Here is a 72,089-nt window from a genome sequence, read left to right as displayed (position 1 = left end):
GGCCTTGAAAGATGAGTTTGTCTGGTTATGTGAAGGGACTGGCAGAGGGCATTTCAGCCAAAGGGGAGGCGGGTCCCAAAGCACAGAGAAGAGGCAAATCGGAGTGTGGGCCCTGGTTCTGATGCTAGCCTGAATGGAGCAGAAACTGTGCTGTGTGTGGGGGATGGGGTATCGGATGAGGATAGATTGTACCGAGTCCAGTGTTCTAACTTTAAATTTCACATGATGGGAACTAAGGGAGCCACTCTAAGTTCTTGAAGGGGTAGAGAAATTATTAAAGTGGAATTTTTAAGAATAGGATTCTGGCAGGCAGGCACTTATGCAAAATGCATTGGAGAGGGGGCAAAGACAGAAGCAAGAGGTGGCAGAAATAGGCGAGAAAAGGCCGGATCTGAGAGGCAGTTCAAGAGACAAAAAGAATAAGATTATTTTATAAGTGATTAAGCCAGAAATATGTAGTCATGATACTTGGAGGAGTAATCTGGACCAGGAATTAAGAAAAATAAGAAATGGTTACCAAAGGAGAAGAGGGGTGGGGGAAGGACAAATTAAGAGTTTGAGGTTAACAGGTACTACTGTATAGCACAAGAAACTGTTTAATGTCCTGTAATAACCTAAAATGGAAAAGAACCTGACAAAGAATAGATACACACGAAAAACTGGATCACTTTGCTGTATACCTGAAACTAACATAACATTGTAAATTAACTACACTTAAATTTAAAAAAATAAGGGAGATTCTTTCTTTATCCCTACCTCCTTGATCCTCCCCCAGAAAACAAAACTATTCTAATTTAAAAGAACATATGTATATTTTAATCAGCAGAAAGTTTTTTTTTCAACATTCCATGTGGGTTTTGGTATTTACGTTTAATTAGATTAAGTTAATAGGAATAAAGTTTTTGAGTGTTTGTTGAGTTTTGTAACTGAATGTCATGGCATGTGTAGTTAATCTTATTTTCCTAAATACCCACAAAATGATGTTAAATAATGGTTTTATCATGGTTTGGAGCTAGAGTTTTTTTCTTAACCTTTGCAGAGGGTGGAGAAAGGGGACACACAACTGGGTAGCACAGGAGTGTGTGAGTGAATGTTGGTGCGCGCCTGTCAGCAGGACCGATGCTAGAGGTTGGCCCTGCTGCGGGGAGGCTGTGCGTGGAATGCCTGCCCGGCCCGGCTCGCGTCCTGAGCAGCAGCCAGCAGGGACACTGGGGCTGTGTGTGGCACCTCACCATTCTGGCAACAGCCGGCTGTGGCCAAGGCCTCGGGGACCTTTACGCTGCTCCACCCAGTGGAGAGTCCTTGGTCCCATCTTTCCTGAGTTCTGAACAGCCTGGACATTGGATCACTCTCTCCGTTGTGAGAAACACTCTTTCCTTTTACCTCGTGGGGCACCATATCCTTCTGATTCTCTTCCCTGCTCTCTGGCTAATCCTTTTTGATAAGTTTATCACCCGGATGTTAAATGTTGGCGCTCTCAACACTTATTCCTAAATCCTTTTCTCTTTGTGCTCTCTCTCTCTTTCTGTTGTTACTGTTGACTCTCCACCTGGCAAACTCACTGCTTCCCATGGTTACCACCTCTATGAGAGTGATTCCTAAAGTTCTCTCTCCAGCCTGACCTTTCCTTTGAATCCTAAACCTGGAGCCAACTGCTCACTCAACAACCTTTGCCGTCTCAAAGGCGCCACGGATTCAGCACGTTCTAAACCGCGCGGTCTTTTCCCTCGAGTGTCGTCCTCTTTCAGCTTTGCCCATTTTCATCGTAAGTCACCAGTGTTCATCGGAAACCTAGCCAGAAACTTCGGCATCCTCCCCAATACCCTCATCTCTCCATTCTGCTTTTCTGCCAAGGATCCAAATCTATCCCCAAACCCTCAAAAGTTTACCTCCTAAATAGCTTTCGGCTATATCTACATTTTTGTATCTCTGTGTTCACCATTGTGCAATTACTTGGCTTAATGTAATAAATGCCTGATTTGTTTTCCAGAACCTACTTTTGTTTCTTTTAAATAATCTATTGGGCTTTCTGAATAGTAGTTGCCCATCTTTTCCAGACACAAGTTTGGTCACGTTCCCTTGGGGCACACAAAATCCTTTGTATCTGTCAGGATAAATTAGGTAATACTGTAGTAACAACCACAGAAATCTCGTTAGCTTTCAACAGCAGCAGCTTACTGCTCATTCACAACATATCTGTGGCTTTGCTCCGTGGAAAGCCCACATTGGGATTCAAGCTGATGAAGCAGGCTCTGTGTGACTGCTGGTCACTATGGCAATGACAGTGACCAAAGAGAAAGTGTGATCTGCTTGCTGGCTCTTAAAGCTTCTGTCTGAAAGGGACACATGTCACCGCTGCCCACATTTCACTGGCAGGCAGGTCACAAAGTCTCTTCTTTTTATTTTTTAAAAATAATTTTACTTATTTTTCATTTTTGGCTGCACTGGGTCTTTGTCACGGTGCTTGGCATTTCTCCAGCGGGGGCTCCTCTTCTTCGTGATGCGCTGGCTTCTCATTGCGCTGGCTTCTCCTGTGCAGCACAGGTTCTGGGTATGTGGGCTTTGTAGTTGAGGTTTGTGGGCTTAGTCGCTCCACGGCATGTGGGATCTTCCCAGACCGGGAATCGAGCCTGTGTTCCCTGCACTGGAAGGTAGATTTTTATCCACTGGACCACCAGGGAAGTCCCGCAAAGTCTCTTCTGAGTTCAGTAGGGAGGGATGCATAATCTTTTCTCAGGGAGAAATGCTGGAGGAGGTGAAGCCGGAATATTTGGTGACCAAGAATGCAAATTACCACACTCTTCAGTCACTTCCTATTTTTCTGAGGATAAAAAACTTAGCAGGCCTACAAGAGTCCTGGTGATGTCTGAACTCTCACCTCCCTACCGCTCACTGCCTGTACTCCAACACATTATTCTTCCATTCTCTGAACAGGCCACACACTCTGTTTTTCAGGGTCCTTGAACATGCGGATCCTTCTATATGTTCTCAACCTGTCTTCCATGAAGACTATTTCTTCATGTCTCAGCTAGGTTGTCACTTCTACCCAGAAACTTTTCCTGGTCCCCCCAGCCTAGGTCGGCTTCCTTTGTCCTATGTTTGCAGAGAACTGTATTCTTTTCCTTCAGAGCACTAATGTGAACTTTTAATTATCAACCCACTGGTGTGATTAGGTGATGAATGTCTGTCTTCCCGGTCCTGACTCTGAGATCCATGTCGGTTCCAAAAGAGAACTCTGTCTGTTTTGCTCATCATTGTAGACAGTACCCAACATGATGCTTTAAACATGATAGATCTTCAATGACACTTGATTGAATGAATGAAGGAGAAGGAAGCTGAAATGCTTAGAAGAACCACAAGAAGAGTTGAGTATGTTTAGCTTGGAGACGAGAATACTCCTGTGGAATAGGCTAAAAGCTACACATGTATGAAGGTGAAGGGCTTCATGGAAAAGTGGGAGTACATTTATTTTTATTCCTTCAGAGAGCATATCTAGGTCCAAAGTTTAGAAGTTAGGGAAAATGCAAATCATGGCAACCTAAATGTCCACTGACATGCGAATGGATAAAGAAGACTGTGTTTTTTGTGTGTGTGTGTATATAAATGTATATGGGCTTCCCTTGTGGCTCAGCTGGTGAAGAATCTGCCTGCATGTGGGAGACTGGGTTTGATCCCCGGGTTGGGAAGACCTCCTGGAGAAGGGAAAAGGCTGCCCACTCCAGTATTCTTGTCTGGGGAATTCCATGGACTGTATAGTCTATGAGGTTGCAAAGATTCGGACATGACTGAGCAACTTTCATTTTCACCTCACTTTCATATATATATATATTACTCAGCCATAAAAATGAATGAAATAATTCCATCTGCAGCAACATAGATGATGGATCTAGAGGTTATCATAGTATATGAAGTAAGTCTGACAGAGAAAGACAAGTATCATTTGATATCACTTATATGTGGAATCTTTAAAAAGATACAATTGAACTTATTTACAAAACAGAAACAGACTTGTAGAAAACAAACTTATGGTTACCAAAGGAGAAAGGGGGGGAGAAGGGTAAACTAGGAGCATGGAGCTAACATAAACACACTGCTGTATACAAAATAGATAAACAAGGACCTACTGTATAGCACAGGGAACTATAATCAATATCTTGTCATAACTTATAATGGAAAAGAATCTGGAAAAGAATATAGTATACACACACAACTGAATCAGTATGCTATATACCTGAAACTAACGCAACATTTTAAATCAACTGCTGCTGCTACTGCTAAGTCGCTTCAGTCGTGTCCAAATCTGTGCGGCCCCATAGACGGAAGCCCACCAGGCTCCCCCATCCCTGGGATTCTCCAGACAAGAACACTGGAGTGGGTTGCCATTTCCTTCTCCAATGCATGAAAGTGGAAAGTGGAAGTGAAATTGCTCAGTCGTGTCCGACTCTTAGCGACCCCATGGACTGCAGCCTACCAGGCTCTCCACCCATGGGATTTTCTGGGCAACAGTACTGGAGTGGGGTGCCATTGCCTTCTCCCTTTAAATCAACTATACTCCAATAAAAAAAAAGAAAGAAGTTAGAGGCAATGGATCAGATTTCAGTTCACAGTAAAAATGAACTTTTTGATAAAGTGAGTATTGATATTAGAAATTCTCTGTTCTTTGTATTTGTTCAAGTAGAAAATGTCAAAAGACATTCCAGATCATAATGGACATCGTAAAAGACATTCTACCATCTAGATGGTAATGGAAGGTAATATTTGATCCCCAAACTCCAAAGTGGCATAATGCTATTAGAAAATAGAGATCGTAAACAAGGAGGCAAGAAAAATATAGGGCACTGATTATCAGATAATATTACTGTGCCTCTAGAATGGCACAGGAAATAGGCGCCATATAAATGTTCTCATCTGGGTTTGAAATTTCTAACTGACACAGAGGATCTTCAGGTAGATCCTCCCCAATCTATGCCTTCATCTATAATTGCTTAAATGATTACAGATGTGTCTTTTTTGGAGTGCCAAGAGGGTAGGCAAAATAATTTATAAACAGAAACTGCCTTAGATAATGAAAAACTACAACACTATATATCATGCCGTGCTGAATAGTGCTTAAATAATAGCAAACAGTTATACATACCATGAAAGCCATGTGTTAATTCCATTTTCAAAAGTGTTTTTATATATATACATATATATGACATACATGTAGCATACTTTTAAAAACTTCCCTCTTTTACATTTTTATCAGAATAACAGGTGCATGGCTTATATTACATGGTTTAAAAAAAGTGTGGATGAGGTTATAACATTGTAATGCATTCAGTAGATATAAATCACCATTGTAATATAAGGCAACATTTTACAGACTATTAGGAGTTACAGGAGTCAGGTAACACTGGAATAGTTAAAAGGAGTTTTCTTGAACGAGGAGCACTTAAGTGAGTCCCTAGAAATGGGGTAGGTTTTTATGGATGGATGAGCAGGAAGAAATGCAGTGTATATGACTATCATGTTCTAGGTCTTCTGAGTCAGTTTTGATTTCAAATATGAGCATGATCCTCCAGGAATGTTCATAATTGCTAGAGCTGGTGGGTTTGAAATACGGTCAATGTGGACATGAACGAGTGCATGGAAGTGAAATAGGGGATGGCTAAGCAATGAGTCAAGTGGATCAGTGCTTAATCAGAGCAGGCATTGGGACTGGGGCAGAGCAGCAGTAAGCGTCATCTCCCATCGTCCGATAGACGGCTATCTGTCCACGGTGTCAGATCCTTCCTTACCCCACAGCCCCATGGTAAACTCATATGACATCCTGACCTCCCAGGGGAAAAAACGTTTGCAACAGTTGGAAATGTGATAGAACAAGAAACACGCAATCAGTACGTGCAATCGGCTGCATAGATTGTGAAACAATAGTCATGGTACTACTTGTTCTGGACAGGATAAAAATTGTAAATCTTTCATAAGTTAGAAACTCTAGCTTAAGAGAGGGCTGCCAGGTCACGTGGTGCCCCCTCCCCTCCCCCTTCCAACTCCCCAGCCTCGTCTTTCCAGCTGGTGTCTGCCCCTCGGGCACAGGACACAGGTTTTGGAGGGCGGAGCAGTTCAGTGAGATTTTGCTCAAACTGTAGACTCCTTGTTTCTCTCTACTCCTATGACAAGGCACTAGAAATAAGGTAGAAAAAGGGAGTGGGGACTGAGAGAGTGTGTGTGTGTTCAGTTGCTCGGTCATGTCCTATTTTTTGTGGCCCTGTGGACTGTAGCCCACCCGGCTCCCCTGTCCATGGGATTTTCCCAGCAAGAACTAAAAGCAAATTAGATTTTCAGGGTTTTTTGTGTGTGTGTGTGTTTCTAGGCTATGAATAAAATGTTTGTGAACAAAGAAAAAGGTGCCTATGGAATACATAGAATGTAAAACCATGAATTCATTCAGAGGAAGCATCTCCATAGAAGGAAAACATTTGATCATTTTTAACTTTTCTTGGGTCCAAAATTCATCATAACAGTTAAAAACTGCTGTACTATATGGGAGCGTTTAGGAGGGGCTACATGAAAATGTGAACAGCAGGGAGGGAGGAGGGAGGAGGGTTCAGGATGGGGAACAAATGTATACCTGTGGCGGATTCATTTCGATATTTGGCAAAACTAATACAATATTGCAAAGTTTAAAAATAAAATAAAATTTAAAAAAAGTGTGAACAGTAAGGCAAGACTCAGTGCTTTAGTGTCATTTTTCTTCTGTTGATTCTTACTTGAATCTCTTCGTTTTATTGTTTTCATTCAACAAGAGTCTCGCTTTAATTAAGAAAATCCAGCATCTGGCAATGACATGGTGAAATCACAGGCCAAAGAGATGCGACTGTGGGCATGACAGAAGGATTCTGATTCCTGTTATCCTCATTACGCCAAAAAATACCACGCACTGAACTTTATTCCTGAATGTGAAGTCTTCCTCTGGATAGTGTGTGTAACTCACACTTCACTGTTAGAATTGTCTATGTTCCTTCCTTAGGGCTTCCTGATGGCTCAGCTGGTAAAGAATCCTCCTTCAATGCAAGAGACCCTGGTTCAATTCTTGGGTCGGAAGATCCACTGGAGAAGGGGTAGGCTACCCACTCCAGTATTCTTGGGCTTTCCTTGTGGTTCAGCTGGTAAAGAATCCACCTGCATTGTGGGAGACCTGGGTTCAATCCCTGGGTTGGGAAGGTCCCCTGGAGAAGGGAAAGACCACCCACTCCAGTAGTCTGGCCTGGAGAATTCCATGGACTGGATAGTCCGTGGGGTTGCAGAGAGTCGGACACGACTGAGCGACTTCCACTTTCAGTTCTTTGAGTCCTCCTAAGTCTGCAGTATTATCACTATCTTCATACCAAATAGAGATCTGTGACAGCTAAAAGTGGCTTCTTTTCTCGTCTCCTGTCGCTGCTGTTCCTTTCAGTGGACTCAGCTTTCGACTGTGGGTCACAGCAGCTCTGAACACACGGTCATATAATTCATTAGTGTTTAGACAGGACCTGTGTCTCAGCCAATTAACACATTCATTCAAACCTGTTTCTGAAAAATGGTTAAAAACCACTTTGTAGGGTTTGTGCTCATAGAGCAACCTGTGGGCACTAATAAACATAGTTATATCTTAGATAAATACACTTATTAAATATATTTAGTTTTGTTTTTGATTTGGTACCACCCTCCCCTAAATTGTCTTTAAGCTGTTGAGAAAGTTGGCTTCACTGAAGCAGAAGGAAAATGAGATGCATTTAGGTTTAGGGGAATGGTTCTACATTCTAGTTTGGATGAACTGCAGCAGTCAGTGATTCTCCCAGTGATCTCTCCAAAATGCCAGTGAAGTGAAAGTCACTCAGTTGTGTCCAACTCTTTGCAACCCCATGGACCGTATAGTCCATGGAATTCTCCAGGCCAGAATACTGGAGTGGGTGGCCTTTCCCTTCTCCAGGGGATCTTCCCAACCCGGGGACTGAACCCAGGTCTCCCACGTTGCAGGTGGATTCTTTACCAGCTGAGCCACAAAATGCCAAATGACAGGAAAAAAAGGTTGTGACAAGTGTGCTAGCTAAAATGATAGACAAAGTGAATATAACTGTTGAAGACAATAATTTAATGTAAATTCACACACTGAGGGCTTCCTTGTTGGCTCAGATGGTAAAGACTCTGCCTGCAATGCAGGAGACCTGGGTTTGATCCCTGGGTCGGGAAGGTCCCCTGGAGGAGGGCACGGCAACCCACTCTAGTATTTTCGCCTGGGAAATCCCATGGACAAAAGAGCCTGGAGGGTTACAGTTCACGGAGTCGTACAGAGTCAGACATAACTGAGCAACTAATACTTCCACTTGTCACATAGCGAAGTTTGGCCTAGACAAAAATGTTTCTTGCTCCTGTTTAAGTGCATTAAAGACAGCAATCTAGGCAATATATTGAGATTCATTACTAACTTTCTTCACAACTTTTAAAATATCTTGGTTTAATCAGGTCACTGATTCAAAACCATTCATTGAGTGCCGACATTGTGACAGATCATATATTCTGTGCTACTACATGCTACTTTCTGACGTATTGTTTCCTCATTCTCCTCCTCCTCCTCCTTTTCCTTCTATCTCTGAGACCTCTTAAACGTTCCTACTTAGATTTGTCTTAATTTTTTCCCTCAAGCTTTGTTTTCAACATATGAATGTGAAGTTTTCCCACAGAATCTATTTTTTCCCCTGTTTCAACCCTCTTGGAAAGGAATGTCCTCAACTGAAAAAGTGGAAAATATCCACTAATTTTAAACGTAAATATAATCATGCAAATCTATAATGATGCTGTTTCTTTAGCTGTGATGAAATGGTGAACTTGGTCATTGCTATGTTTATTTGGTATGTGACCTTGCTTTTCAGAGAACTTCTGTCCACTTTGAGAACCACCTTACATTCCTTACTCAGTGGACTAACAAGGACAAAGCAGCCCAACTAAGAGCAAAATAATTTCAACAACCTTGAAAATGTGTAAGAAAGTGTGGCCAACAGAAAGCCTTCATTCTCTGTGTTTATACTGGTACCAATCTTAACAGAACACCGTTAACTCAACCTAAAGCTATGCTTTTTCAAACAATTCAAGTTCAAGGGCATCCCACTTATAACTAATCATGTTCCAGACCCATAAAATATTTGCAGCAACAATCCAAGCTGGCATATAAGTTAAAGCTCACTCTGGGCTGCTTACATTTACACGATCAGCCTGGGACTGGCTCATCCCACCGCATTGGATCACAATACCTCATGATCAAGTGTAATTCACATCTCATGATTCTAGGAATCGATGTACATGGATACACAGTTATATTATTATTAAATCCAATTGCTTTGCAATTAACCTGATATGACACCTATACAAATGATTCAAATAAAGAGCCTCATGTTTCACAGGAGACAATCAATAAAGTGAAATCACAGCTCCTGACAATGCCAGCAATTTGGCTTGTTACTACAGTGCTACATTTTTCTCAGGTCGAGGCTGCTGCTCCCCTGTTGAATCACAGCTACCATAACTTTCAACTACTGGCAATGCTTATGCCTCACAGAAGCATAACATTCCAATATACTTGGACATTCCTAACCCATCTTTGCTGAGTCATGAAAAGTTACAATCAATCTGGGGTGTACTAAATCATACATCTTCCTTCTTTGCTCCTGAAATGGAATTAGAGCTCCTTTCCCCAGGAAAGGCTCCATAATGGTGAAAAGGAAAATAGTTGACTTTGTTGACTGCGTATGTTCTTAGGACAAAAAAAGGAAAAAAAACAATTCTGACTCTTCGTCTTGCACAAATGTTTTACAACTAACTGTCCGAAAGCAAAACCAAATCACAACAGCATCTGTCCCAGTTATTATTGTTGTTATTATTATTCTGTAGCTTAATTATCTCCATTTCAATTAAGTAAAAGCACTTCACAGCTACAACCCTGGTCTAAATCAACATTTTGTAAAAATGTTACAACCTTCTTTTTATCTCACCCTCTTTTGGCAGATTTTTGCCAGTGTGTGTGTCTGCCAGACAACTGGTGGTAGAGATTCGACTTCTTGAGAGCAGAGACTGTATATGTCCTTTCAAGATCTAAAAGACTTGTGCACAGACATTCCATAGGTATTTGATGACAACCTATTTAAGTAGTGCCTAGTTGAGACCTTATAACTCCTTAAGTAGACTGAACTTGACCTTATGAATATTTAGGACAGGCACTGATCAAAAAATGTGTTTTTCCCCACGTCTCTCTTTATATACTTGTTTTTAAACAGAGACCAGTCAACTCAGGGTATGTTTCCATGAGGCCATTTTCATCTCTTGAAATGGGGAGAATAGAGCATTAAGTATGAGAAATGTGTCTCTCTTTAAACAACCAGCGTGGCTGATTGAAAACAATGATTTATTTAATACTCTAAGCAGAGTCTGTTCTCCATGAATCATACTGTATACATAATGGTGATGAAAATGTTCAGTGTGAAATTTCTCCCTGGCCAGGGAGGAAACCATGGGGGTGAATCACAGTTTTGGTGATGACTGTCCTGAGGAAGCTAAACTGGGAAGCCACAGGTTAAAAAAGGAATGGCGAGAGAATCCTTAACAGGAGTGAATACAACGGTCATCAACTCCCAGAAGGCAAACAGACGCCCCCTTCCGCTGCTTATACCCAGAGGAGAGTCTGCAGAAGAGGAGTTCCTGGAGAGAAACTCTGAAAGCAGAGGGAACCAGACACACTGAGCATGTGGAGTGACCCAGGGACTGGGAAAAGAAACAGGACTTGTCCTTGAGGGAAGGGAGATAAACGGCTGCCTGTTTGAGGAACACTACTGCACGCACTCACTCCTGTGAAAGAAATTCATTTAAACGCAATTGGGTTAGAAATGGAGATTTACATGGATGGGTTTAACGGAGAGGAGCGTGTGAGAGACCGTCAAGATGTGCATCAGTCACTTGCTCAAAACTGAACAGCGCTGACGACTTAGGATAACAGTGTTAAGTGGGAAAATGGGCCACTAACTTGTAATGAAACTATGACTGCAATTATGTTAAATATGTGTGTTATGGATACAAACTGATCAGGAATCCAGAGAAATTAACATAGTTGTTGTGTTAATGGAGTGATGTTATTTGTCTTCCAGGGTTTATATTGCTTGGGTGTGAAAGTGAGGGAGAGATTATACGCTGACTCTGATAGTAAGACGGTGACACAAGGAATAATAGACAAGGAATCAGTAAACCGGTGTTGAAGTTTCTCCCTGCATGCCGGCTGTGAACCTAACCTCTCCAAGCCTCAGTGACTTTACATAGAAAATGGAAATAACAGCACCCACCCTGCACTAATAGGGTAGTGAAAACACTTGGTAAATTGGAAGTATTTTGTGAGATCGAGTGACAGATTAAGATCAGAGTGCCGTATAGACAAGATACTTAGAAAGTCCAGAACTCAAACAGTGATCCCCAAACTCTTTCTCCACAGTCACACAGGAGCTGGACAACGTGTGTTAGATCATAACTGCTCAATGTACAGAGTACAATCACTTATTGGGCGCCAACTAATTGTTTTCCTAACCAGGTTTCCCAACACCATTTATAGAATAATCCATTTTTCTTCCATTTGAAATGATTCGAAATGGTCCCTTCATCATATACCTGACTTTATTTCTGAACTCTACTGTTCCTTTCCTTACCATTCTCTTTTAACTTTATGACTATTGTAGCTTTGTAATATTTGTAATTTGGTTGGGCAACTTTTTACGTTTTTTTTTTTTAATGGTATCCAGGGTAGAGTGGGAGCTATTAAAGTTGTTAACCAAGCTTGGGCCCCAAAAAGTTAAGTAACCAGCCTGAGGGCGCACAGCGGTATAGCGTAGGCTTAGAAGCGTCTTCATAAACAGAGAAAGCTTAGTTTAAATCCTGATTTCTTACTTACCATCTGGGTGGCCCAGCATACATTACTTAATCTCTAACCTTCTTTCTTCATCTGTAAATGGACAATACCACCACCTACCTCAGAGTGTTGTGCTGGGGATTAAATTACAAAATGAGCTGGATTTCCCTAACGCCGTACTGGCAGGCAGTCCTCCTTCGTACGCACTCCTAGTGGCAGTGGACATAGCTTCCCTTTCTTAGATTTTCTTGCATCTGCAAAAAGAAGAGCCAAGAATTATCACCAGCTTCTACACAGCATCCTGAGGGCTGGCTTTGCGGTACAGAGATACATAACTACAGTAAGGAAACAAGGCATTTTTAAAGTACGTATGCGCGTCTCCCTGGCTGTGGCAAAGCAGGAGACACTGTGTCCCAGATAATCTGTAAAATGCGCTGTCATCATGCAGCCAAGAACACGGATGTCAGCCACGTAGGAATGCCAGGAAATATGTTCCCGCCAGTCTTGAGGCGAGAGAGGACATTGTCAAAGGCGGTGGAGACCTGGTAGGGAACAGGGAGAAGTAAGGGGGCCTCTCTTCTGCTCTGACAATTTGGGTTTTAAGTGATTTGGGGGCAGAGATCCTATCTATTACCCCCTTTCTTATAGTTTCTAGAAGATGATCTCATATTTACGGTATTCGATGATCAGCGTGAAGGGATGTCACATAGGCCTCATAGTGACCCTCTGCCCCCAACAGTGGCCAGGATGACTTTTGTGGGAAGCTGCTTTCTTCTCTCCCGTGGAAGTGATGGGTGGAGTCTGACTATAATTAATTTTAGTGAAGACCTGACACGATGTGCTAGAATCTTGGTCATTCAAACAACGTGGAGCCAGCCAGCCAGTTTGGACAAGAATCACCTCAGTTCCCCCTCACTGTGGGCTTTAGAACAAGTCAAGTCCAGCTAAAACGTATGTATTTATTGAGTGATTTTGTGCTAGTACTATAAAAAGGAATACAAAAAGAAGGACTCTAGACACCACCTGTCGAGCCCCTGACTCGCGCTTTGCCCTCCTGTTGTTGTTCAGGCACTCAGTTGTCTGACTCTGGACTGCAGCACACCAGACTTCCCTGTCCTTCATCTCCTGGAGTTTGCTCAGACTCCTGTCCATTGAGTCGGTGATGCCATCCAACCATCTCATCCTCTGTCGTCCCCTTCTCCTCCTGCTGTCAACCTTTCCCAGCATCAGGATCTTTTCCAATGTTTGCAACAGGTGGCCAAAGTATTGGGGTTTCAGCTTCAGCATCAGTCCTTCCAGTGAATATTCAGGGTTGATCTCCTTTAGGACTGATGTGTTTATAGTACATCATCTAATTCATGAATGCTTTTCACAAAGTGCCGATTCTGTGCCAGGCATCCTGGTTGCTGGGAACACCTCAGGCTGAAGGAGGGAGAGGACCCCGCCTTTGGGGAACCTGCATTCTGGTGCTTATGAGCATGTGGGTATACAAAATCACTTCACATTATGCTATGTGTGGTGAAGACCAGGAAAGCAGGTAAAGGGACAGAGAGGGATTTGAGAGTACTTTGGCCACCTCATGTGAAGAGTTGACTCATTGGAAAAGACTCTGATGCCGGGAGGGATTGACGTCAGGCAGGAGGAGAAAGGGAGGACAGAGGATGAGACGGCTGGATGGCATCACTGACTTGATGGACATGAGTTTGGGTGAACTCCGGGAGTTGGTGATGGACAGGGAGGCCTGGCGTGCTGCGATTCATGGGGTCGCAAAGAGTCGGACACGACTGAGCAACTGAACTGAACTGAGGGAATGTTTTAGGGGAAGCAGCTCTGAAGATGTGAGCTAGAGGAGCAGAATGAGCTGTGCACGGCCGTGAGGATGGGTGTCCCAGGTAGAGAGAAGAGCAAGCGTACAGGGGCCGGACTGAGTGGAGCACGGCACGCACACTGCAGGCCCAGGGTGGTTGGGATGGGCTGAAGGAGAAGGAGGGGCAGAAGCAGCGGGACAGACACGCAACGATGAGCGTTTCGGGCTTCACTCTGAGGACAAGGGGAAGCTCTCAGGAAACTCTGGGCCGAGGAGGGCCACCTGGAAACAGAGCCCGAGGTGGAGCTCTACATGCTGGAGACTTATTGTCCCGTGACTGTGAGCAGGTGAGAGAAGCGGGCCTGGGGAGAGGCAGACGTGTGTTTACTTCTCGGGTCCTGCTGGAAGCTGTGGGGTTGGGATGGCCCTTCAGTGTGCTCCCAGACTGAGGCGAAGGCCTGGACCTGTAAGCCAGCATCAGTTGCTGTCTCCCAAGAGGGGCTACGAACTCTGGGTGAGGCAGCTCCACTGCGGGCGATGCTTGAAGAGGCTTGTGCCTGTGGGCCACCCGCAGTCACCACCGTCGCATTGGGGCAGTGACACCTCAGTGACACTGGCATGGTCACCCCTGAAGGATCCCTGAAGGATCACGGTCATCCACCATCTCTGTGGCACACCTCAGGGTCACCACAGATCTGTTCGTGTTTTAATTCTCGTAACAATTCCCCAACTTGGGCATTTTTGTGTCCTTTCTGAGACTCAGGGAGTTTAAGAAACTTGTTCAAGGTCACACACCTAGCAGATGTTGGATTTGACTTTAAGTCCCTCTGAGTTCAGAGAACATGTACTTTTAAAAAATGTGGTAAAATCTACAGGACATAAAACTGATCATTTTAGCCATTTTTAAATGTGCAATTTTAAAAGTGGCATTTAGTACATTAATATTATATAACCATTACACCATCCATCTCTAGAAGTCTTTCCATCATGCAAATCTGAAGCTCTCTACCTATTAAACAATAAGATGCTGTAACAATAATATTGATATTAAGCCATTACTTCCCATTTTTCTCTCTCCAGCCCCTGGAAACCATTCTACTTCCTGTTCTGTAAATTTGACTATTCAAAGTACCTCATATATGTAGAATCAACACAATATTTTTCATTTTGTGACTAGCTTACTTATCATAAAGATTATACAGTTCATCCATGTGGTAACATGTCGGGATTTCCTTCTTTTTTCAGCCTGAAAACACGCCTACGTCTGCATCTACTGCATTTGTCTATCTGCTCTTCTGTTGATAGGCATATATGTTGTTTCCACTTCCTGGCTATTGTGAATAATGCTAGGAATACTGGTATACAAATCCCTATTTGAACTCCTGCTTTCAATCCTTTTGAGTGTATACCTGGAAATGGAATTGCTAGATCACATGGAAATTCTATTTTTAGTTTTTTGAGGGACTGCCATCCTGTCTCTCCCAGTGGTTGCACCATTTTACATTCCCAACAGCACTGCCCAAGAGCTCTCATGTCTCCACATCCTCACCAGCACTTTTCTTTCCTTCTCTTCGCTTTCCCTCCCTCACTCCCTTCTTCTTCCTTCCCTTGCTTCCTTCCTTCTCTTTCTTTCTTTTCATTCTCTCTGATACAGCCATCCTAATAGGTGTCCAGTGGTATCCCACTGTGGTTTGAAGACTGTGGCAACTTTTCAAGCTGCCATGCTGTCTCTCAGTCAGAGAGGAACTCAAGATGGCCAGCATGCATCCAATTCCACCTTTCCGTTTGTGGCTGGAAACGGTGACAGCACCAGGTTAAGACCCAGTGTCAGTAAACGTCTCTGGATTAACCGCGAGCTGCAGCAGAACACGTTCTGAATCACCCAGACACCTAAAGAACGACACAGAATTTGGCACTTTAGAAGAGTTAAAGTCTTTGCTCAAAGAGCCTGAAATAGTTCAGAAAACTATGCTCTTCTTTGCATATTTAAAATTTGATATTTATAATTTTATCATAATTTAAACAGGTGCAAAGAATATAATTTGTAGCATATTGTAAACATTGACATTTTAAAATTAAATGGTTACATCAGTTTTTTTTTTAAAGGTTTAGTCTTATCTTTATGGCAATTAATAGCTGACAACAGTATCTAATTAAAACCATCAGTTTTAAATGTATCCAAGTGGAATTTAAATCTTGTAACGGTTTGCTATCCACTATCATCCATTTAAGAAATAAACCCACAAGCTTCTCTTTAGCAAGCAAAAACTATATGTAACTTCCTGCCTTCCCTCTACTTCTGCCATGCCTTCCATGTTTGAAATTTTATTCCCATTCTACTTCCCCTTCAACATTTTATGCTAGTGTCATGTTTATGATTGAACATCTTTTACTGAATATCCCATCATATTTTTAATCTATCAAACATTTGTATAAAAGTTTAAATTTATACACTTTAAAAATTCCTGTAACCATAGGGTCTAAGTGATTTCTGGATTAGGTTATCATTACATTGACTAGTAGTATTACACAATTGCTCAAAACAACCTAAATGAATAGAACATTTTGATAAACACTAACATGAAAATTAAAGTCTTATTGGAAGCTTGCACTTAATACAACAGATGATGCTGTCCTTTTTTAAACATTGTATGTAGTATGGATAAATATTACTTATCACTAGAAAGACAAAATGTTTAGCAGCCATTCTGTTTTTCATTTTTTAGAGATGAAAAGTCCTTGTTCTTAAAGAGATGGAAATGGAGTTTTGTTATATAAATGTCCTTCAATTTTTGAAACTCCTGATTTATTTGCCCCAAATCACATGGTAATCCATTATCAAATGATGGTTTTAATGACCTGACGTCTTCACAATTTTTTCCTTCAGTTTTTTTCGAAAAACCACCTGATGTGCAGAGGATTTGTTATCCAGTCTCTATGGGTTGAGCTGTGTACCCACCAAAGTTCACATGTTGAAATCCCAACCACTGGTACCTCCCAGGGTGATTGTGTTTGGAAACAATGTTGTTGCAGATACAAGTAGTTCAGGTGAGGTCCTGAATGGACCCTCGTCCACTAGGACTGTGCCTTATACAAAGGGGAAACCAGGGCACAGAGACAGAGGGAGGAGGATGTAAAGACACTGGGGAGAAGCCGGCAGGCCGCCAGCCGAGTAGAAAGGCCTGGGAGGGAAGCTTCCCTCGCAGCCCTCAGAGGGAAGGAGCCCTGTCCACACCTAGATTTTGGATTTACCTTTCTGTTGTCCACACCACTGGTTTGTGGGACTTTGTCACAGTGAGGCTAACAAACAGATGCACAGTTCCTAGACCCATTCACCTCCCCTACACTTACACCAACACCAACATTTTCACTTTTTCCTTTCCTGGGGCAGGAGGTTAAACTCAAGAGCAAAGCACCCTAGAAAGACTGGTAATAATGAGAGGGGCCCCTTTCTCTTGTAAACTGAGGGAAGGACCATTGCAAGAAGTGAGGCAGGGCTATTTAATAAAAAGCATATACTGCATTTCAGATCGGTAGGCTGTTTCCTTCAAAATATTCTTGTCCGCAAGTTTCTTTGGAAAGCCTTATTCAGCCCCAGAGGAGTAAGTGTACCTACTTTGAAGATGACTGTGCTGAACTGTAGAAAACCTACTGAAATTCAGCGATGTGGAAAAACTTTTGTCAGCCGGAGGTGCTGATGACATTTTCATGAAGGCTATGACATCTGCTGGCCTTGTGAGTAGAATTTTGATTTGTGGAAAGGAGAAGGAAGGGCATTCTAGCCAGAGTGGACGCACCTGGGGAATGGACTTCAACTAGACTAACAACGCAGTCGGGTGGGCCCAGCCTACACAGGACCTGTACTTATGGGTCTAGGAGCTTGTTCTTAGGCGATGGAGACTCTTACGTGAGCAAGTGACATGATGAAAGTGATGCTTAGGAAGATTAGTTGGGTGTCAACACAGAGGATGGGAGGCTGTTTGCAGAATTTAGGAAGCAGGAAGTCATCCAAGGGCATGGTCGTTAATGAGTAGATCAGTGTAACGGCTTTGGAAATGGAGAGGCAGCTGCTTGTTGGTTGTGACGGACACAGAAATCTCAGGCCTGTATTATAGTTAAATTGTGTGCCAACTGCTCAACGGCCTTCTTTTCAGGTGGGCCGCTAAGTCCCAGAAGTAACTCTGCCTCGCCTCCTGTGTTGGTGGAATACTTAATGTCCAGAAAGACACTATGCTTTTCTGTTGTTCAACTAGAGGTACAATGGCGGTGACACTTCCCTATTGTTCGGCTGATCCTTTCATTGTAAGCACGGAATGAGCAAATGGATGGGGAACCACTTGGTTAAATATAAAGCAGATGGGGAGACAAGACTCTTCATTCCTCATTACTCTATTGTGGCTCACTACTCTTCCTTAGAGAGTGGAGAGGTTTCTGAGTGCCTCATTCACAGTAGCCTTGGGGAACTGAAATCCAGGTAATAGAGGCTCCGTTGTGTGCTGCCTGAGAACTTTACCGGACTCACATCCCTTTCCAAAGTGGGAAGGTGCTCCCAGAACCCCCACTGAGCCCCTGGGGGAGAAGAGCCACTCTTCACATTCCTCCTGGCCCTCCGAGGTGTCTGGCCTCCTGCCCAAACACGCCTCAGAGGACTGTTCACTTTCCGTCAGAACCGTAAGCCTTCCTGACTGTGTAGCAATGGAAACAAAGCTTTTCTATGCTCTGAAAAGCAAATATTTTTTACGGCCACATGCTCTTCTCACTTCCCAGTCGAAGCTGGGAAGAACGCAGAGCATTAAAACAATCCAGACACATAGATTTCTTTTTTTCTCTCTTGCATTAGAGACTACTGTGTTTTTAAGACTCTGAGAGGATAAGATACTGGGGGCAGGGTGGGGGGGTGGTCACTATCCTTATAGCCATTCCTCTAAGTCACATTCACATGAGTGACTCACTACCTGTGACCCTGAGGGTCACTGGACCCTTTCAGTGTTCCTAAGCCCGAAAGGACTCTCTTGGCTGTCATGGGAGAGTGATTTAGTGGTGATGTGGCTGCTGACTACTAAGACTTACCATTTGGCATGTCTTCCAAGGATGGAAAGGAGATTATCAATAACATCTGAGTGAGTTTTCTTACCTGCACCGGCTCTATCTCTTATTTATGCGTATCTTTATTTGTATGGCTACAGTAAGAGCATATCCAATGCTAGAAAGGCCATGTGCCAAGTGTCAACTGATTCCCTTGACACAGAGGCCTGATCCCGTTTCGTAGCCGGGGATGTAAGCCCTCCTGGTGAGACGACAACAGTCCCTTCATTGCATGTGTACCCCCCAGGTGCCAGGCACAGGGGCGGAGGGTTTATACATTAACTCATTCTCTCAACCACTTTATGCAGTGGAAGTACTAACATTCACATTTTACAGAGATAAAAATGGAAGCCTAGAGAGGTTAACTAACTTTCCTAAGGTCCGGAAACAAGTCAGTCAATGGCTGTGTCAATCAGCATGAGTTAAACCAGGCTTTGTGACAAATAGCCCCCAAGTTGTAGTGGCTGACAACAAGAAAGGTTTATCCTCACTCAGGCTCCATGTCTGTAGAGCGGCTTGGAGGCTCTGCTTCTCCTCACTCTGGGGTTCGGGCAAACAGAGCAGCCCCTCCATGGGAGTGCTGGTTATCGGGGCAGATGGGAGTAGAGAATGTGGCAGAGTGCTCTCTGGCGACACGTGTTCCTTCTGCTCATTTTGTTGGCCAGAGTCTGTCACACGGCCACTCCTAATGTCAGCTGGAGGAGGAAGTTCAGTCTTACCCTCTGGGAGGGAGAGGAGGAATTTCTGTAGGCAGAGGGAGCATCTGAGAAGAAAAATATTTTCTTAAGCCTGTGCTCTTTACTCTTTCATGAACGCTGCCCCTCACTGAGCACCTCCTGGGGGCCAGGCACAGTGTTAAACGTTTTACAGATATGATTTTCACTCCTCACCACAACTCGGTTGCTGCTGCTGCTGCTGCTAAGTCACTTCAGTTGTGTCCGACTCTGTGCGACCCCATAGACGGCAGCCCACCAGGCTCCCCCGTCCCTGGGATTCTCCAGGCAAGAACACTGGAGTGGGTTGCCATTTCCTTCTCCAATGCATGAAAATGAAAAGTGAAAGTGAAGTCGCCCAGTCGTGTCTGACTCTTGGAGACCCCATGGACTGCAGCCCATCAGGCTCCTCCGTCCATGGGATTTTCCAGGCAAGAGTAGTGGAGTGGGGTGCCATCGCCTTCTCCGACAACTCTGTTAGGGAGAGACTATTATTACTATCAACTTCACAGTTCAAGGCACAGAAAAGTCTCGAAGTAGCTTGAGTCCGATGGCACAGGGGAAAAAGCTGCTTTTTGCAGCATTCAGGTCAGCCCGACTCCAGACTGCCATGAGGATGTCCAATGCTGCGCGGGTCACTTTAGTTTCACAAGAAAAAGCCACATACATTTTTAAAAGATTAAAATGTGATTAGCTAATCACATTTATTTTTTAATTAAACAAGTAGTAATTGCACATTGTTAAGATTCAGACAGTGCTTATGGGTTTGAAGAAAGTGAAAAATGACTAATAATCAAAACGTCGAGAGGGAACACTGCTAACATTTTATTTTTTTAATTAAATTAAAAATATATATTTTAACCTAATGTATTAGATATGCCTTTCCAGAGGTGCTGACTTATAACTTGCTTCTTCACTTAGCAATGTATTGGGAACATCTTTCCAATAAATAAACTTCATTTTTAACGGTTGCATAATATTCTCTTGACTGTGCTGCAATTTAATTAGAATTCCTTAATGATTTACAAAATAAATAACATTTACCTTTTTTTCAATGTATCGCTGTTCTGTTGCTTTGAGTTCCATTTCTTTCCCAATAGTGATATCTAAGAGCTTTTCTTATTTTTCTTAACCAATTCACGTTTTCACCTATGAGAAACACTATATAATGGTCAAAGCTCTTTAATCAAAGCCTTTTTCTCTCTCTTCCATATGGACCCTCCCTCAAATGCTAATAATTTTTTGTTTTCCCTAGTGTTTCAAGACGGGGATTTTCCTTGGCATTTTTGTTTTCACATAATTTTTCTGAAATGCACATATAAACTGCTTTCCTTATTTTTCTTTTCTCTCTTCCTATATGTCCATACTCCTTATTTTATTTTACACTTGCATGTCCCTATTCTAGATCTCTTATAATGCCTGTGACCGCTTTTGCCTCTACAGAGAGGCATTCACTGCCTTCCAGCTCTAGCCATGGTGCTCCCAAGTTCCCCCGTTCAGACCCAACACATCCCTACCCTCTGCAGGACCCTCCTGTACCGGGGGTGTTCTCTGGTCATGGAACAGTCTTTCCTGTCATCTGGGGTTGGTCTGTTTATTCAAGAAGCCTTCTCTGGCCCCTTAGTCAAAATTAGTTGTCCTTTCGTCCGTGCTTCTCAGCGCTTTACTATTACCGCAACTACGGGCTTATTGAGGAAACATCTATTCAGCACCTGTGGTAAGTAAGCTCTGGAGTGCTGATGTAGATATTAGAATACAATACCATACTAAACCATACCATACAATACAGTAACCAGCCTTGGCATCCACCCTCTAGGAATCTTCTGCCCTCGAGGAGGTGGATGGGTGAACACACGAGATGGAGGAAGGTGCGAGGCGCCAGGGGAACAACAGGCCCGGCGGACACGGGTTGACTTTATTTGCAGCAAGTTTTCCCTTAATAAAAGATGCTGATCCTGAGGTAAGGGACCCATTTTCAAATTCGCCTTTGATCTGGCCAATTTGTTGATAGTAAGAGCCCGAGGTGGTGACTTTAATAAAGGAACGGCACAGGTGCGATCAGGGGAAGGGGCAGCGGGTGGTCCCCGGGCGCGGGTCCAAGCGCAATACCATCTCCCCGGACTCTACTTTTCACCTCTTTCTTTCTCGGTGAAATGGATGCACGTTCCCCTCCGGATTTAGAGGTAACGACTCTTCGGCGAAAGCCTGGAAAATATGACTTTTCCACAAATAGTATGGGTTGGGTATAGAGCTTCAGCTGTAGGACCGGCTGCGCCCTCACTGGGGGCGTTGGCTCCGAGACCCGACCGGGAGTTTCTCCCGGGCCCGGCTTGCAGGGCACCTCGGCCCGCCGACCACGTGCCCGATCCGGGAGCGGAGCCTCCGCGCGCTGAGCACGCCTCGTAGCCGGGGACGTTTCTCCGGCTCTTCCTGCCGCCCCGCGCCACCCCTACCTCCGCGGCGGCCGCGCCCCCGGCCCGCTCCGCGCCGGCTCCGGCCCGGGTTTTCCCGGCCGCCCTCCGCCGCCGCCGCGCTCGCCGAGCGGGGAGCTGGCGCCGCCGAGGCCGCCGCGGCCCGGGCGTGGGGACAGAGCCGCGCAAGCGCGCCCGCGGGGGTGGCGGGTCCCTGCGCTCGGCTCCGCGCGACCGGGGGCCCTCGGGCCGCCGCCCCACCCGCCCCCGCCCCCGGGGACCGCCCGGTAACCGGAGCCCGCACGGGCGCGCCGGCGGGGACGCAGCTCCCCGCCCGAGTCCTCCTCCCTGGGTTGGGAGGAGACATTCCTGCTCTCCCCGCCCGGCCCGCGCCCGTTCCTCCCCCGCCGCGTGTTTTCCGCCCCAGGAGAGACCGTGCCACACAAATAAGCCTCGAATGCCCTTTGCCGGGCGGGCGGGAGGGCATCGAGAGCCGCGTCCGAGCGGGCCATGTTCAGGGCGCGTCTCCGGAGACGCCAAAAGTCTTGTTTTCTCCCCAAAAGTGGAAGGTGTCGGGGGCGGGGGCGGGCAAGAGGCCGCTTCCAACTGCTACACACGCTCGAATAGTTGTCAGTAAAATCAAACTGACGTCAGCCCGGGGGAAAAAGATAGGTCTCTTTTGTTCTTATGTTCTCCCCCACCCCCTCCCCTGCGATCAAAGGCAAAAAACATTTTTTTTTGGAGGTGGAAAGACAAAAAGGGGGGAAAAATTGCAAGGCAAAGAGATAGCTTCCATTAGAGCTCCAGCCCGGGCGAAGGGAATGTTTAATGAATGCATCAAGCCTTTTGATCACCCTCGCTCGGTTGGGTTCAGTAGTGCCGGAAGGTTAGTTGCATATCCTGTGGCTGATCTGAAATTCGATCAGCAGAGGGGGCAAAGAAAAGAAAAGCATTTTAATGGGAATCAATAGAGGATCATAGGTCCTGGAAGGAAATACGTGTTGATTAAAAATGCCACAAGATTAAAAAATGTTCACGACCGGTTTAAAAAAAAAGAGGAGAGAGGAGAGGGGGAGGAGGGGGAAAAAAACCCCTTAGCAATCTATTTTCTGTGTGTGCTGCTGCCAGAGAGGCAGTCAGCAGACCAACAGTTTGTGTCATGCTTCAAGCTACAGCAGGCAAATTTAAAGCTGTATGCGCAGAACAACATAATAAATACTTACCGAAAATGCATTTCTGTTTCTAAGCGGGGTTCACTCATGCATTATACAAAACACCCAGGGCTGCAGTAGCGAGGCACAAGGGGACAAATACGGTGTGCTGTGACTCAAGTTCTTCAACTAAACTCGGGCTTTCAACAGTTGAGAGCCAGAGCATATATACTTGCTTTTTTTTTTTTTTTTTTTTCTTTAATTGAAACTAAACTAACAGCTTTGGAAGATACCATAGATTTAAATGGTCTGAAACTTAAAAAAAGTTGTGATATAAAAAAAAATCTGATATTTTGTGAATGTGAAGAGGAGGGTAGGGTGGACAGTTAACTGTGGTAGATAGCATATTGATTGGGTTGTGGAGTGGAAAATTATTGCCCTGTAGGTAGAGAGAGTGATCAACAATGTGATAAAAATGGTTGAAGGTTATACAGCTATTTACTTATTATTACAGTGGGAAAGGGAAAAAGGCCTTTTAAACCCACTCTTTAACACAGAAACACAAGTATACACCCTATCTGCATGGCCTCTTGGAGAGGACTCCATAGCGTTTAAATGTTTACACTTTAACGAAGTTCCTTTATTATTGGGAGGGAATTCAGCTGCCAGGGGTGGTGGCCCCTTCTTTTCTAGATGGTCTCTAGAGGCTCCTCAACCAGCTGGGCATTCCAGTCTTCACCCCTTTCTCCTGTTTTTCTTGTTTTCACCCTGTCTTTCAGACTCTCTAAAGAACACAAAAAAGAGCAAGGAGGCTTTTCAGGACAATTTCCCCTGTATATTTCCAATATTTACTGCAGTTGTTTGGATAGAGCAGGATCTATCAAAATTGAGATTTCTTTGTTCAAGCAACACCTCCTCTTACCTGAATTTGTTCTGGCTTCACTAGATGATAAAATGCTTGGTGGAAGGGCATTTTTCTCCTTTCTCATTCATAACAGTGCTTCTGAGAACCAAACCTCACACCTAGGAAACCAGTAGAGAGAGCTGAGTCAAGCTGACAGTAGCAGATCACACACTGACCACACTTGGAAATCCATTCAAAAAAGAAGATGATTTTTGGGTAAGTTCAAACAAGTGACTTAGCTTCTCTGAGCTTTGGGTTCCTCATCTGTACGATGAAGGATGCTTATCCCTACCCACCAGGGCTTTTGCGAATGACATAATATATGTAAGACACTGTGAGATACTTATATATATGTTTTTATATAAATGTCTTCCTTCTCCTAAGATGCCCCCACCCAGGATGCCTCCTTTATTCGTGCTCTTCTGTAGTCTCTGCTGTGAATCTGAACTGCAGCTGAAGTGACACTTGAAGACTTTCAAGGCTGGATCCTAAGAATCTTTCATTCTTCTACACCTGGGTCTCTTGGAATGCTCCTTCTTGGGACACTCTCTTTTAGAACCCAGCTGCATTCTTCGAGAAGCGTGTGGAGGCCAGGTTACCTGTAGTGCTCAGCTTGATAACATGTAATTGCTCCCAGCAACGAGTTCCCAGACAGCAGATAACATCAACTGCCCACCAAGTGAGTTGGCCACCTTGGTAGTCCAGTTCAGTTAAACTTTCTGATGACTTCAGCCCCAGCTGCTTTCCTACTGTAATTGCATGAACGATCTGAAGCAGAGAGTACCCAGCTGAGCCCAGTCAACCCATAGAACCCTGGGACATAATAAATAATAAGTGTATAAATGAGCAAATGATAGCTTTTATTAATATCTTAATTTTATAGTAGGTACTAAACCTGCCCGTTGTTGTAATAAATGTAAGTGAAATAAGCTAGGAGATTGACAGTCTCGTCCTTGCTCTTTCTCCTGCCCCTGGGTTATTCCTCACCACCCACAATATCATGTTAGCCCTTACTCCGGAAGGTTAAACCAGGTACTGGCAACATAAAGACAGAATTTTGTAAGCTCTTTTCTCTAGGGGCTTGGAGTCCAACTGGGAAAAGAGGATGCTTTTTCCAAGAAGGAGAAGCCATTTATGCACTGCTAGGTCCTGGCATAGCAATGAGTGTTGAACCATCTGTTGTTAAATGAAAATATTGTTTATTTTCTATAACATGTGCTTAGGAGGGAAGAAGCTCTCTAGGGTTTGAGCTGAGCTGGCCTTTGCTCATAGAAATTCTTTTTTTTCTTCAGCTTCTTTCTGGTGTAGTTCTACCTTTCTTGGGATTTTCAGAATGCTAAGTTCAAGAGGCCAAATATTTTCCGATTTAGGCACCAAAATGAGCAGATCTGGGGTCTTAGTGTTTATAATACCCTCTTATATGTGGTACAGACAGTGCCCTTGGTTGTTGGTTCAGAGTAAGCGATGGGTTTCATGTAGAAACGAACAGAACTTGGGCACAGCGTTCTTTTCTCTGAAACTTGCACGCCTACCCATGGGCTTCATTTCCCTGGCCCGCAGTGGTCATCCAAAGTTTCCAATCTGTCATGGTTAATTTCACCCAAGAAGGGCACGAGGGAATGAAAGGTGTGGGCCGGAAGTCAATTCAAGCTCACAAATCAGTAGATCTCAGCTTAATTTGTAAAAGTACTTACAACGTTTTTATGCTTTTTCTTAATTTACTATAAAATGTTTAAATAGATTAAAATTTTTTTGAGATGGTTGATATATATATGTAGACATACATATAATGAGACTGGTGAAAAACATTTTTTCAGGAGCAAACAGGTCAGCTACTACTCTTCACAGATCCTTTGGATGTTTTATTCTGAATGCAATAGTTACAACAACCTGCTGGAACAGAAACTGCTTTCTAAAACACAAAGTTGGGAAGTGTAATATCATCTCAGAAGGTGCCCGCCAAGGTTGTGTGCCATCCCGTGCTGCTATCTCTGGCTTGGTTTGCATCATCTCCGTGGTTGCTCTTATGCTTCATTCTCTTTAGATAGTTGGGTCCAAGATCAGTGTTCTTGGGGTTAAGCCTGGTTCATGAAACGGGGCCCTTTTCATAAGCTTGCCATCTGTTTACTTCTTCCTTCCTTCAATCCTTCCTTTTCTTCTTCAATTCTGTTTTCCTTCCTTCCTCATTTATTCATTCAGTAAACAAGTATTATCTGTCTACTGTGTGCCAGATGCTGTTTAGGACCTGGGGATACACAGATGAACCTTTCGACAGCTTCTAGGTTTGTTGAAAAGACCTGGAGGTAATCAGATAAAGGTTGATGGTGAGACTGGAGTGATTATGAAAACTCCAAGGACAGCAGTCAGGGAATGGAGAAGGAAGGGGAAAGCCTCAGAGAGTCTGACCTAGGAAAAAAATGTCTGGGAATTAGCCAGATGAAGGCCAGGGCACGTGAGAATATAGTAAGATGGGAGGTTGGATACTTTGCTGTATAGCAGAAATTAACATAACACTGTAAATCAACTATATTTCAATAACTTTTTTAAAAAGAAAGGAGATTGGAATTGTAAGTCTTTGAAATGTTGGGTGGAGGTTACTAATTTTGCACTGAGCTCTATAAAGACACCTAGATTCAGAGATATTTAAGCTAGTCTGGACATTAAAAATAATTTAAACAGTGATAAATGTAAGAAGTCATCACTTAGTCACCTTTCAAGCTACAAGCTGTTTTTCAGATTGAGCTCACTTCCACTTCTGTCTTTCAGCAAAGGCTTCTCTTGAATATGACTGACCCTTTTAAAGAGTTTTAAAGAGCGGCAGTAGCTGCTATTTTTGAGAAGTGATTTTTTTTTCTTTTACTTGTATGGTTATTGTACTTTAATATCTTATTGATGTTGATAATATTCTGTTCTACAAGTTGCTTACTTTTGTACCTACAAACGTTCTGAGGTATTTGTATTTATCTTGTAGTTACAGTATTTTGACTTCATTTTACATTTTTTATTATGGTGAAATATCTATGTGCCATAAAATTTACCATTTTAATCATTTTAAGTGTACAGTTCAGTGGCATTAAGTACATTTCACATGGCTGTACCATGATCACCACAATCCATCTCCAGCAACTCCCTTTTCTCCCCCTCCTCCCTCCTCTGGAAGCTACCCTAGGTATCCCCTATAACCATTTTACATTTTAAGCTTTTTGGCAGAACGGCATTCAGACTTGATGCTGGAGAAAGATTTCACAAGATGAATTACTGAAATTTTCAATACATTTAAGTGTTCTGCACACAGATTTTTAATTTTCCGTGAATGTGTAATTTATTCTGAAACTGACTATATCATTATGTCTCAAGTCATCATCCACAGGGTCAAAACTTTTAGCCTGATAAAGACTATTGAACAATTAGGATAGTACTATAAATTAAGTCTTAATCTAATTTGATTGGATCTTGCTTCTGTATGTAAAGTTAAGTGTCTTCTAGCTAGAACAATCTTATTCACTATTCCTCAGAACAACTCTGTTATTAACTCCCTTAATATATGAAAGATGATTGATATTATGATGTATTTTTATAATCACTCATTTTACACATTTCTAAAGACAGTAAAAATAACATTTTATTTCACACACAAATATCTTAAGAAATAGCACTTTATACTCTAATGTATAAAACTGTCTTAATTTAACTAGTAAAACTGACTCTGAGAAATAAAGATAGGAGACTATAGCTTACATCGACTCAAACCTTTGTAAAAAATATATTACATAGTAAGATTAGAGACATACACTTAGGTTATAAATAATTTTATTGCCTAGTTATTTGTATGAAAATTTAATTAATAAAAGTTATACACTGCAATAAAAATAATCTCTATAATAGCAAAAGTTAAGCATTTACAGCTTTTGCTTTCAATATGATGTCATCTTGGCCAGGATGATTTGAAAAAGGCCTTCACTCTTAGAACTAATTTCTTTATAAGAATTCTAGTTCTTAGGTTGCAGTAAAGACAGAGGAACCTCATTAATTCTCACTTTGCTAACCCATAAACCCTATAATTTCCACAAAAATTCCTCAGCAATATCATTTTACTTCACAGGAAACATTTTATGGTGAGGAGCTCTAGGCAAATCTCAAATCACTAAGAATTCATTACTTTTGCCAAATATACTACAGGCCATTCACTAGCTGACTATCATAAAGTATTATGACTCAACTACATTTATATAAATAAACTTGTAAAGCAAATACCATGATTTCAAATTCAGATGTAAAAAAAATCATTTTGTGCATATACTCACATTCCCACACATAAAATATATATTACGTGGTAGACTGTTACAAGAATAGCCCCACTGAAGTACACTTCCCTGTATTTGTGTACCTTTGAAACTCCTTCAGGTAAGACGTGGAGTACATTTCTCTATCCTTTGACTGTGGGCTTGGCTTGTGAGTTGATCTGACCAATAGAAAAAGGCAGATACTGAGTGCCTCCTGAGCCTAGATTTCTAGAGGCTTTGGGGCATCCACTTTTGCTCTCTTGTAACCCTGAGACTACCATGCTTTGAACAAGCCTGGCATAAAGGACTGTGAGAAAGGCTCAGATATCTCAGCCATCTCGGCTGAGCACGGCTGGTCCTTCGATGAACACGGTTGTATGAATTGGCATAGTTGGGGAGCAGCAGCAGACCTGCCTGACCAACCTGCAGAACCATGTGGATAATAAACTTTTGAACCACTAGGTTTGGGGGTGGTTTGTTGGATAGCAGTGTATAGTTGATAAATTAGAATTAAGTATTGATTGGTGTGACTAAAGGATTTCCTAGACAGCCTTGTCCTTGTAGTGGTGGTACACAGTTATAGTATAGTATAGTTCTTCACTGTGTGTCTTGGGTGACAGAAGTAAAATCCCCATGGCTGTTTTAAAGTTAAAACTGGGAACACTTAAGAAGAAAGGGCCAAAGAAATACGGAGTGTTACAGGGCCCAATTCAGTTGCTTGGGAACTGCTACTTTAATCTTAGAGACCTGTTACATTGCCGAATTAAGCAAAGATTTTTACAGTTAAATTTACTTGAGATCAAATTCTAGCTCCAGCACATATTAATTTTTAAATTAATAAACTTTATCTTTTCAGAGCAGTTTTAGGTTCATAGCAAAATTAATTGGAAAGTACAGAGATTTCTAATATATCCTTGTCCCCACTGTCCAGAACCTCCCCTACTATCCACACCTCACACCAGTGTTACCTTTGACACAATTAATGAACCCGCACTGACACATCATTATCACTCAAAGTCCATAGTTTGTGTTAGGGTTCACTCTTGGCGTTTTACATTCGATGAGTTGTGACAAATGTATAATGATATGTATCCACCATTATGGTATAATGCACAGTAGTTCCGCTGCCCTAAAAATCTTCCGTACTCCATACCACCCACTTACCCTTCCCTCTCCATTGCTACTGCTCTGGCAGCCACTAATCTTTTCACTGTCTTCATAGTTCTGCTTTTCCTAGAATGTTATATAGTTGGACTCATACAGTATATAACTTCTTCACTTGCTCTTTTAACTTATTAGTGTGCATTTCTTTTCATGGTTAGATGGCTCATTTCTTTTTTTTTTTAAATACTTTTCTTTATTAATGCAGTTATCTTTTGCTGCTCTGGGTCACTGTTGCTGTGCAGGCTCTTCTCTAGTTGCAGAGGGCAGGGCTACTCTCTACTTGTAGGCGGCTTCTCAGTGCAGTGGCTTCTCCTGTTGCAGAGCAAGGCTCTAGGGCCCGTGGGCTTCAGTAGTCGTGGCACACAGGCTTAGTAGCTGCAGCTGCCAGGCGCCAGAGCACAGGCTCAATGGTTGTGACACACGGGCTTAGTTGCTCTGCAGCATGTGGGATCTTCTCCAACTGGCGATCGAGCCCATGTCTCCTGCATTGGCAGGCAGATTTAGAAAGAAATGATTTAATTGGAGGCTAATTACTTTACAATATTGTAGTGGTTTTTGCCATACATCTACATGAATCAGCTACAGGTGTACATGTGTCCCCCATCCCGAACCTCCCTCCCAACTCCCTCCCCATCCCAACCCTCAGGATGGTCCCAGTGCACTGGCTTTGAGTGCCCTGTTTCATGCATCGAACTTGGACTGGTGATCTATTTCACATATGATAATATACATGTTTCAGTGCTATTCTCTCAAATCACCCCTCAGAGTCCAAAGTCTGTTGTTCATAGCTGTGTCTCTTCTGCTGTCTTGCATATAGGGTCATCATTACCATCTTTCTAAATTCCATTTATATGTGTTAATATACTGTATTGGTGTTTTCCTTTCTGACTTACTCCACACTGTATAATAGGCTCCGTTTTCATCTACCTCATTAGAACTGATTCAAATGCATTCTTTTTAATAGCTGAGTAATATTCCATTGTGTAAATGTACCAAAGCTTTCTTATCCATTGGCAGGTGGATTTTTTTTTTTTTTAAACCACTGAGCCACCAGGGAAGCCCCTCATAATATTCTATTGTTTGGATGTAACACAGCTTATTTATCCATTCACTTACTAAAGAACATCTTGGCTATTTCCAAGCTTTGGCAATTATGAATAAAGCTGCTATAAATATCCAAGTGTAGGTTTTTGTGAGAATATAAGTGTTCACTTCATTTGGTGAAAGAGCAAGGAGCTTGATTATTAGATGATCGGGTAAGGGTATGTTTTGTTAGAAACTGACAAACTGCCTTCCAAAGTGACTATACCTCTTTTCATTCCCACCAATATGGGCTCTACAATCTTGCCAGAATTTGGTGCTCCAGTGTTTTGGATTTTGCCCATTCTATGTAGTGGCATCTCATTTTTGTTTTAATTTGCATTTCCCTAAAGACATATGTGTGGCTTAGTGGTAAAGAATCTGTCTTCCAGTGCAGGAGATGTGGGTTTGATGCCCATCAGGAAGATCCCCTGGAGAAGGCAATGGCAACCACTCCAGTATTCTTGCCTTGGAAATTTCATGGACAGAGGAGCATGGAGGGCTACAGTCCATGGGGGTTACAAAAGAGTTGGATACAACTGAGCGACTAAAAACAACAATGACATATACTTCAGAGCATCTTTTATATACTTCCTTGGCATCTGTATATCTTCTTTGGTGAGATATCTGTTCAAGTCTTTGGCCCATTTTTAAATTGAGTTTTTCATTTTCTTCTTGTTTAAGAGTTCTTTGTTTGTATGAATCAGTCCTTTATCAGATGTGTCTCTTTGTAAATATTCTCTCCCAGACTCTGGCCTTGGAGAAGGAAATGGCAACCCATTCCAGTATTCTTGCCTGGAGAATCCCATGGACAGAGGAGCCTGGTGGACTGCAGTCCGTGGGGTCACACAGAGTCGGACACGACTGAAGCGACTGAGCAGACTCTGGCCTGGCTTTTCATTCTCTTGACATTGTTTTTTACAGAGTGGAAGTTTTTAATTTAATGAAGTTCAGCTTATGAATTATTTCTTTCCTGGATTCTGCCTTTGGTTTTATATCCAAAAGTTGTCACAATATCCAAAGTGATTCTGTGTTAGCTTAATAGTTTTATAGTTTTTCATTGTACATTTGGATCTGTGGTCCACTTTAATTTTTGTGAGATGTGTAAAGTTTGTGTATAGATTCTTTTTTTTTTTTGCCTGTGGATATCCAGTTTTTCCAGCACTATTTGTTGAGATAACTATCTTTGCTCCACTGCAGTTTTTGATTTTTTGTCAGAGATTAGTTAACTAAATTTATGTAGGTTAATTTCTGCACTCTCCTTGTGATTCCGTCAATCTATTCGTCTCATCTTTTGCCAATATCACACTGTCTTGATTACTGTAAGTCTTGAAGTTAGATAGTGTCAATCCTGTAACTTCTTCTCTTTCAATATTGTGTGGGCTATTTTGGATCTTCTGCCTCTCTATATAAATTTTAGAATCAATTTGTCTATATCCATAAGATAAGTTGCTAGATTCTAGATTGCACTGAATGTAGATCAAGTTGACATCTTGATAATATTGTCTTCTTCATAAACATGGAATATCTCCCTATTTATCTAATTCCTCTTTAATTCACATCTTTTTTTTTTTTTTTGCAGTTTTCCTCATATAGATCTCACACATATTTTGTTAGATTTATACCTAAGTATTTCATTTTGGGGGGTGCTAATGTAAATGGTATTATGTTTTTAATTTTAAATTTCACTTGTTCATTATTGGTATATAGGAAAGTGGTTGATTTTTGTGTATTGACCTTATATTTTGCAACATTGCTATAGTCAATTATTAGTCTGAGGATTTTTTTTTTAATTGATTCTTTAGGATTTTCCACATAGATGAATGTGTCATTTGTAACAAGGCCAGCTTTAATTCTTCATGCTCATTTGTGTAACTTTTCTTTCTTTTCTTGCCTCATTCCGTTAGCTACTATTTCAGTATGATGCTGATAAGCAGTGGTGAGAGTGGACATCCTAACCTTATCTTGATACTTCTTGGAAAGCTTTGAATTTCTCACCCTTAAATATGATGTTAGTGATATATGTATTTTTGGGTAGGTATTCTCTATCAAAATGAGGAAGTTCCCCTCTATTTCTGACTTACTGAGAGTTTTTGTCATAAATAGGTGTTGGATTTTGTCAAGTTCTTTTTCTGCATTTATTAATATGATCATGTGGTTTTCCTTTTCTCCAGTTGATATGATGGATTACATTTTTTTCCGATTGATTTTCAATTGATTGCATACTTAGGGTTAATTCCTCCTGGTTGGGCTTTTTATACATTGTTGGATTAGATTTGCTAATACTTTGTTGATGGTTTTTTGCATCTATGTTTATGAAAGGTATTGGTCTGTATTTTTCTTGTAATGTCTTTGTCTGCTTTTGGTATATAAGGGTAATGTTGGATTCATAGAATGAGTTCGAAAGTGTTATCTATGCTCTTGAGACTTCGAGAACTGGTATATTCAATTCACTGATGAATGTGTTCCAGCCTGGTGCTTTTGATTTGGAAGGTTCTTAATTATTGATTTAATTTCTTTAATAAAGGCCCGTTCAGATTACTTATTCTTGTATGAATTTTGGCAGATTGTGTCTTTCAAGGAGTTGTCGTTTCATCTAGGTTATCAAGTTTGTGAGCAGAGTTGTTCATAATAATTCTCCATTATCCTTTTAATGTTCATGGAATCTGTAGTGATTTTCCTGTCATTTAGTAACTTGTGTCTTCTCTATTTTTTCTTAATTGGCTTGGCTAGAAGATTATCTATCAGAGGATGAGATGGTTGGATGGCATCACTGATTCAATGGACATGGACTTGGGCAAACTCTGGGGGATGTTGAGGGACTGGGAAGCCTGGCATGCTGCAGTCTGTGGGGTTGTGAAGAGTCAGACGCAACTTGGTGACTGAATGACAGCAGAAGATCATTAGTTTTTAGATCTTTTCAAAGAACCATCTTTGGTTTGTTGATTTTTTTAAAAAAAATTGATTTCCTCTTTTCAGTTTCATTGATTTCTAGTCTAATTCTTACCTTTTTCCTCCTGCTTACTTTGGATTTAGTTCATTCTTTTTCTTTCTAGTGTACTTAGGGTGAAGCTTAGATTATCCATTTTAGATCTTTCTTAGTTTCTAATGAGTTCAGTTCAGTTGCTCAGTCGTGTCCGACTCTTTGTGACCCCATGAATAGCAGTACACCAGGCCTCCCTGTCCATCACCAACTCCTGGAGTTTACTCAAACTCATGTCCATTGAGTCGGTGATGCCATCCAGCCATCTCATCCTCTGTCGTCCCCTTCTCCTCCTGCCCCCAATCCCTCCCAGCATCAGGGTCTTTTCCAGTGAGTCAACTCTTTGCATGAGGTGGCCAAAGTATTGGAGTTTCAGCTTTAGCATCAGTCCTTCCAATGAACACTCAACCAATGCTATAAATTTCCCTCTAAGTACTGATTTCACTGCATCCCACATTTTGATGTTTTATTTTCATTTTCCCTTACTTCAAAATATTAAAAAAAATTTCTTAACATTTCTTTTTTGACACATGTGTTATTTAGTCATGTATTGTTCAATCTTCCTATATTTTGGATTTTTCCATCTACCTTTCACAAAATTGATTTCTAGTTTAATTGCATGTGGTCTGACAGCATACATTATATGGTTTTTATTCTTTTAAATTTGCTAGGTGTGTTAAATGTTCCATGTAAGATTGAGTAGAAATAGAATCTGCCATTGAATGATAAGGTAGTCTACAGTGTCAATTATATCCAGTTGATTGAAGGTGCTGTGGAGTTCAGCTATGTTCTTACTGATTTTCTCCCTGTTGGATCTGTGTATTTCTCATAAAGAGGTGGTAATGTCTCCAAATCTAATGGGTGCTCTCAGGAGAATCTATTTTACCAGCACCTAAACCACACAGAGTCGGACATGACTGAGCGACTGAACTGAACTGAACTGAAACCACTTGGGGGAAGGGAAATAGCCAACTCCAGGCTCCTGTAGACATCCTGTCCCACTTAAAGGGGAAAGAAAAAATCCTGAGAAGTATTGGTGAAGTTCATGGGCCAGGGACACAGATTCACCCAAAAACTGAGAGCTAATCATAGGACTGCAGAATGCTTTCATCCCCCGCACCTTACCACCACATTGGTGGTTTAGTTGCTAAGTCATGTCTGACTCTCTGTGACCCCAAGGACTGTAGCCCACCAGGCTCCCTCTGTCATGGGATTCTCCAGACAAGATTACTGGATTGGGTGGCCAGTTCCTCCTCCAGGGGATCTCCCCAACACAGAGATTGAACCTGTGTCCCCTGCATCCCCTGCGTTGCAGGCAGATTCTCTATCGACTGAGCCGCCAGGGAAACCACCACGTTTCTGAATGCCTCTTGACTATAGTCCCTTTTCCCAGTGCATCAGAAACTACACGGCAGACCGAAAAGCAAAAGCAGACAGAAGAGACTGAACAAGAATCAGAACCAGAGTCTGATATTATAGGAGTGTTGGAATTATCGGATAAGGAATTTTAAAAAATGGTGATTAATATGCTAAGGGATTTAACATAAAATGTAGACAAAAAGCAACCTAAGTATCCATCCTGAGAGCAGGCCCTTTTAAATAAAAATAGAATGCTTTGGTGTATGTCAAAATGGTTCTTTTTCTCTTCGTCCTGCTGGAAGCACAAGGGGATTCATCTTTGATGTTACTATGAGTATCTAATTCAGCTCCTGGAATTAAAACTCAGAAATGTTCACCTTTATGATTGGGTCCTCCTGGAGTTTTTAGCTTTGAGATTTGTCCACATTGAGCTTCCAGCACTTCCTTAATTACAGTTGAGATTTTCCTATACTGGCTCTGGTTTCCATGGAGTTTTCCGCGTATGGGGGTTTGTTGCTGTAAGTTGTGAGTCTTGGTATTTGCTTGTCTGTCTTTCCATTTTGGTCGGGGGGCGGGGACAACAGTTTGCCATGTAACCTCATTTCTTTGATGGATCTTAAGAGTTGTTGATTTTTTTTTCAGTTCAGCATTTTACTTGTCAGAACAGAGTGGTGACTTAAGTGTTCCTTTCATGCTGGACTGGACACTAGAAGTTGTCCTTATTAACTTTTGATCTTTGACAAATACCTTAATTGTTCTGGACCTCAGTCTTCTTTGTAAATCATGACTACAATCCTCATATGGCATGGTTGTTATGAGAATTTAATCAGATAAGGTATGTACATTTGGTTACTGTGCTTGACGATGGCAGCTGTAGAGGGTGAATCTTTTCTCTGAAGCAGTGTTTCATTTGGGCAGGCAGGGTTTTGGGACTGGATGCTTGGCTCATGCTCCCTACTCAGTGCCCTTTTCCCATCATTATCATAACCCGCTGTTTCCTTGGTTACTAGGGTGGGGTGCAGGCAGCAGGGCGGCTGGGAGTTACATCCCTCCTACAGCAAGAGTTCCTCCCCAGGCTATTCTTTGTAGCATCAACTTCTATTAAACCATAGCCACGAGCCCATCATCCTACTGTGGGCAGGAAGGCAAGAGCTCCCTCTCCTTGGACCAAAGGCTTCAGGTTAACCATGAATCTAAGTGGCAAAGCAACAAACAGTGACAAAACAGCAGCAAACCATGGGACAATTTATGGAGCATGGAAAAGACTCTTGAGTTTCCCACTGGTATTTAAGCTACATTCTAAGACTCAGAGAACAATTACTGTCAGGCACATTATCTTTGAATACAAAGGACAACAAAATGTAATACAGTCTGCTGTTCAGTCCAACGTTCTTGTTGGTAACATTTTCAATTTTTATTTTTCTCACTACTTGACAATATGATTTCTTCCTCCAGGGTATGAAACTGCAGGCCCCTGCCTATTTCCCAGCTTGGCTATTATCTGAGGTTCTATTATAAGCCTCTGGCAGAGTGCAGATGCAGAAATCTTTTCTTTTTAAAGGCTACACACATGGCCCTTGGTTTCCATTCATCTTTTTTCCACGCAGGTCATGGATGATGCTGAGGACAGGCCCTAAGATCTCACGAATCTTGGGAATCAGGTTGAGGTTTCAGAACTTGTGATTGTAGTAGTCAAATCAAGTAGATTTGGTAAAGCTGTTCCTGCCAAGCGCCCCTATTATCTGAATTAAAAATCATAGTGCCTGATTCCAAGCTGTGTGCTCATTCCAGAAACTGCTGTTTTCTGGCATCATTTAACTCTTAGGTCATCATAGCTTAAAATACAGCTTTGCCTTCTCCTGTTAACACCTAATAATAAGACTCTATGTTGTTTTGGAAAAGCACTGTCAATATTATGGTATTTTATATTTGGAAAATGAAAAAAATTCTGACTTCTTCCTCTTCAACAAGCTAGAGAGCAAGTAGGTGAGCAGAATTAGTGTCTTATTAATATTTACGTGACTTTTCAGTTAAAGCATCTTTCAAGATAAAAAAATGCATTTAAAAATTACTGTTTTATGTTTAGCCATGGTTTGTTTATTGCAGCTTTAAAACCACTGAATGCATATGTGACTTTGTGCTTATCAGAGAGAGCACAGGTTAACGAAGGTTGGAAAGACTATGACAGGTTTCAGTTTTATTATAAATTCACTGCTCACTTAAGGTGATTGTTACAGGCGGTTGTTACTCTGTCTTCTTTGAGAGAGAAGTCAAGGGGCAGGCAGGTTCATTACAGAAAACCACAGTTATAGAAAAACTCTTCTCTATAAATTGATTTGGCCAAACTTCAGGAATTGAAGGGAACTGGAGGGGACTGTGGTGCCATGGAGAACACAGGGGTGCACAGGAGACCATTTGTGGCTCCTGTGTCTGCGTGGCCCTGGAGGCAGGCGTTTAAGCGGCCACTGTCAGGGTGTGGCTGGCTTGGCTGGTGTTCCTAAGTGGCAGTGACAGCTCATTCAGCTGCAGTGTGACCTTTGGGGAGACGTCTGCCACTCGCCTACTTGGGAGAACCCCTGACTTTCAGGCTAGAGACTCCTTATCTATAAAATAAGAGATTTGGATTGGATGATTTCTAAGGACTCTTCCTATTCTAAAATGCTATGATTTTATACAGTTAAGCCCATTTGACCTAAAAGTGGAACTGAGAACCTTCAAGGTGTGTGCGTGAGAGAGAAGTGGACTGTATTACAGATAATCAGAGAAGACACTCCTTTTACCTTATTTCTACCTTTTCCCAGTGTCTACTACATGCGCTGTCCTGAGAAGGAAGATTCAGAAAATTTAGCGGAGGAAGGGACTAGTATGTGGAATAACCACATTATAAGGCTGTATTCTGTGTGGAACAGAGCTGTAGAGGAAAAGGTGACTTTTTTTTTTTTTAGTATTTATTTATAACAGTTTAAAAAATATTGACGTATAATTAATTCACAATGCTGTCTTAGTTTTAGGTGTACAGCAAGTAATTCAGATGCGTTTTTCAGATGCTCTTCCATTGTGAGTTATTAGAAGACACTGACTGGAGTTCCCTGTGCTATACAGTAGGATCTTGTTGTTTCTCAATTTCATATATAGTAGTGCATATATGTTAACCCCAAACTCCTAAGTTCTCTCTCCCCTGCCCCACTATCCCCTTTGGTGACCATAAATTTGTCTTCTATGTCTGTGACTCTGTTAGTTTCATAACAGGTTATTTGTATCATTATAAAAATTCCACATGTAAATGGTTTCATATTGTATTTGTCTCTGTCTAACTTCACATGGCGGTGAAGTGGGCCTTCACGTGGACCTGACAACACAGGTCTGTCTGTGTTGCTGCAAATGCATGATTTCTTTTTATGGCTGCTTATTATTCCATTGTATGTGTGTGTGTGTGCATATCATCTTTATCCATGTCTCTCTTGATGACATTTAGGTTGCTTCCATATCTTGGCTATTGTAAATAGGGTTTCTATGACCACTGGGATGCATGTTTTTTTTCCAAGTTAGTTTTCTCCAGATATATCCCCAGGAATGAGATTGCTGAATCATATGGTAGCTCTATTTTTAGTATTTTAAGGAATGCGGGCTCAGTAGCTATGGTGCCTGGGCTGTAGAGAATGGGTTTAGGTGCTCTGTTGGATGTGGGATCTTTCCAGACCAGAGCTCGAACCCGTGTCCCCCACATTGGCAGGTGGATTCTTTACCACTGAGCCACCAGGGAAGCCCCATTTGTAGACTTTTGGATGATGGCCATTCTGACTGTATGAGGTGATACCTCACTGTAGTTTTGATTTTCATTTTTCTAATAATTAGTGACACTGAGCATCTTTTCATGTGCCTGTTGGCCATCTGTAGGTCTTATTTGGAGAAATGTCTATTTAGGCCTTCTGCCCATTTTTTGATTGGGCTGTTTGTTTACATCTTTCACATTTTTGTGCAGATTTCACCTTGTTAACGAGGCCTAGCCTGATCACTTTTATTAGTTCACTCACCTTAATGCTCCCTTCAAAGGTCCATCTAGTCAAGGCTATAGTTTTTCCAGTGGTCATATATGGATGTGAGAGTTGGACTGTGAAGAAAGCTGAGCACCGAAGAATTGATGTTTTTGAACTGTGGTGTTGGAGAAGACTCTTGAGTCCCTTGGACTGCAAGGATATCCAACAAGTCCATTCTAAAGGAGATCAGCCCTGGGTGTTCATCGGAAGGAACGATGCTAAAGGTGAAACTCCACTACTTTGACCACCTCATGCGAAGAGTTGACTCATTGGAAAAGACCCTGATGCTGGGAGGGATTGGGGGCAGGAGGAGAAGGGGACGACAGAGGCTGAGATGGCTGGATGGCATCACCAACTCAATGGACATGGGTTTGGGTGGACTCCAGGAATTGGTGATGGACAGGGAGGCCTGGCGTGCTGTGATTCATGGGGTCGCAAACAGTCGGATACGACTGAGCGACTGAACTGAACTGAATGCTCCCTTCTGCTTTCCCTGGATTGTCTCCTCACCCTCCTACAGCTCTCTTTTCTTTCTTGTTTACTTCTCACAAATATATCCCCAGGGCCCAGAACAGTGACTGTTGAGAGAGCCAGCACAGAATGGATATTTGTTGGATGAGTGAATGAGACAGACCAGGGAGGGAACAGATAAGGAGAGGTGGGACTTAGGGCGGCTTTGCTGTGAAGGTGTGAGGTGACCTATGAGAGGCAGGGCTGCCTTACATGGTGGGTCCAGACTATCTGTTCTGGGCCTTGCTTGGTGAGATCAAGGTCCACAGAGAATCCTGAAGACCTTGGGTTCTTTCTCCCCACAGACACAATAAGCCTCTGAGGAGGCTATTTTGATGGTAACAGCCTTTTCTTTGGACTACAGGACATCGCTGGGTGGTAAACAATCTTGTGGCTTCCTTTCACTCCAGAGCGAGCAATTGTTAGACATGGTTCTCAAACCCAGTCACCCAAGCCACTGCTGATGGTGCATCATGGGGCCCTGCAGAGTGAAGTGAGGTTGGTGCTGAAGCATTTTGAGGGATCATCCAATTTGGTGATTGCTCCCCAATGTTGGCTGCACGTTCGGATCCTCTGGGGAGCTTTTAAAAAATACTGGGGCTTAGGCCTCCATTCCTTCCCCCCAGATTCTAACTTAATTGGTCTGGGAAGGAGAGGTCCAGGCCCCATGGTTGGTTTACAAGTTCCCCAGATGATTCTAATATGCAGCCAGCGTCAGAGTTACCTGCCTCATTTTATTCGTGAGGGAGCACAGGCCCAGAGAAATCAGGCAACTTGTCTAAAAGTGACAGGCTGTTATTCCCTTTAGAAATACATCGGAGGAGCTGCAAAAAATTTCTTTGGGTTGACAGTTTTCAATTGGGCTGATTCTGTGGTAAATTAAATGAATTGAGGCTAGATAATTAAGTCACTCATACAGACCAAATCTTAGAGAAGCCAGGGACCTAACCAGCTGATGAAGACTGGTGATGAAGGCTACAGGTGTGTGTACCGTGTGCCAGGGAAATGCACGCCCTGTGAGACCACAAATACATAACAAAGGGCTTTCTGATGAAGCACAAATCAAAGGGTTGGAAGTGACTGATGTTGCAGAGTCACATAAAGGGATTGTCCTGGCTTTGCTTTTTCATGAAAGCCTGAGTGGCAGAGCCCACTGTCTTGACATGCTCTGCTCTGGGTGTCCCAGTAGTGTTAGGCAGGGGGTGCCTGTTTCCCTGCCTGAGGGGCCTTTCTGAGTTTGGTCTTTCATAGGGCCAACCATTGCATTAGAGAAACCAAGGCTGGGGACTTCCCTGGGGCTCCAGTGGCTGGGACTGCGTGCTCCTAAGGCAGGGGGCCTGGGTTCAATTCCTGGTCAGGGAACTGGATCCCACAAGATGCAACTAAGAGTTTGAATGCCAGGCGCAGCCAAATAAATACATTAAAAAAAAAAAAGCAGCAGCAGCCAAGGCTGCCTTTTTCTGCTGGGTGCTCATTATCATACCATGGAAAGGGAAGTCGCTCAGACATGTCCGACTCTTTGCGACCCCATAGACTGTAGCCTACCAGGCTCCTCTGTCCATGGGATTTTCCAGGCAATAGTACTGGAATGGATTGCCATTTCCCTCTGCAGGGGATCTTCCCAACCCAGGGCTCAAACCCAGGTCTCCCGCATTGTAGACAGACGCTTTACCGTCTGAGCCACCAGGTAAGTCCTCCGCTCATTATCATACCATGGAAAAGGAATGGGCAAAACACCTTTGCTACCCAATCCACTTCTCAGACAGATGTATCATGGAAGAACAAGCTATCATTGCTACTTAGGATGACTGACACTCCAACAGAGCCCCATTGTCCAGTCAGTAATGGTTAAAAAATACTCCAAGAGACACACAGAATTAAAGGACAAAGGCTCTGGAGAACTCAGGGAGGAGACAGAGGCCCTTTTCCAGTGTTCACTTCTCCTAGAGCTAATGAGACACCAAGGGGTGGCTCTGACTTGAAGTCAGGCAGTTGTGTGGCTGAGCATCTTTGTTTCTGCTTTTAAGTAGGGTTCTCTGTTTTTTCAGTTCCTGGGTCTCCTGGCTGTGCTGTGGGAAGGGACTTTAGGAGTCCCTGTGGAAGGCAGCTGCTCTAAAAAAGAACTGTGGCCAGTGGTTAGCCCCATCAATATTTTAGACCATCTGGAGGATACTGATTAGTGGAAAATATATACAAGAGGTTGTTTCTTGGGGAGGGGGATTTATTCAAGAGATATCTAGTTCTTACTTGATACAGTGTTAGGCTTAGGGAGAGGGCAGTAGTTGATTTAGGTATAACCAGGAAAAAAACAAATCAAAATCAATGACCTGGAGAGAAGAGAAAAAATTAACGTATGTTTCTTTTTCTGATTGTGGATATAATTAGTGGGGAAAGGAAGTCTCATCTAAGAATTTGGTTGCTCCAAAGAACATATAAACTAAACTTTGTAGTTATGTGTTGTGATTAGGGAAAGATGGTTGCTGTCTTGAAAGGACAATTTTGGGAATATAATATCACAATATCCCTATTTTTATGGAGCTTATAGTCCACTGGGGGAGACATACATGTACAATACACAAACCATACACATGCACACACGCACACACGCATGCACACACGCACACACACACACACACACAGTTAAAGTATGGATAATTTCAAGGAAGAGGGTGTTTGCTATGACCAGTGCTTTCTCTTGGCAAAACTCTATTAGCCTTTGCCCTGCTTCATTCCGTACTCCAAGGCCAAATTTGCCTGTTACTCCAGTTGTTTCTTGATTTTCTACTTTTGCATTCCAGTCCCCTATAATGAAAAGGACATCTTTTTTGAGTGTTAGTTCTAAAAGGTATTGTAGGTCTTCATAGAACCATTCAACTTCAGCTTCTTCAGTGTTACTGGTTGGGGCATAGACTTGATTACCGTGATACTGAATGGTTTGCCTTGGAAACGAAAAGAGATCATTATGTTGTTTTTGAGATTGCATCCAAGTACTGCATTTTGGACTCTGTTGACCATGATGGCTACTCCATTTCTCCTAAGGGATTCCTGCCTACAGTAGTAGATATAATGGTCATCTGAGTTAAATTCACCCATTCCAATCCATTTTAGTTCACTGATTCCTAGAATGTCGACGTTCACTCTTGCCATCTCCTGTTTGACCACTTCCAATTTGCCTTGATTCATGGACTTGCTTTATTGACTATGCCAAGGCCTTTGACTGTTTGGATCACAATAAACTGTGGAAAATTCTGAAATAGATGGGAATACCACACCATCTGACCTGCCTCTTGAGAAACCTATATGCAGGTCAGGAAGTAACAGTTAGAACTGGACATGGAACAACAGACTGGTTCCAAATAGGAAAAGGAGTACGTCAAGGCTGTATATTGTCACCCTGCTTATTTAACTTCTGTGCAGAGTACATCAAGAGAAATGGCTGCAAGAAGCACAAGCTGAAATCAAGATTGCCGGGAGAAATATCACTAACCTCAGATATGCAGATGACACCACCCTTATGGCAGAAAGTGAAGAGGAACTAAAAAGCCTCTTGATGAAAGTGAAAGAGGAGAGTGAAAAAATTGGCCTAAAGCTCAACATTCAGAAAACTAAGATCATGGCATCTGGTCCCATCTCTTTATGGGAAATAGGGAAACAGTGTCAGACTTTATTTTTTGGGGCTCCAAAATCACTGCAGATGGTGATTGCAGCCATGAAATTAAAAGACACTTACTCCTTGGAAGGAAAGTTATGACCAACCTAGAGAGCATATTCAAAAGCAGTGATATTACTTTGCCTACAAAGGTCCGTCTAGTCAAGGCTATGGTTTTTCCTGTGGTCATGTATGGATCTGAGAGTTGGACTGTGAAGAAAGCTGAGTGCTGAAGAATTGATGCTTTTGAACTGTGGTGTTGGAGAAGACTCTTGAGAGTCCCTTGGACTGCAAGGAGATCCACCCAGTCCATTCTAAAGGAGATCAGTCCTGGGTGTTTATTGGAAGGATTGATGCTAAAGCTGAAACTCCAATACTTTGGCCACCTCATGCGAAGAGTTGACTCACTGGAAAAGACCCGATGCTGGGAGGGATTGGGGGCAGGAGGAGAAGGGGACGACAGAGGATGAGATGGCTGGATGGCATCACCAACTCGATGGACATGGGTTTGTGTGGACTCCGGGAGTTGGTGATGGATGGGGAGGCCTGGTGTGCTGCGATTCATGGCGTTGCAAAGAGTTAGACACGACTGAGCGAATGAACTGAACTGAATTTCAAGAAGAAAAATAAAGTAGAGAGGATATTTTAGGTAGGGTGGCTAGAGAACACTTCCTGAGGATGTGAGATTTGAGCAGAAAATTAAGTAAGTGAAGGATCTGACTATAAGGAGTCTGGGAAGAGCACATGGGGCAGAAAGAACAGCAAGTATAAGGGCCCTGAGGAATGAATCACTAGCATCTGGCACTGATAAACACCATGAGGGAGATAAACAGTACTATGATCAGGTGGTCACTTCTGGCCAGGAGGAGTTCATGGAGGCAGTGGCGATGTGAACTAGCCTTAATAGCAGTCATAGGATTTCTACAGGCAGATTCTGAGCAACACAAAGTAAGTGTAATCCCTTGATATGCATAAGGCCTTACACATGAGAGATGTTCAATAGTATTTGTGGAATAAGTGACCAGGTGGAGATGAGGCAGGCATGGCAGACAGAAGGAATGTCGTGAATAAAGATGTAGAACTGGGAACATACAAGTCATATTCAGGGAATAGTAGAGTTTGGTTGGAATACTGGTTACGTATAAGCCCTGAAAATGTCAGAATGTGAAAGATGTAGGTTCAGGGCCTATCACTAAAGGGGGAAAATACTAAATTCTGAAGCTTGGGCTTTATTTTGTAGGCAGGTAGGGATGGTGGAGGGTGTCTGAATAGTGAAACTGTGCACACTGAAACAGCTCAAGGTTTATGAAGAATAGGCTGGATGACTGGGAGAGAGAATGGAAGTGGAAGGCTGTTTTATTTTCTCCAGTGATAACATGGACTTGCGTTTGGGCTGTGTTTCGAATAACACGTGAGACTGAAATAAGATTTCTAGTATTTTGTCACTGATTAGACATGGGAAGAGAAGTAGAAGGTGGGGTCAAGGATGTCTAATGTTTTAAGTCTGACTGGGAAGACTGCGGTATTACCAATATGGAAATAAGGAAAAACGATATTGTCTTGGTCACTTTGGGCTGCCATAACAAAATACCACAAACTAGGTGTTTACAAACAACAGAAATGTAACTCATATAGTCCTGGAGTCTGGAAGTCCAAGATTAGGGTGCCAGCATGGTTGGGATATGGTAATAGCCCTCTGCCCAGCTGCAGAATGACAGCTTCTTGGTGTAGCCTCACGTGGTGGCAAAGGGGTAGCAGAGCTCTTTGGGGTCCTGTTTATAAGGCCACTAATCCTATTTATGAAGGCTCCACCCAAGGGAGCTAATTACCTTTCAAGGCCCTACTTCCACATACCGCCACACTGGAGGTTAGGACTTCAACAAATGAATTTGGGGGCTGCTGCTGCTGCTAAGTCGCTTCAGTCGTGTCCGACTTTGTTCGACCCATAGACGGCAGCCCACCTGGCTCTGCCGTCCCTGGGATTCTCAAGGCAAGAACACTGGAGTGGGTTGCCATTTCCTTCTCCAATGCATGAAAATGAAAAGTGAAAGTGAAGTCACTCAGTCGTGTCTGACTCTTAGTGACCCCATGGACTGCAGCCCACCAGGCTCCTCCGTCCATGGGAGTTTCTAGGCAAGAGTACTGGAGTGGAGTGCCATTGCCTTCTCCAGAATTTGGGGAGGATACAAACATTTAGTGCGTAGCAGATATGGAATGATTTTGAGGTGGTAACAGTATATCCAGATGTTTAATGTTTAGGTAACCAAAAAGCAGGGGCGATGCACTGAGGAAAAAACTGGGACCTGAAAGGAAAGTCTGGGGTCTCTGTAGAGGAGATACAGGCATTTGGAATTACTGAAACAAGTGTTTTAGGAAATGAGGAAAGGGACCAAGATGGAAACATAGTATTCAGGGACTAGAAAGGCCAACCTGGGAGAGAGTTTCAGAGGAAGGAGCAGGAACATACGATGCTGGAGAGATGGCAAGAACTGGAAGTTTCAATGGGGAGGTGGTCCATGGTGTTAAGTGCTGTAGTCCATAGTCAAGAATTTTGGCAATTAGGAGTCCCAGCAGACTTTTGGGAGATGTGTCAGTTAATTATCAGCTAACCAAGCTGGGATCTTTCTCAGGGGGAAAGAGCCAACCCTTATTCAAGGGGCCCTGGGATGGTGAACTTGCCCAAATGATGATTCAAGTCAGACTTGTCACCAGATCCAGTAAGTCATACATTCCTTTCAGTTCCAGAGATACCAAGATAAGTAAGTCAATGCCAAAGATTCTTATGGTTCAGCTATTCTAATTACTGCTTTAGCTCTCCTACCCATTATGGTAACCTGCCAAATCTTGTCTCTGTCATTAAAGCCCTTTGCCACCTGGAACTCCTTATCCCCAATGAATTTGGTAGTTTGATGGCAGTAGTTCCCACTGTCATTCCTGACCTGTAGAGAAGGGCCACCATAGAGCTCTTCAAAGATGCCAGGGTGCCCCTCACAAACTCATTTATCACAGCCTTGATGAAGGGTGAGCCCAGAACCTTCCCAGCAGGCATAGTTAGGGAGTGGGAGAACATGTCTTAGGTAATATGTCTCCTCTACAATTCAGATCCCCTGTAGCCTCTGGATGTCTTCTTTTAAAGTTTACTAATGAAGTTCAGGCATTTAAACTCCATTCTCTATAGGACATTTTTGTTTCTATGTTTAAGGAAACCAACGACACAAACTTTTAGAGCCACTTCCAGCTGCCTGAGTTAACACATAGAATTAAAATTTGGCCCAATCCAATTATTTCTTTCTACCCTGATCCAATACCTGTAGGATTCATTCCCAAACACATTTTCCAGGATGCTGTTCATAAAAGTTCATAAACCCTTTCAGTTTTTTTGGTGCATACTGCACCTCCTCTTGGGTCACACTTGGTACTTAGCTGTGGAGGCTGGCCAGGATTTGAGTCTGCTCAAGAAACCATGAGAAGGATGTGGGTAGGTCCTGGGGAGAACCAGCAATCTGCTGTGAGGCCACTGCCTCATGAAGACCCTTGCAGACTCCTCAGGTACAGGAAGAGCTCAGAGAAAACTCAAGATAAGAAGGAAGGGCTGCTTCCACTGACAAATAAGGTTTGGCAGAAACTATCTCAAGTTTCCAGGTCCCAATTCCTGCTCTGATAGTCTTTCCTTTTTTTATTTTCCCTTTCAAAAGACACTAAAAGTATAATCACCATCATGTGTTTCTATGTGTGTGCTGACTGAAGTGAGGAGTAAAATTCGTAATATGTTAAATAGTTCAGTTGCTCAGTCATGTCCAATTTTTTGCTACCCTATGAATCGCAGCACGCCAGGCCTCCCTGTCCATCACCAACTCCTGGAGTTCACTCAGACTCACGTCCATCGAGTCAGTGATGCCATCCAGCCATCTCATCCTCTGTCATCCCCTTCTCCTCCTGCTCCCAATCCCTCCCAGCATCAGAGTCTTTTCCAATGAGTCAACTCTTCGCATGAGGTGGCCAAAGTAATGGAGTTTCAGCTTTAGCATCATTCCTTCCAAAGAAAACCCAGGGCTGATCTCTTCAGAATGGACTGGTTGGATCTCCTTGCAGTCCAAGGGACTCTCAAGAGTCTTCTCCAACACCACAGTTCAACAGCATAATTCTTTGGTGCTCAGTTTTCTTCACAGTCCAACTCTCACATCCATACATGACCACAGGAAAAATCATAGCCTTGACTAAACAGACCTTTGTTGGCAAAGTAATGTCTCTGCTTTTGAATATGCTAAAAGGTCCCTCTAATTCAAAAAGTTTGAGAATCATAGTTTGAAGAGGGACCCATTTGATTAGTTTCCAAAAAAATTTTATTTTGGTCAAACACAAGTAACAATTTAACATAATTAAACTTGAGGGTTTATGATTTTCACATAAAAAATCCTGCAAGTTTGTGAATTCAATTTTCTTTATGATTCAGCAGTCCTTAGGACAGGACTTTGGGTCCCCACCTCTGAAAATCTTGGCTCCAGGAGACAAGAGCTCCTTTAGGGCAGTTTAGAAGTTTTACTGTCCTTCCTACAGGCCTAAAGCTGGGAATTAGAGACCCCAAATTTATCATTTTCTTCTGCTAAGTTCTCTAGTACCAACTGTATTGTATTTTTTATTTGTATCAAAACTTATTATAGCAGTACCTCCTCGATCACACAAAGCCTTATTTTCTAGAGACTTAGACAACTGTTACAGGTGATAAGTTAGTGACTATTTTGCCATTGCATGTAACAGGCATCAGAGTTCTCTTTGTTACTTGTGACAGGGTCATTAATGAAATCATTAGTGGGGGCCAGAAGTTGAGGAGAAAAGTTGGATACGAGCGGGGGAAACCGAGGACAAAGTAAAAGCACAAGGGCAAAGTGTAACCTGCATCTGTCTCTCCCCACGTCCAACCCTGATGAGTGGCCCAGTGACCTGCAGAAGGCAGTGCCCTTTGCCATGGACCTGCACACCTGCTTGACCCAGGACTCAAAAAAGCTGCAGGGGCAGACCCACAGAGGGAGGAGCTTTGGGCCGAAGTGCACTTCACACTAACGTGAGCCAGCAGGTCCTGGGCCCCCACCGACTTCCACCAGCCCCAAAGCCTGCAGCTTCACTCCCACTTCACAAATGTCATGACCTCACTTGGAGCCATGCAGGTTAGGAAATTCTGGCTTGTAGTTCAACTTGGCTTGTCACACTACAAAATTCCCACAGGAGAGCTATTGTTAGGGTGGAAGCTTTGCAATACGCTTAAGAGTAAGCAGGAGGTGAGGAAGCAGGAAGCAGCTGTAACCCCACGTTCAGTGTGTGCAGACACAGAAGGGAGAGCCTGCAGGGAGGTGATTCCCAAACTTGCCCAATCACACAGCTTCCCATGCCTGTTTCAGACCTGCTGGGTTGATATCCAGGGCAAAGTGCCTGGGAATCTGCATAACTAACAAGGGTCCAGGTGGCTCTTCTAGCAGAAAATTGTGTAAACTTTGTTACAGACAGAGGCATGGTTAAAAGGAAGGTGTGAAAATTTTATTCATAATTTGTTATATTTATTAGATTGTGAAGGCACCATAGGCTTGCAAGCAGAATGAAAGAGGCTGAGAGTAGGTCAGATGAAGGTGCAAGAGGGGATCATTGTTGATTCAAGGTGACTGAGTAGGCAGGAGACATTAGCTTTGGAAAAAGGAGGAATAACATCTCTTTTGCTATAAGAAGGAAAAACCCTGAAAAGTGGAGCTAACAGCATACTGGCAAGGTGAGGAGAGAAGAACCGAAGATTTGTGTAAAAGGGCCTTGAATTTTTCAGTAAAGTGGGGAGCAAATGAGTCTGAGGGAATTGGATTCATTCCAGAGGGACAGGATAGAGTCGTGAAGGAGCTGGTGGAGACAGAGTAGGACACAGAGGGTCTTGTGAGTGGAGGTGGATCCAGCCTGCGCTGATCCCCACAGCCTGAAGTAGGCTCAAATTGGGGCAAAAATCTATGGAATATCCTAGCTGCTGGGTCTTAGTGCAGTTTCTGGAGACTGGTTTCCTGGCCTTAACTTTTTATTTTTCCAAAGGGGGTGGTCTCACTAACTTTTCACACAGCCTTATTTCTGTTGTATGTTCCTGTACCTTTTGGCATCTGCTAAAGAAGAAAGAACAGACAACTGGGGGCAGCTTCACTCTACCATCTTGCCAGCACTGATGCAGGTCAATAAAGTTGGATTTTAGCATTTGGATTTTGAAGGCCATTGACTCCGTGCACCACCACCCCCCGCCCCCAGCTATTGCTAGAGGCATGGCATCTAGCAGCCAACCAGCAGAGTAGTTAGGGACGTGGACACGGGTCTGATGAGCTGGGTGCAAATCCCGGCTTTTCTACTTGCTGGCTGTGTTACCTTGGGTGAGTTTTCACCAAGTCTCTGTTTCCTCATACATAAGATGTACTAACACCCTTGCTAGAAGCGAATGAGGTGACCCACACGGACACACAGCATGGTGCCTGGCTTGCAGCAACTGCACTATCACTGTTCGCCACAGTGGTCAGATTATTCGGTCAAAGAGAATTGAGTATGGATCCATTTTAAAACACATCCATTTGTGGGTCCGGTAAAGAAGTGTCCTGGTGGATTTGGTATCTTTTATCTGACCTTCCAATACGCAGAATTCTTGTGCAGGGCTGTGTTTGATCATATAGAATCTCCTGCTTTCTGGTTTCATCTTGCTTTCGTTGCTATTGTTTTTCCATCACGTAGGGCAGAGCACAGAGCCAATTAGCACAATCACCGTCTGCCACTGGAGACGAGTGGAGCACTGCTAGGAGAGCTCTGCTCCTCCTTCCGCCTCTGTCCTGCCTCCTCTCGTAACTCCCTCTCCCACTCCTGCCTGTTCAGCTTTGTTCACCGCTTACACTTTCCAAAAACCGGATATGAAGAGCAGACACTCCTTCCTTAGGCTTCCTGAGACTGGGGTGTACAGCGCCCTCTAGAGGTGAGAACTGCGGCGGCCTCCTGTGTCCACCCCTGCGACCTCATGCACTGTAGCCCGCCAGGCTCCTCTGTCCATAGGATTTTCCAGGGAAGAATACTGGAGTGGGTTGCCATTTCCCCCTCCAGGGGATCTTCCCCACCCAGGGACTGAACCCCCATCTCATGTGTTGGCAGTCAGATTCTTTACCACTGAACCTGGGAAGCCTGCTACTGCTTATTCCCTGGGTGGGCTTATCTAGGCATAATCAGCTTCAAATGGAAAACAAAAGGAGGGAATGGCAGGGAGGGTAAAGAGATGAGGGGATAATTTATCTTAGCGTTTTTGTTTCCCAAAGCCAAGACTCACTTCCTGTGCTACTTGGCTGGGAGAGAGGATAGCAGTGACAACTCGTGGCTGCTCATATGTATGGAACCGCATGGATATTCACACCACAACTCACCTGTGTGATGAAGATAAGAGAATTTTATTAGTTTAGAATTAATTTGGAATTAATGGTTTGTCTTAGTGATGAGTTGTCTTTTTTTTTTTTTCCTGGAGGATAGCGAGGCTGTGAGGAATATTTTATGCATTGTAAGGCTGTCTACCCTCTGCTGAATTGAAGAAGAAAAACTCTGAAACCCAGCCCGTTGTAAGAGTTCCCTTCTCCCAGAGGCGGGGAACATCCACGTGTGTAGTGCTTTTGATTAGATCTGCTGTTTCGCCCATGGCAGTTACCCATAAAAACACTCTTTTCCTATATACCCTCATTCAAGCCTCCATACATGATGCAGTTGCTTCTTTCCTTTTTTTTTCCCCATCAAACAGGATGGTTTTTTCCCTTAGTAACATCTCCCTCCTTTTTGGCTCCATGCCTGGCTCTTCCCAAGGTGCTTGGAAAGAAAGGAAAAAAAGCAGAAATATTTCCTTTTGTTCTTGACTGATCCATGCGCAGAGGGGGGAAAGGGGTGGTTTTCAGTTTGAAACACAGAACAGTGTGGAAACAGTCTTTAAAATAGTATCCTTGAATCCTTATTTTGTGGCACTGCCCCTTTGGTTGCAGGTTTTTTTTTTCTTTTCTATTATTAGTCTTTGAATGATGAGCTCCCAGCACATAGTAGGTGTAGAATGCAGAATGCTGAGATGCTAGCTCCTAGGCTGTATGAGGACAGTCACATGTACGCTGCTGCTGCTGCTAAGTTGCTTCAGTCCTGTCCGACTCTGTGCGACCCCATAGATGGCAGCCCACCAGGCTCCCCCGTCCCTTGGATTCTCCAGGCAAGAACATTGGAGTGGGTTGCCATTGCCTTCTCCAAGGCATGAAAGTGAAAAGTGAAAGGGAAGTCGCTCAGTCGTGTCTGACCCTTAGCGACCCCATGGACTACCTATTAATATATATGTAAACTAAACACAACATTTGTGGCTACACTTTTCTTTGAAAGCTTTATTCATGGTATGCTGTGGCATAAATCAGTCTCACCTCTGCACAACCTCAAAAAGTTACGTAGGAGCAGGAGAATCAAACCCATGCTTTCTTAATTATAACACTGGTTTGAAAGCAGTTATTGACCTGCAGCATCTCATTGTTTTTCTGTCCATCCATACATCCACAAGTCTAATGCAGTCAAGAGGTCAGGCAGGAACACAAGCAGAAACATGGTGTCCTCAATGTGAGTGGTAAGAATCTGAGTTGGCGTTAATCTCTGTGGCTGGGCTCTATTTCCAGCACCAGTTAGAACCAAACCAGCAGCCTGAGGAGAAAGACCCTTCAGCAAGATGGCTTAGTCAGTATCATTATATGCAAAAAGGGGTACGCTTTAACACATTTATGTTATGAAATGAAGAAAATAAAAGGCAAAAAAAAAAAAAAAAAGAGCTGTGGAAAACGAGCACCATCTTACATGTTTCTTAAAAGGAAAATTCATTCTGTTCTCCCTGCCGGTGCAGACTTGCTGCCTTAGAGGAAAAGCCGTTAAAAGAACGTATTTGTGTGTGGAACAAGGTCATGCTCTTATTGGCTTTCTGCTGCATGGCATCAATATACCAGATGAGGAGAATCCGTTTGCTTTCCCTATAGCCTTCTACTGTGCACAAGGGCTGCAGCACATATATATTCTCTAATGCTGCCGGTGCCAAAGTACAGAGGAACCCAGAGGCAGGGGGTTCAAAACGAGAGAAGAGCCAAGTGTTTGTTGTAAGAAATAAATACGTTACCTGGACACATCATTACACTTGAGCAATTGGTGATGGTGGTGGGAAAGCACGGGACTTCTGAGGCTATTTCACAGATAAATTCCCAGACGTTCCCCTAATTCTCCATTCTCTCCTGTCCCAGTCTGTCCAACCACTGCAGCTTGACTAATATTATTAATCGCCTTCGTGCTGCTCCTCCTCCTCCTGTTACTAATATGGTAACACTTCATTTATCCAGCATCATCAGGGATGAGCTGTTCCCCATAACTCTATTTTCCAGCTGACTGAACTCCACTTCTTTGAGCACCCAAATTTAGTTTGTTTTCATCATTGTGAATAGCAATCTTTCTAAAATGTGTTAAACACCTGTTTTCATGAATAGCTTCCATGAGAATGATGTAAGCTTATCTCAGTGATTTGGGAGGCATTTTTATACGTACCAGTTATGCTGTGCTTATAAAACAGGGTGCCCCTAAGGTCCTTACAGGCAACTGTGCTCCCCAGGATTGCTCATTCTGAGTGAGTGCAAATCACTTTATCTTTTTCAGTTTTAACTTCTTTATCTGTAAAAGAGAGACTGCAGTGCCTACCTTTGTTGGGCTGGTGTGAGAATTAGATGAAATAATGTATGTGATGTTAGTATGGTGTGTGGCACATAGAAAGTGTCCAATTAATGTAAGCCATCCTTATTCTAAGTGAGGAATTACAGCAGTCATAACCACAACAATAGTGCAACAGACATGAAATTGGCACATGTGCCTAAACACTTTATAAAGACTTTGACAAAAAATTTTCTCCAACACAATTTAACATAGTTTACTCATGCCCGGGTGGTGCCATCCAAGCTGACCAGGGGAGGGTATAAATCCATGCAAGCATGAGAGTGGGGCAGCTTCTCTCTCTTCTCCTCCAGAACCTTTCCTCAAACACTTGTCCACTGTCTTTTGCCAGTTCAAGCTGAATGTTCCTCAGGACAGCTTCCTTCCTCTTTTGACCCAAACTGCATTTTCCGCATCCCCTTGGCTTCACGTGCAGTTTGTCCTGTGGCAGTTCCCACCCGCAGGCTGGCTGCTTTGTGAGGTGTTCTTCAGTTCAGTCGCTCAGGCATATCCGAGGTGAATATGGGCTTAATCAAGTCAAGGCATCTAAAAGCCCATTCAAATCACCCAGCATCTTTCTGGACATGCTGGTCTGAGATGCACAGAATGAAAGATGAGGAGCGATCTGTAACTCACCCATGTGGGAGGGGAAGGCAGTCTGACACGCACAGGGCTCCACGGGAGTGGAAGAGGAGTGGGCACTAGGCTCTGAGGGATGGCCCCTCTCCATCCACGTGATGGAGGTCACACTGGGCTTTATTCAGCCCTGCATTCACCTGCCTTTGCCCTCTTGGAGGCATTTTGTTCTTTTCACTTAATGTCCAGTCCTCACTCCTGAGCCATTTCACAGACTACTGGCCTTGATGTACAATTGGTTGTTGAAGCCGACGCTCTCCAGAAGTGAAGTTCAGTTTTCTTAACTTCCAACTAGAATCTGCATTTAGTCATCACCACAGCCTCTGCATTCCAGTCTCTCTGCCAACAGCCAGGAGCAGAGGTCTGGTTTAGTTTCCAGCAATCGCCCCCTCCTCTCCGCTCCCCTGCTGGGCTCCTCCCATTAACTGCCCTTTCGTTGCTGAGAGATGTCCTTGTTCTGCAGAGTAGAGTGGTGACCCGCAGCAGCGCAGGGCAACAGTCCCCGTCTCCACCTCTCTAAGGGATGCGGCCTTCCTGGGTTCTGTCACTGCTGCTTTGCAATGGGAAAATAACTATGAGAACAACAATTTTACTAATAACTAACAATGAGAGAAGGCTTTCTTTCACATTTTGTATTACATAATAAATGTGATCCCAAAAAGTATATAATTGAATGGTGTACACAGAATCACGTTGACAGGAAATAGGCCAGTTGTTCACAATCTCATTCAGGTGGCAGGGTACCTGGAAGTCTCGAAATGCTTTCCAGTACAAACCCATGATAAAGAGATACATTCAGTAGTATCCTATGATGCAGGCACAATTTTACCAGCAGGAGGTACGAACTACCTCCTTTTATATTGCCATGTAAGTACAATATAAAATCAGGAGCATCAAATCCTCAAAGAAGAGCAGGCTGTCAAATGTGACACAATTAGTTCTTTCTGAGTCTTTTCTTTAATGATTTTTGGTCCATGTTTATTTGCCTTGTTGTCAACTCACCCTCAAGGGCAGATTAGTGGTACAAACATTAGAAGTTTAAGAAAAATACAGGGTAGACAAAAGTAAAATGGTTAAAAATTGCATTCAGTAGTCTGTTTTTCTATGCATTGGGAATTATGCCATTAATTTTTCAGTTTTAGTGGCCAAATAGTTTTGTTCAATAGGCAGTGCTTTTTGTTTTGTTTTAAAGAGTTTTGTTTATAGGCAGTGCTATGTAGCACCTTGTTTTGGAAATTTCTCACTGCAAAGAATCTTTCTGTAAACTGAATATTAATACTGTAATGTAAACCATATCCTCTGGTTTTTCAGAGGATAAGTCTGAATAAGTCTGTAAGTCTGAATATGTGCATGCATGCTTCTCCCTTGATTCATAACATCAGAGAGGACAGTTACTTATAAAGTAACTGCTAACTCTGAGATATAGTTCAATTTATTTAGTTATGGTACAATACCAATTTAAGGGATGTAATACAATGATAGTACAATATGTGTCCCCCAAAGCTATCAACTGTGCTGTTGGAGAAGACTCCTGAGAGTCCCTTGGACTGCAAGGAGATCCAACCAGTCCATTCTAAAGGAGATCAGCCCTGGGTGTTCTTTGGAAGGAATGATGCTAAAGCTGAAACTCCAGTACTTTGGCCACCTCATGTGAAGAGTTGACTCATTGGAAAAGACTGATGCTGGGAGGGATTGGGGGCAGGAGGAAAAGGGGGCGACAGAGAATGAGATGGCTGGATGGCATCACCGACTTGATGGACGGTGAGTTTGAGTGAACTCCGGGAGTTGGTGATGGACAGGGAGGCCTGGCGTGCTGTGATTCATGGGGTCGCAAAGAGTCGGACACGACTGAGCGACTGAACTGAACTGAAAGCTACCAACTACTCAAATTAGAATCACCTGGGGTATTTTATTGAAAACAAAACAAAAACAAACAAACAAAAAACCAGATTCCCAAGGCAAACATGGGGCCTGCTGAGTCAGAATCTTTGGAGTGAGGTCTGCATTTTAAGCAGTATTTTATATGATTTTTGCATATATTAACACTTAAGAACCACTGGTATAGTATTTGAGAAGGCAGTCTCGGGAGTCAAACTTTGCCTCTGTCGTTTACTTGGCCTGTGGTAATTACTTGAGCCTTGGTTTCTTCTTCTGTAAAATCAGGAACAGCAGGAATATCTACTTCCTAGGGCTGCTGTGAGGATGAAATGACCTAATATATTAAATCACTTATGCAGAGTGTTTGGCTCAAAACAAGGACTTAATTAATGTTGTTAATGGCCTAGACTATAATTCTTGATAGTACTGACTTCAGATCCTTTCAGTTAGGCAGACATTTTGGTGCCGACATGCGGCTGCACGACGTGCACTACACACACATTCTCAGCTGTGTGTGGAGGTGTCCAGCTATGGTACGATGACTTCTGGAGGAACAATTTTATTGGGACATTCTGTACTGGTCCACAGTGGCTAACTGGGTATGAATAGGTTCACGGGAACAGGGTTCCCCAAAGTCTGTGATCTAGGAGTTGGTTGAGCTTCCACAGTGGAGGGTCCCACTAGCGAAGGACTTCAGTGTGTTTGTTGTGGTGTTTCATCCTGTAAACAGTTTCAATGAAAGGCAGCAGCAAAGGGAGAAGTGAGTAGGATAAGGAGTGGCGGCTCATGGTGGTGGATATTGATAATGTCCCTGCCTCCCTTCCTCCCTCCCTTCTTCCTACAAAATCTCTACATTCCCTCTCCCTTTAAAAAACAAGACACTTTTTTCTTTTTTTTTTTTTTTTTACAGTAAAGGATAAACTTTCCCCTGCTTCAGTCTTCCCTATTTTATTAGGTATTCATTGCTTTAAATCTTTACATGGATCAAGTATTCACTGACTTTTAAAAGTGAAATCTGTCCTTAATTCTAAATATTCTATTGTTTTCCTTCAATAACAGGCCAAATGCTTGCTACAATTAACACCTCACCTCGCCCAATGTGATTTTTACATTTACTTCCCCTCAAAACCACATCATTTTCTACCACTTCTCATAAGGCAGTCAAACTGGTAACTATACTCTGATACTATTTACCAACCACCAGATAGATGCCCTGACAAATGATTACTGAAAATAGAAACTAACAACAGGAAAGGACTTTATTTTATTTTCAGGCTTTTCAGACCCTTTGTCTCCACATGAAAGTTGCTAAGTCGTGTCTGACTCTTTGCACCTCCATGAACTATACAGTCCATGGAATTCTCTAGGCCAGAACACTGGAATGAGTAGCCTTTCCCTTCCCTAGGGGATCTTCCTAACCCAGGGATGAAACATGGGTCTCCCACATTGCAGGCGGATTCTTTACCAGGTGAGCCACATGCGAAGTCCAAGAATACTGGAGTGGGTATCCTAGCCCTTCTCTAGCGATCTTCTTGACCCAGGAATTGAACCGGGGCCTCCTGCATTGCAGGTAGATTCTTTACCAACTGAGCTTTTTCTTTCAGTTCTGTGCCTCTGTGTGTGACCTCTTATTTTCTGACACTGGATTAAATGTGGGCACCAAATGTCATCTGATATTAAATATTAACAATTTCTTACTGGCTTTTTTTTTTGGTGATAAAAACAAAAGTTGTGATCCTTCTTTACACACCCGAAGGCTCAGGTGGATTCAATCCACTTTGGGGATTGTTGTTTTAGCACAGGGGTTGGCAAAACACTGCCTGTTGTTATAAATGCAGTGTTATTAAACACAGCCAACTTGTTTGTCTATGCATTATCTTTGGTGGCTTTTGTGCCACAGTGGCAGAGTTGAGCAACTGTAACAGAGATGCTATGATCTTCAAAACCTGAACTAGGTACTGTCTGGCTCCTTACAGGAAAAGACTGCCACCTTTGCTTTAGAAAATGGATGGCACTTGAGGGATCCCAGGAGTTTAGTGTATGGTGTGTACTCAATTCATTGTTCACTAGGACAGGGGCAAGATGAAGTATAAAAGACATCCATGGACTTCTGGGAGAATACATTTCTATGTTTATCCTTGGCAGTATAATTCTGGCTGAAGCTCAAGGCCTGGCTTTGATTCTTCCAAACAGACTGTATCCTGGAACTCAGTTACGATTTGAACTTTAAGTGGACCAATGGTACTCTGGCAATGCAAATGACCAGGTGTATCTACCATGGCATCTTATCTGCTGCATTTGACAGGAAACATTCTTGGTCTTTCTTGCTATCAAGTCTATCCTAAATTACACGAGAGGATTTTGCTCCTTCCTTGTCTCAGAGCCTGTTTGTCCTATAATCTATATAAGCTATAATCTCTATGAGCTATGCCTACAATGTTCTGAATTAAAGAGCACTTTTAGGTATTGTACTTTTAGGTATAAGCCACTGATGCTGGCAAAGATCTTTGCCATTTCCAGGGGGTAAGGGTGGTGGGCAAGACAGTTAGGGACAATGGATTAATCTCCAAAATATACAAGCAGCTCAATGCAGCTAGCTATCAGAAAAACAAACAACACAATAAAAAAATGGGTGGAGGACCTAAACAGACAATTCTCCAAAGACAACATGCAGATGGCCAACAAACACATGAGAAGATGCTCAACACGGCTCCTAATTAGAGAAACACAAATCAAAACTCCTACGAGTTATCACCTCACACCAATCAGAATGGCCACCATCAAAAAATCTACAAACAATAAATGCTGAAGAGGATGTAGAGAAAAAGGAACCTTCTTGCACTGCTGGTGGGAATGTAATCTAATATAGTCACAGTATAGAGAACAGTATGGAGATTGCTTAAAAAACTAGGAATAAAACTACCATATGCCCCAGCAATCCCACTACTGGGCATATATCCTGAGGAAACCATAATTCAGAAAGACTAACTTACCCCAGTGTTCACTGCAGCTCTATTTACAACAGCCGGGACATAGAAGCAACCTATACACCCACTGACAAATTAACAGTATATGTCTTTTTATGATTGGCTTATTTTACTTAGCATAATGTCCTCCAGTTTCATCCCTACAGTAGCATATGGCAGAATTTCCTTCCTTTTTAAAAGCTAATATTCTTTGTAGGTATATACCATATTTTGTTAATCCATTCATTTGCTGATGGACGTCTAGACTGCTTCCACAGTTTGCTTATTGTGAATAATGCTGCCATGAATATGGGTGTAGTTATCCTTTCAGGACCCGGTTGGCAATACCTTAGGATAAATACCAAGAAATGGAATTGCTGTCCTAGTGTTTGAATGAATTTCTCATTTGTGATTCTCTCACCATGAAAACAGTGCAGATTTGTACAGAAGCTCCCTGGTTTCAACTTCCTAAGACTACCTTTCCTACCAACTGCCCTAAGCTGATGGCAGTCTTCTTTGCTGAACCCCTAAACTGATGTGCTGAGTTTCTAAATTCACTGTCACAATCCAGGCAAAGCGTCATGACTCCTAGTTTTATAAAGGAACTGAGTTTTTGCTCCCTGCCTTGCCTGGGCCCAGGGTTTTGTCTCCTGTTCCAAGGCAGGAGTTAAAATGCAAGTCCCCGGCCTCTGAGGCTGTACCCTGTCATGTGTTTGGCTTCGGTTCCCACACATTCATCTTCTTTGAGTTGTTCTTCATGTCTGACATCTGGGGATTTCCTTTCCTTGGTTTTGAGTTTGGCTATGCATTAAAAAAATAGTTTATCCAGCACTTTCATGTGTTTGGAGTGTGCATGTGTCCTTTTAGGCCAGCTTGGCCTGTGGTGCCAATAGAGATTATTTATTCAATATTTTTTGAGCATTTATGGTTTGCACAATGATAAGCTCAAAGTGGGAGAAGGAAATGGCAACCAACTCCGGTATTCTTGTTTGGAGAATCCTGTGGACAGAGGAGCCTGGTGGGCTGCTGACCACAGGGTCACACAGAGTCGGACACGACTGAAGCGACTCAGCATGCATGCATGCATTGGAGAAGGAAATGGCAACCCACTCTAGTATTCTTGCCTGGAGAATCCCAGAGACAGAGGAGCCTGGTGGGCTGGCATGTATGGGGTTGCACAGAGTTGGACACGACTAAAACGACTTAGCAGCAGCAACAGCACCAAGCTCAAAATCACTATATAGTAAATCTTCTGAACTCCTGCAACTGGGAAAGAAATTTAATCAAAATACACATAATGCAAGATATGGACACTGCTGTTCAACTGGGGCAATGGAATCCATTTTTAGCTTGGACCCCAAAAGAAGAGGTTCTCTTTCTGCCAAAGCTGGAAAATGAGCTCCTCCTAAGGTTGCACCATTGTGGAGTAGTTAGGGCCAGAGCGGGAGTGCAGTGGCCTGCCACTGGAAGTTGACAACAACAATTGAGAGTCATCACTGAAGCTGATCCACTTACAACTACACAAGAAGCTGCCAAAGAACTCAATGTCAACCATTCTACGGTCATTTGGTATTTGAAGCAAACTGGAAAGGTGAAAAAGTTCAGTATGTGGGTGCCTCACAAGCTGACTGCAGTTCACAAAAAATCATCATTTTGAGGTGTCATCTTCTTGTATTCTATGCAACAATGATAAACTATTTCTCAATCAGATTCTGACGTGCAACAAAAAGTGGATTGTGTACAGCAACTGGCAATGGCCAGCTCAGTGGCTGGACAGAGAAGCTGCTCTGAAGCACTTCTCAAAGCCAAATTTGCACCAAAAAAAAAAAAACAAAAAAGGACATGGTCACTGTTTGGTGGTCTGCTGCCAGTCTGATCCACTGCAGATTTCTGAGTCCCAGTGAAACCATGACATCTGAGAAGTATGCTCAGCAAATCGCTGAGATGTACCAAAAACTGCAATGCCTGCGGCTGGCATTGGTCAACAGAAAGGGCCCAATTCTTCTCCATGACAATGCCCGACTGCATGTCGCACAACCAACATTTCAAAAGTTGAACGAACTGGGCTAGGAAGTTTTGCCTCATCTACCATATTTACCTGATCTCTCGCCAACTGACTACCACTTCCTCAAGCATTTCAACAACTTTTTGCAGGGAAAAAGCTTCTATAACCAGCAGGATGCAGAAAATACTTTCCAAGAGTTCACTGAGTTCCTGAAGCACAGATTTTTATGCTACAGGAATAAGCAAACTTAATTCTCATTGGCAAAAATCTGTTGATTGTAATGGTCCTATTTTGATTAATAAAGATGTGCTTAAGACTAGTCATAATGATTTAAAATTCATGGTTTAAAACCATAATTATGTTTGCACCAACCTAATATATTGAAGGATAGTCCAAGCTGTGGAGAGGTGGCATTGTTAATCAGTATATAAATACACATTATAAGCTAATCTTAATCTGCAAAGACTAAGAATTTTCTGCAAATAGGAATAAGGCAATGAGACAAGGAAGAGTCTACCCCTGAACAATTTAACATGGGAAAGGAACTGTATTGGATACATAGCAGAGGATTAGCGGGGTTTGGAAAATACAATGAAAAGGAAAATGTGGACAAGGCGAGATCCTTTTATTAATCATTGTTATTATTAATATTATCTGTATTGGTTAAAGGTTTCAACAATCGTTTATTAAGGAGTGATTAGAAGTTTATACAAGAGCATTACTATAAAGCATTTCTAGTTTATTTTATATAATGTCTAAACTAGCTGAATAGTAAAATATGCATGATACTCTTTTATTTTCGCTTTAATCACAATTTACGTTTCTGTGCTGCATATACAGGCACACCTTGTTCTGTCATGTTTTGCTTTACCGTGTCTCACAGATACTGTGTTTTTTACAAGTCGAAGGTTTGTGGCAATCCTGCATTGTCAGATGACAATTAGCATTTTTTTCTTAGCAATAAAGTATTTCTAAATTAAGGTATACACACTGGCTTTTGTTGGACATAATGTTATTGCACACTTTATAGACTACTGCTGCTGCTGCTGCTAAGTCACTTCAGTCGTGTCCAACTCTGTGCGACCCCATAGACGGCAGCCCACCAGGCTCCCCCGTCCTTGGGATTCTCCAGGCAAGAACACTGGAGTGGGTTGCCATTTCGTTCTCCAATGCATGAAAGTGAAAAGTGAAAGTGAAGTCGCTCAGTCGTGTCCGACTCCTATTGACCCCATGGACTGCAGCCTATTAGGCTCCTCTGTCCATGGGATTTTCCAGGCAAGAGTACTGGAGTGGTGTGCCATTGCCTTCTCCTTATAGACTACAGTATAGTGTAAATGGGATTTCTGGGTGGCTCAGTGTTAAAGAATCTGCCTGCCAGTCCAAGAGATGCAGGTTCGATCCCTGGGTCAGGAAGATCCCCTGGAGAAGGAAATGGCAATCCACTCCAGTATTCTTGCCTGGGAAATCCCATGGACAGAGGAGCCTGGTGGGCTACAGTCCACTGGAAGCAAAACAAAACAGTCGGACACAACTGAGTGACGAAACAACATCAACAACATAGTGTAAACATTATATACCAAAAAATTCATGTGGCTTGCTTTACTGTGACATTTGCTTTTTCGCTGTAGTCTAGAACTGTACCTGTAATCCCTATGAGCTATGCCTATAATGTTCTGAATTAAAGAGCACTTTTAGGTATTGTACTTTTAGGTATAAGACACTGATGCTGGCAAAGATTGAAGGTAGGAGAAGGGGATGACAGGGACTGAGATGGTTGGATGGCATCACTGACTTGATGGACATGAGTTTGGGCAAGCTCTGGGAGTTGATGATGGACAGGGAAGCCTGGTATACTGTAGTCTATGGGGTCACAGAGAGTCAGAGATGACTGAGCAACTGAACTGAACTTTATGTATTGTAGTAGGTAGATACTTGAACTAAGAGGGTCTTATCCAATTTTGAAGCCTCGGTTCTGACTCTGAGTATGCAAAACCAGGAAAGAAGCCATTTCATAGAACATGACTTAACAAGCTTGCTTCTAATTACTAATAATTAGTGTATATAATAATAATTCACACAACAACTCAGTGAGTTAGATATCATTTCTACTCCCCCCTTTTTTCAGATGAGAGGTTAATTAGAAAGAGTAAATATTTGCCTGAGATTATACCAGTAAGTAAAGGAGTTTATTTGGTCATAGAAGAATGAGTAGGATGTTTTTCCCTAAGATATTCTATCATCAGTGGGTGTTCAATATGTTCAAAAGATTTTTCTGCATTGATACAATTATGTGACTTTTCTTCTTTAGTTTAATATGATGGATTACACTGACTGACTTTTGAATATTGAACCAGCCTTGCATTCCTAAGATAAACCCCACTTGGTCATGGTATATCCAATTTTTAAATATATTGCAGAGATCTATTTGTTAGTATTTTATTAAGGATTTTAAGATCTATTTTCATGAAGGATACTGGTCTGAAGCTTTCTTTTGTGGTACTGTTTTTTTTTTCTCATTTTAGTATTAGGGTAACAATAGTTTCATAAGATAAACTGAGAAGTGTTCCCTCCTCTTCTATTTTCTGGAAGAGATTATGTAAAATTGGTGTTAATTCTTATTTAAATGTTTAGCATAATTCTTTAATGAAATCATCTGGGCCAAAACTAATTTTGGGTGAATTGTGACAGTGTTTTTTTTTTTTTTTTGCAGAAGTGGTCCATTTAAATTTTTAAATTTATGTATGTAGAGCTGTATTCCTTTGTTATCTTTGTTGAGGTTTTCTATTTTTTCAAGCATGACTATAATTGCTTGTTGAAGCACTTCTGTCATGGCTGCTTTAAAATCGTTGTCAGATAATTCAACATTTCTGTCATCTCGGTGTTAACATTTATAGATTGTCCTTTTTCATTCAGTTTGAGATCATCCTGATTTTTGGGATGAAGGGTTATTTTCAATTGAAAGCTGGGCATATTTGTATTATGCTATGAGATTCTGGACATAAATATTTAAACTTTTGGTGTTTCCTGGCTTTCTCTGCACTGCTGTGGCAAGGGAAGTTGGGTGCATTGCCTCAATACTGTTGGGCAGAGGTGGGAGTTCTGGTTCCCCACGTGATTTCTACTGATAACCACTTCATGGGCAAAGTGGTGGGGAGTCTGATTATCACTTGGTGGGGATGAATATCCTGACTCCTTATTTGGTCTTTCCTGATTGCTCCCTAATGAGAGCACTGGATTCCTTCTTACAGCCTCTTGAAGGTGGAGGTCTAGACTCCCAGTCAACCTCTGCTGGTGTGAATACAGTTTTATCTGTGGTGTTTGAGTGGAGTAGAGAGGTCATTGTTTAAATGTTTTCTGTCTTGTTAAGCTGCCTGTTTCCTGGTCCTTTGGTTAGAGAGGGCAGGCTTTTGTTGGGACTTTTTTGGTTAGCATCTGCTGGCATTTCAGGGTTGCCAGCTTTTCTAGTTTCAAGTCTGTAATATATAAGACAAAAATAAAACCCAGGGAATTCCCCATGGGCTGGATTCTCAAGTCCTAAGGTGCTAAGTCAGTCTGTCTCCTTCCCTCTACTTTTCAGAGTTTCTGAGTTTGATTTATATATGTACATATGATATGTGTAGTTTAGTTGCTAAGTTTTGTCTGATTCTTGCAACCCTATGGCCTGCAGCCTGCCAGGCTCCTCTGTCATGGGATTTCCCAGGCAAGAATATTGGAATGGGTTGCCGTTTATATTGTTTATTCATTTATTATGTGTTATATATATTACATGTAATTATTATACAAATGAAAGTATTACATATAGTATAAGCAAATATAAATGATATAATTATATATAAATATATTTATATAATAAATGAATATATGATATATATAGTATTTATATAATAAATGAATAAAAATATATAATGACTATATTAATAATAACGACATATTTACTAGATTATATATATTGCTGTTCAGACTTTTCAATTGTAATTATATGAGGAATATAAAAAGTACATCTACTCCTTCCCGGTGGATAATATAATTTTTTAAGGATTAAACTAGGTGTGTTATTTATCTGATTATTAAAATACTATATGCTTATTAAATTCCTGATAATACAGAAAGGCTGAAGTTGAAAGTAATAATCGGGCTGGGTAAGACTGTGAAGTATGGTGAAGGAAGAAAACATAATAAAGGGCAGGGATATGGGATTAGCAGAGCTTCATTTCACTACAACTTCAGAAACTTCCCACATTTTTCCCTGTAACTAAATTTTTCAATTTTAAAAAGAAAGATGAATACAGAGGGACTTAAAGGAAATTTAAGAAAACGTGGGACATGCCGAACTGGATTTATAAGGTGAATAAATCAGGGTGTGACGCTGAGTTTTACTCTGAATCACACAAAACTTAGGCATTCATGTATTATGTAACATTAATTTGGAATATTTTCACTTGATAACCACTTTGGGATTCTTGGCATAAATATAACTTATGTAAAAAAGTACAGTAAACCCTTGTTTAGAAAGTTCTTGGCTATCATAGATTATATTACACTTGATTGTTGATCAAATCACTTCCCATGCATACTCCCTGATATATGACTTGAATAAAGCAACCTATGAAGGAAATATTTTTCTTGCATTCTGACATCACTGTCATAACAGGGTTCTACTGAATTATTAGTAAGAAAACATTTTCAATGAGATGTCTGGCCCTGGATGCAAACTGCAGTGAGGCATTGATGTTTCCACATTAGCATCATTACGCTGAGTGTTACTGTAATGGCATTCTCATGTCACACAACATTGGGGCCAAAATGAGTTTTCCCTAAAAGAGGCCTCTTTTACAAGGTAGCCCCAGCCATTTCACACTATTTTTCTTATGCTTCTGTTTTAGTAGACATTTCCTTATCTTGTTTGATCTCCCTGCAAGAAATAACTACAACCCGCAACATGAATTACAATTTTAACTATATTGTAAAATAGTTATTTAAAAACCAAAATGTATGTTTTTGATAGGCAAGTATAAGGTGGGGAAGAGCACACAGCCCAGTCTTCAAAGAATAAAAATCTATACTAGTCTTAAAAGCAAAACACAGAACAGGATTTCTTGTCTATTTTTTCTACAAAAGAAGGCCATTGAACTTCCGTTCCTGGCCATGTCAGCAGTGATGCTCTCCCCTCCCACAATTTTTTTTTCCCGAAGCATTGATTGTTGACTTCCCCTGACACCCCATCACAACCCATTGGTACTGAAAACTGACAAGCCCAGCTGCAACAGCAAAAAGGCAAGTTTGAAAGAAAATATCTAAAGCACAAGCTAAGCTCAGCTATTAGAACCCACACCAGCCAGAGATGCAACAATTCCCTCTCCTCACCCCCATGGCACCTTTGTGAAGGTCAGCAAAATCAGCAGATTTTCTTTAATCCAGACTCCAAGGTCTGGAGGAAATGATGAGGAGTATCGCTTTATTTTTACTTTCATTTTCAGAGGAATTTGGGTTAAGGAATATGAAAACAGAGTCAGCTCAAATGCTTTTGCTGATAATGCCAATACACATTATGTCTCTTTTCAGCAAGCGTTTCGGATGTTAGTGCCTCAGCAGTCCTGGGCTCCTGAAGACCACACTTGAAACCCTGGTAGCTTCTTAAGTTACGAGTACCCCCCCGCCCCCAACTTTTTTTTTAAACTCGGCAGACTTGTATGGTGTCTGTGTCCCCAGAGTTACACTACTGGCAACAGCAAGCATTCCGTGTGATTGTACAGTTGATTGCCCAGGGGAAAAAGTGACAACTCCAGATTTCCAGTAGACCTTGTATTTGCAGAGAGAGAAGTTCAAGCAAGGGCAGCCAACTTGTCAAAATCTTAAGAGCCAAAACACAAGCTGAATCTAACTTTAGTTAAAAAGGCTAGATACAAGTTTTGTACTGTCAAAGCCCAGGAGATGGGCTAACTGAACGAATAGTGGCCACCACCTATCTAGGAGAAAAACCCAGTGGCAGATGGTCACTGAGTCAGTAAAAGAATACAAGAGCAAAGGAAACCTGCACTGAGTTGGGAAGCACCTGCGGAGAGGTCATTGCACGCAATGACCAAGTCTGGGCCAGCAATGATCACACAGCTATTAGGATCTGTCCCGGGGAAGGGAGCACCGGAAAGCACTTATTTAGCACCATTCTTGCTGGGTGTGGACAGCTTTAGAGGGGAAAACAAGAACGGGTCCTTTTAAGTGAGCTTCATGGTCTCCTCCAAGCCTGGTGTGCTGGGGACTGACCCACTTCGCCCATCGCCTCTGATCACGTTTTGGGTCTGATCCGGTGCTGACCTATTTCGTGCCAGTCCAGACCTGGAGAAGTCTGGAGCTGCCAGCCCCGCGGTCCTGTGGTTCCGCCAAACCTGCCTGACCACCACCCTGACGTCCTCCACACCGTCTCCTCACCTGCTCTGGCTGAAATCCCAGCACTCCTAGGTTTCTCAGTTGCTTCGTTCAACAGCTGGACGCTGGGCCCGTTCGTGGGAGCCACTCAGGGAGGGCCACGCGCCCTGCTGAAGCCTGACCTGGACGCAGGGCGCTGTCTGCTGCATGTTCAGCGTCCCACCCGTGGACCCGAGAAGCGACAGCTTCGTCGCGGGCTTCAGTTCTGAACCAGTCCTTTCGTCGGCCGGAGGCTTTGAAGGGACCTGGCCGTGCTCTGTCTTTGTTTTCTCTAACTATGGCCTTGGGCCTGTTAATGAACACCCGGCGAGGGCCTCGGCGCCCAGGCTCTTGTCCGCCACAAGAACCTCAGGTCGCGGCCTGCTCTGCCCTGTTTCACGCCGTCAGCCTCACGCTCTGCCCCCAGCAGCTCTGTTTCCAGCCGCACGATCTTCTCGCGTGGTTTTCTTGCGTGGTCTTCTTGCGTGATGTTCTCGCGTTGTCTCCAGTCTCGTGGTCTTCTTCTCGCGCTGTTTCCTTCCTTGCCACCTGCAGGGGTACTTGAACTTCCGGGAATCACCTCTTCTTCAGTGACTAAGGTAAACCTTTGGGTCAACTGGGGTCCACATCTTTGGCTCAAAGCGTGTTATGTAGCTTTGATTAAAGACGCCTGCTGGTTTGGGTCCATCTTTGGTTCTTGGCCTTGAGCGCCATCTCTTCACTTAACCACTCGTGACTTTGGCTTCATGTGCTGACCGCGGCCCTTACGCCCCGAGAGGATGACCTGGATCTGGTACATCCGGGATACTCTTGCAATTCGATCTTTCTAGAAGTTATTCTGTGTTTTACTTGGCTGAACAACACCAGTCCTGAAGTGTCTGAGTATCTGGTTTTCCTTCCCAGCGGCAGAGTGGGACAGCGGGGGAGGGAGAGGGGAGTAGGAAGTGGGTGTTTTACCTGGGGTTGCGGGTTTGAGGATAGAGGGCAACACTGGGATCAGATGCTGCAAGAAGTCTGAGATAGAACTAGAATGGTGGGTACAAAATGGGCCACTAAAGCAAGCAGACCCTGACTGTGTGTGTTGGGAACTGGGGCGGATCCCGAAAGAATACTCGGAGAACCACTTCAAGATGGGTGTGCAATCATGGAAGAAATTGTGTGGAGGGCGATCCAATTGAAATCCAGAGATGGGCTGTCAGAGCCTCTGACTGTTATTCTACATTCTCCAGCCCTTGTTTTTGTGAGTGAGGCAGATCTATTAAAGCTGCTGTGATATGGCAGATATTGGCTTATCATCAATACATATTTATTAAGTACCCCTGCCTACAATCCTCTGAGTCCTTGCAAGGTTGGAGAGCTGAGGTTCAGACAGGAGTCTGAAGTGGAGATGGGGGAAGGGTGTTAGTAGGTGCCTGTAGGATCGTGAATTTTCATGGCTCTCTGATGAAAAATTCCATGTTATTATTTCAAAGAAATAGTGATGAAGAAGTAGGGAGGGGGACGATAGTAATCATGTGCTCACTGCCTGTTATGCAGTGAGCCTCTCTCTCTAATGTGTATGTGTGTGTGTGTGTGTGTATAATACATAAAACATAGCATTATAAAATAAGTGTAACATATATGTGATATTAGTTAGTCCTGACAAAATCACATGAAGCAGATATTACTATTAATGCCTTATTGGTGAGACAAGTATTACTAAAATTCCAAGATTTAACTTTTGTACATTTCCTGCTAGTTCCTTCCCAGACTCCATAATGATTCTTCCCTGTTTAAGAAGTACCAAAGCTAAGTTTCACTAACAAAAATGCAAACTACAAATGATTGAGATTGTCTTGAGATAGACCTCTTGCTCATCCACTTAATCAGGTCTGAGATATGCAAGACTATCTCGAGAGGGAATTTGTAATTTATATTGAAGACATGAGAAAACACTTTAAAAAACTATTATGTAAGTTTTTTCATAAAAGATGAAAAGAATAACTCTACTTTCCTTGGGTAGATTCTTTAGTGAAATAATTTGGTAATGATCAAGGTATGCATTTAGAATAGTGGTTGAAAAAGATCAAATTTTTATCTTCACTCTTTGGTATGATTTTTCCAGGTTTTTACTGAGGAAAAGAAAAATTGTATGTTAAGAAATGGACTCATAGTGAATGTTTATATATTTGAGTGTGTGCAAAAAGCAGAAAGAAACAGAGTAGAAGAGGAAAGAAGGGAATTAAGCATTATTTCAAATAATAAACTAATGAAGCCTGGTGCAGCATTTCCCCTAACTCTGAGTTAACATAAGACCTTCCCCTAGATGTAGCAAATGGTAGGTAAATTATGATGGGCAGACTTGGGTGGGGGTTACACAGCAGGGTTTCTCTGCTTACCTGGGGGAGTGTCATTCTATAGTGACACTGGGGGAGCATTTCTATACTTAAAAAAACCATTATAATTGAAGGTGTTTTAACTTAAAATGTTCTTCTAGGTACTTACTTAGTAGACTTCTGTGTGAGTCCTCATAAACCTGTCTAAGAAAATATGAGACAAACAAGCTGCCTTGGAATTTGGAAATGCTGCAGAGGTTGACTGGTACCGTCATATAGAAATGTGTCATCTGAGAAGCCAACATCACAGAGGCAGTGATGCCTAATTATTTGTGATAAGCAAGGGACCAAATTCAGAAATGTACAGCTTTGGTCTGAGCACCTAGCACGTTTTTATTATGTCCCGTCTGTACCCAGCAGCCTACTTCTAACCTAAGTCACTGTAAAAGTCACATCTTAGCACAGTGAGCCTGGTGCTGCAGGCTGAGCTTGGCCCCCCACCTGGAGCTGGGCACTCGGGTCCTGTTTATCCTGTGAGGTCACAGTCCTCTGCGCAGTGCCAGGTGATTTTTCATTATGCAGTGAAACACTTCCCAGCAGGCTGTTTTCATTACAGCAACAGGAGAGTCTCTTGATTTCTTTTCATCATGTCATGCACCATAGACCTTGAAGGGACTCAACTGCCTCATGGTCACTCGAAAGCTCTTTTGTGATTACAGCCTTGGCCCCACCTCCAGTCGCCCTCCTGTGACCCTAGACCCAGCTCATCAGCTCCACAATGTCCCTGCCACGTTTCCCCATGAATGTCACTGTGTCCAGCCTCCTGGTTGTCATGCTTTGCCGTTGTAATAATACTAAGTGCTATGCCTGTTAAGTGCCTGTCCTCCGTGGGATGGATATTGGGCAAGTTGCTATTAAATCCTAAAAGTAAAATTGTGAGGTCATGAGAGCAGAGGGTCTAGTGCTATGTGCAAGGACATCCCCGTGTGTGGCAGAGCCAGGGTGGACCCAGAGGTCGCTCACGTCCCACATATAACTTACTTTCCCCTTTACTGTCTTTCCAAACATCAGGCCTTTCTTGCTCCTCTCCTCAGAAGAGTGTCACATCTCCTCAGTGCTGCTTGAAATCGACGAACAGTCAGACTTATTTCCCCCTTAACCTTCCTGAACACTTTAGCATTTCAGTTTCTATAAACGCTATTTAATGCCCATTGCTTTCTTAGTGAGAGTGTGCAGTGGTGACTCTTTTAAATCAACCACATAGCATTTGTCTTTAGCTCATTATAAGATACTTGTTAGGCCTGATTTGTAGTTTCAGAGACAAATGGTGGCTGGTAAAATTTTCAAGTGGGCACATCAACTGAAGTTTTTAATGGGTTTCAAGCCAAGTTTGCACATGACGAGAGGTTATGGAAATATATTAAGGTTTACAGATCAAAAATCATCTCCATCTGTGGTGAATTATATACACAAATTATCGGTATATAATTACACACTTAATATATGTGTTTATCTGTATAGACATGTAGGTATAGATATTTCCATATAACATGAAAAATTTGATCATTTGTTTTTAAATACAAGTTTTCTATCCACTCCTATACCCTTGATTGTAAATTACCTAAAGACTAAGCCTAATTATAACTTGGACCTGAAATACAATGAAAATAGCATTTCACCTTATGCAAGAGAAATATCCATTATCTCTTTTAAAATATATTTTTAAAAATTTATTAAAATATAATTATCTACAGTGTTGTGTTAATTTCTGCTGTACAGCAAAGTGGTTTCATTTTACATATATATGTGTGTATATATGTATATATACATCCTTTTTCATATTCTTTCCCATTATGCTTCATCACAGGATACTGAATATAGTTCCCTGTGCTATACAGGAGGACCTTGTTGTTTATCCATTCTATATATAATAGTTTGCATCTGCTAATCCCAAACTCCCAGTCCTCCATTATCTTTTTTGAGGCTGGTTTATACACTAAAATCAGGTATTTTGATTTGATTTGTGAAATAACTGTTTTTGCAAAGTTGTAAGTAAATACAATCTTATTTAAAATGCACTGGAAGGAAAGACAAATGGCTAATTAACATATGAAAAATGTTCAAACTTATGAGTATCAAAGAAATGTAAATTAAAAGAACTGTGAGACTTTTTTATCTTTCAAATTGGCAAGTTTAAAATAGTATTACACTCAGAGTCTGAGAGGATGAACATGTGGTGGGAAAGCGCTTTGGCAATATGTATATGTATTTTTTACATGTTCATGTCTTTTGTCTCAGTAATCCTATTTCTAGGACTCTATCCTAAGGAAATATTGAAATATTTATGATGCAACATTATGTACAGTAGGTTTAAATTAAAAACAACAAAATATACATAATAGAGGAGTAGGGAAATTATGGTAGATCTCTATGGTATATATGATATATAGACATCTATAACAGAATATTATTTACATATTTTATATATTTGATAAACATTTTATTATTTTTATTGGGGTATGGTTGACATATGACATTATATTAGTTTCAGGTATACAACATAGTAATTCAATATTTGTATACACTACAAAATTATTATCATAGTCAGGCTAGTTACCATCTGTCACCCTGCTGCTGCTACTGCTGCTGAGTCGCTTCAGTCATATCTGACTCTGTGCGACCCCATAGATGGCAGCCCACCAGGCTCCCGTCCCTGGGATTCTCCAGGCAAGAACACTGGAGTGGGTTGCCATTTCCTTCTCCAGTGCATGAAAGTGAAAAGTGAAAGTGAAGTCGCTCAGTCATGTCCGACTCTTCGCGACCCCATGGACTGTAGCCTACCAGGCTCCTCCGTCCATGGGATTTACCAGGCAAGAGTACTGGAGTGGGGTGCCGTTGCCTTCTCTGTCTGTCACCCTACAAAGTTTCAAAAAATTATTTTTTTCTTGTGATGAAAACTTTTAAGATTTACTCTTTTGACAACTTTCAAGTATGCACTTCAGTATTATTGACCCTAGTCACCATGCTATACATTGCATCCCCATGACTAATTTATTTTATAACTGGAAGTTTGTACCTCTCAACCCCCTTCACCCCTTTTGC

At 42.4% G+C, this 72,089-nt stretch overlaps 2 long non-coding RNA genes and 1 pseudogene across 3 annotated transcripts; 1 reads left to right on the top strand and 2 right to left on the bottom strand.

Annotated features, from left to right (window-relative positions):
• Window positions 1–21,787: 21,787 nt before the first annotated feature.
• Window positions 21,788–23,263, bottom strand: LOC147366384 (uncharacterized; annotated as a pseudogene). Its single transcript, XR_015132270.1, has one exon. The product of XR_015132270.1 is annotated as an uncharacterized LOC147366384 (transcript).
• A 755-nt stretch (window positions 23,264–24,018) lies between these two features.
• LOC147366383 (uncharacterized) lies at window positions 24,019–24,827 on the top strand. The gene is made up of 2 exons (XR_015133349.1): window positions 24,019–24,192; window positions 24,361–24,827. It is a non-coding gene; the product is annotated as an uncharacterized LOC147366383 (long non-coding RNA).
• Window positions 24,828–25,817: 990 nt separating this feature from the next.
• Window positions 25,818–67,179, bottom strand: LOC147366382 (uncharacterized). Its single transcript, XR_015133348.1, has 2 exons — window positions 66,697–67,179; window positions 25,818–26,273 (listed from the first exon to the last, which is right to left on the bottom strand). It is a non-coding gene; the product is annotated as an uncharacterized LOC147366382 (long non-coding RNA).
• Window positions 67,180–72,089: the final 4,910 nt, after the last annotated feature.

The sequence above is a fragment of the Bos grunniens genome, chromosome 9 (assembly GCF_055505025.1).
Source record: "Bos grunniens cultivar Pamir isolate PY7600 chromosome 9, Bosgru_T2T1.0, whole genome shotgun sequence".
In the NCBI taxonomy this organism is placed as follows: domain Eukaryota; kingdom Metazoa; phylum Chordata; class Mammalia; order Artiodactyla; family Bovidae; genus Bos; species Bos grunniens.
The sequence above is the reverse complement of the archived record's forward strand: the minus strand, read 5'-3'. Positions and strand labels throughout refer to the sequence as shown.